Genomic DNA, 72089 nt, shown 5'->3' with positions numbered 1-72089 from the left:
TCCCACAAAAGCATGCTTTACGGCAGGCCGGGCCCGGGCGGGTCGTGCATGCTGAGCCGTCTCGATGAGATCGGCGCAGAGATCCGGCTCAGGGCCCGGCTCACCAATCTTGCCAATGAAAACATGAATTCCGCCGAAGGGGACCCGGTACCCGTACTCAATTGAGCCGGCGTCAGGGCCCCAGTTTGCATCGTCGATGTAGAGCTTGCCGCGACGACTCTTGGTCATCCGGCCCACAGCGTATCCCTTGAGCCCTTCGAAGCTGCCCTTCAAGAACTCAAATCCACCGTGCGCTGGCCCCACGGTGGGCGCCAACTGTCGTGGAATTGTCACGGCAGATGTCCTCGAGCTAGGACTTAGTCGTGGAGCCATCACAACTAGGAATCTTGAAGGGGTTAAGTGGGACAAGGGACACGAGGGTTTATACTGGTTCGGCCCCTTACGGTGAAGGTAAAAGCCTACGTCCAGTTTGAGGTGGTATTGATTAGGGTTTCGATGACCAGGGAGCTAAACTGCTATGCCTGGCTCTCGATGAGATCTTTCTTGTCCCTAAACCGCTGCCGGGTCGTCCCTTTATATAGAGAGGTTGACGCCCAGCGGCTCTCAGAGTCCCGGCCGGCTCATAAGAGTGTCCGGCTCGGACTCTCAATTATTCTTGCCTTACACTACAAGTTCTACCATAATAATGATTGTAACTACGGGCCTTAAGCCATATCCGGGTCTTAAGCCCAGCTTTGGCCCACCGTCTTCAAGATTGGCGCCGGGCTTCTGGCAATGACCATTATGAGTAACCCGGCCCCTCCTGGCGGGTGACTCTAAGGTCTATATCCTCAACACTATGATTCCCCCACAAGTCGGGATGAGACTCCGGACGAAAAAAAGGCCAAAAAAAGAGAAGGCCCAAAAAAAGAACAAAAAAGAAAAAAAGAGAAAAAGAGAGAAGGGGCAATGTTACTATCCTTTTACCACACTTGTGCTTCAGAGTAGCACCATGTTCTTCATATAGAGAGTCTCTTGAGTTATCACTTTCATATACTAGTGGGAATTTTCATTATAGAACTTGGCTTGTATATTCCGATGATGGGCTTCCTCAAATGCCCGAGGTCTTCATGAGCAAGGAAGTTGGATGCACACCCACTTAGTTTCAGTTTGAGCTTTCATACACTTATAGCTCTAGTGCATCCATTGCATGGCAATCCCTACTCCTCACATAGACATCAATTGATGGGCATCTCCATAGCCCGTTGATTAGCCGCGTCGATGTGAGACTTTCTCCTTTTTGTCTTCTCCACATAATCCCCATCATATTCTATTCCACCTATAGTGCTATGTCCATGGCTCACGCTCATGTATTGCGTGAAAGTTGAAAAGGTTTGAGAACATCAGAAGTATGAAACAATTGCTTGGCTTGTCATCGGGGTTGTGCATGATGTGAATATTTTGTGTGGTGAAGATGGAGCATAGCCAGACTATATGGTTTTGTAGGGATAACTTTCTTTGGCCTTGTTATTTTGAAAAGACATGATTGCTTTATTAGTAGGCTTGAAGTATTATTGTTTTTATGTCAAATGATAGACTATTGCTTTGAATCACTCATGTCTTAATATTCATGCCATGATTAGACATAAGATCAAGATTATGCTAGGTAGCATTCCACATCAAAAATTATCTTTTTTTATCATTTACCTACTCGAGGACGAGCAGGAATTAAGCTTGGGGATGCAGATACGTCTCCGTCGTATCTATAATTTTTGATTGTTCCATGCCAATATTCTACAACTTTCATATACTTTTGGCAACTTTTTATATTATTATTGGGACTAACAAATTGATCCAGTGCCCAGTGCCAGTTCCTGTCTGTTGCATGTTTTATGCTTCGCAGAAACCCCATATCAAACGGAATCCAAATGGGATAAAAACGGACGGAGAATATTTTTGGAATATTTGGAAAATTCCGAAAGAAGAATCAACGCGAGACGGTGCCCGAGGTGGCCACGAGGCAGGGGGCGCGCCTGCCCCCCTCGTGGGCCACCCGTAAGGCGGTTGATGCCCTTCTTCGGCCGCAAGAAAGCTAATTTTTAGGAAAAAATCACGGCAAAGATTTCAATCCAATCGGAGTTACGGATCTCCATATATATACGAAACGGTGAAAGGGCAGCAGACCAGAACACAGAAACAGAGAGAGACAGAGAGACAGATCCAATCTCGGAGGGGCTCTCGCCCCTCCCACGCCAGAGGGGAAACCCTTCTCCCATCTAGGGAGAAGGTCAAGGAAGAAGAAGAAGGAGGGGGTCTCTCTCCCCCTCACTTCTGGTGGCGCCGGAACGCTGTCGTGGCCACCATCATCATCACCGCGATCTTCACCAACACCTCCGCCATCGTCACCAACATCTCGATCACCTTCCCCCATCTATCTACAGCGGTCCACTCTCCTGCAACCCGCTGTACCCTCTACTTGAACATGGTGCTTTATGATTCATATTATTATCCAATGATGTGTTGCCATCCTATGATGTCTGAGTAGATTTTCGTTGTCCTATCGGTGGTTGATGAATTGCTTGTGGTTATGTTGCTGTCCTTTGGTGCCCATCATATGAGCTCGCGCGTGGATCACACCATAGGGTTAGTTGTATGTTGATAGGACTATGTATTGGAGGGCAAGAGTGACAGAAGCTTCAACCTAGCATAGAAATTGATGTATACGGGATTGAAGGGGGACCAATATATCTTAACGCTATGGTTGGGTTTTACCTTAATGAACGTTAGTAGTTGCGGACACTTGCTAATAGTTCCAATCATAATTGCATAGAATTCCAAGTAAGGGATGACATGCTAGCAATGGCCTCTCCCACATAAAACTTGCTATCGGTCTAGTAAAATAGTCGATTGCTTAGGGACGATTTCGCAACTCCTACCACCACTTTTCCACACTCGCTATATTTACTTTAGTTGTGTCTTTACTTTAACAGCCCCTAGCTTTTTATTTACGCGCTCTTTATATTCTTGCAAACCTATCCAAAAACACCTACAAAGTACTTCTAGTTTCATACTTGTTCTAGGTAAAGCGAACGCCAAGCGTGCGTAGAGTTGTATCGGTGGTCGATAGAACTTGAGGGAATATTTGTTCTACCTTTAGCTCCTCGTTGGGTTCGACACTCTTACTTATCGAAAGAGGCTACAATTGATCCCCTATACTTGTGGGTTATCACAGTGCCACAAATAAGTTGCACTATCATTATCAACTCTGCATCTTTTGGCTTCAATATTATGAATATGTGTATCACTACTATCGGGATTTAATATAAATAGACCACTCTTCAAGGGTGCATGACCATAAAAGATATTACTCATATAAATAGAACAACCATTATTCTCTGATTTAAATGAAGAACCGTCTCGCATCAAACAAGATCCAGATATAATGTTCATGCTCAACGCTGGCACCAAATAACAATTATTTAGGTCTAAAACTAATCCCGAAGGTAGATGTAGAGGTAGCATGCCGACCGCCATCACATCGACTTTGGAACCATTTCCCACGCGCATCGTCACCTCATCCTTAGCCGATCTTCGCTTAATCCTGATACGTCTCCAACGTATCTATAATTTTTGATTGTTCCATGCTATATTATATTCTGTTTTGGACATTATTGGGCTTTATTATACACTTTTATATTATTTTTGGGACTAACCTATTAACCGGAGGCCCAGCCCAGAATTGATATTTTTTGCCTATTTCAGAGTTTCGCAGAAAAAGAATATCAAACGGAGTCCAAACGGAATGAAACCTTTGGGAACGTGATTTTCAGAACGAACGTGATCCACAGGACTTGGACCCTACGTCAAGACATCAACCAGGAGGGCACGAGGTAGGGGGCGTGCCTACCCCCCAGGTGCGCCCTCCAGCCTTGTGGGCCCCACGTTGCTCCACCGACGTACTCCTTCCTCCTATATATACCTACGTACCCCCAAACTACCAGAGATGGAGCCAAAAACCTAATTCCACCGCCGCAACCTTCTGTACCCGTGAGATACCATCTTGGGGGCTTTTCCGGAGCTCCGCCGGAGGGGCATCGATCACGGAGGGCTTCTACATCAACTCCATAGCCTCTCCGATGATGTGTGAGTAGTTTACCTCAGACCTTCGGGTCCTGTCGTGGAATAGTCACGGCAGATGTCCTCGTGCAAGGACTTAGTCGTGGAGCCATCGCAACTAGGAAGCTTAAATGGGTTAAACGGGACAAAGGACACGAGGATTATACTGGTTCGGCCCCTTACGGTGAAGGTAAAAGCCTACTCCAGTTGAGGTGGAATTACTTAGGGTTTCGATGACCAGGGAGCTAAACCGCTATGCCTGGCTATCGATCTGATCTTACTTGTCCTGAACCGCCGCTGGGTCGTCCCTTTATATAGAGAGGTTAACGCCCAGCGGCTCTCAGAGTCCCGGCCGGCTTATAAGCAGTGTCCGACTCGGACTCTTAACTATTCTTGCCTTACACTACAAGTCATGCCTTAACGGCGGTTTATCACTACGGGCCTTAAGCTGCCTCTAGGCCTTAGGCCCATTACTGAACCGCCATCCTCAAGCTTGATATTGGGCTTCATGGGATGATCGTCATGACATAACCCGGCCCCTCCTGGGCGGGTGACTCCAGTAGTTATATCCCCAACATTAGGCCCCAGATTGATTTGAACCAGTTCATGTCAATCTTCAATACCTTAATAAAAAATCTTCTGGCTTCTGTCTACGCAAAGGCTATAACCCGCCATGACGTCATCTTCTGGATTCTTTGTAACCCGCCATGACGTCATCCGCCATTAATGCATGTTCTGCCTAACGTATCTCAACGGATCCTTATCTTAATAACTATCCCGAAAATCGAGGCGTCTCCGCAGCCGGATAACCATGTCTTCAGCTTCCTCGTTTCTCGCGCCCATTCATCAGCCGTCCCTTATAAGTAGGCCCGGCCCTCAGGTCTTCGTCATTCTTCCCTTTCCATCGTCTTCCTCCTCTCGACACCTCAGAGCCCGAGCTCCGCCGCCGCCGCCGCCCTTCCCGTCTGCACCAACCAAGGCCCCTGCATCGACCTATCTTGACCAGAGAACCGCGGCGCACCTCCGCTGCTCATCAGCACCAGTAAGTCCTCGCCGTCCCGTATACTAGATCCGCAATAGGGTTCGCGAGTTCTTCTGTGTTCTTCGTGGTTCCTCGCGATTCCTTCGCAGTTCTTCCACAACGGCCTCCTTTGATCCAAGAATAGTGCATAACTTCGGCGGTAGTCGTTTCACGCCCATTTTCAATACTAGCAGATCCCTTTTGCTTGCAAAAAGACCTCATTTAGAGCTTATGAACTTCTCTGTATCCGTTTTTAGGTCTAGAAATTTTTCTTTTCTGGACGATCGTTTGATCCAAAATAATCCCTACAATCTATGAAACTTGTTTGTGCAACACTTAGGCAAAAACTGCATCTGTTAGCCATGGCGGCTCATATCGCCGGTTTAAAAGAGGCCATGCTTTGTGAAATTTCCGGATCATTCATAATAGAGTTAAATAACTTAATTGCTCATGATATCCACAACGGCTTAAATAACCTGACACAATTAGCCATATATCATTAGGCCCTTTCATAAGCCGCCATCTTGAATACTGAACTAAAACTTTCCTCCGGCTTAAATTTGAACCGGAAATTTTATTTGGTCATAGGCTTCCATCTTTCACAATGCCGCCTAAGGCTCCCAAAGCACCCGTCACATGCAACTGGGTTAGATCCAACGTCACTGACAGCATCTTAGCTGATTTCATGAAAACGGGTTACCTGCCAAAGAAAGAGGTCATGTCCTATCGTGCTCCTGACCCGTCAGAAGAGAGGCCTCAACCCAAGGATGGGGAAGTTGTCATATTTACTGATCACATTAACCGGGGCTTTGCTCCTCCCGGCTCAAAATTCTTCAGAGATGTCCTGCACTTTTTTGATCTGCGACCTCAAGACATCGGACCCAATTCCGTGTCAAACATCTGCAACTTCCAAGTGTTCTGTGAGGTGTACCTCGGAGAAGAACCCAGCTTGCTACTCTTTAGGGAGTTATTTTATTTGAACCGCCAGAATGAATGTGCCAACGGGCCCAGCTTGGAGCTCGGTGGAATCTCAATCCGACGACGGAGAGATTGTCTCTTCCCTTATGCTGAGCCGCCAAGCCACCCAAAAGATTGGAACCAGACATGGTTTTACTGCCAAGACACTTCTCCGGCTGACGAGAACCCTCTGACTGGCTTTCGCGCCCTGTGTCTGGAGTCAAATCACCCCTTGCCAGACAAATTATCCCAAGTTGAACGTCAACCACTTACTCCCACCATCAACAAAATCAAAGCTCTTCTGGGGAACGGCCTAAATGGCATTGATCTGGTCTGGGTCTGGATTGCCTGGCGGGTGATTCCTTTAAGCCGCCGCCCCAGCTTGATGTGCGATTACACGGGCCAGAAGGACGATCCTCTTCGGCATAGTCCAGACGACTTATCTAAGGACGTCATTGATGATACAACTAAGTCTCTTCTGAACGAGAGCCTGGCAGATTGCGGGAGAGTGGGCTTAAGCCCTTTCTGCAAGGCTAACCCGGCTCCAGCGGTAAACCATTGACCTGAATACTTCACCTTCCATTTTAACGATTTTGTCTTAACTTACTAACCTTTGTTGTATTTTACAGGCTAATGATAAATTCTGGAAGGTCAAGTATGACCACGAAGCTGCCAAGAAAGCCCGAAAAATTAAGAAAGCCGTCAGGAAAACCGCTCCCCGTAAGAAGGGGAATAAACCTAGCGCCTCGGACCTGCTTCGTCTGGAAGACACCTCCGAGTCAGAGGTAGCTCTTGACTCTTTAGGCTCCTTTTTTAACCATCTTATTGACACGGATTATCAGCAGGAGGACACCGAAACGAGTCATGAAGTGAGTGAAGAGGTAACTATAATTTCCTCTGACTCCGAGCCTTTGCCGAGACAGAAAGTCCGAAGAGTAACCCGGAAAGTAAGATTTTCACATCCTTTAGCTTATCAGGATCCTCAATTTCTTTGGAAGCAACAGATTTAGGAGAGTCGGAGGCAGCCCCGGACCAGCAAAGATGCAGACCTCTCCTCCGGCTTACCCGAAGCATCAAGGAAGCGCCGGACTGAGGTTATCTCCGACTTATATTCTTTATATCCTTTGGCGGGCGTCCCTTGTCAACCACTCAATTCTTCTGACTCAAACTACCAGGGAACTTCGCCTTCCTCCGGCGACTCAATGCAGTCCAGCTTGCCGGCTTTCAAAACCGCTCCCGGGTAATGATGATCAGTTGATTTTGTACTTATCTTACTCACGTTTTTGCACTAACCCTTTGACTTGAAGTGTACAAGTGAATCCCAGCAAGAGGGCGAAGAAAAATAAGCCGGCCGAAGAGCCGGTCCTGGCTGAGCCGGAACTCAGAACGGCTGCTCCTAATGCCTGTGCTGATGAGTCGCCGGTTGTACCATCTCCTGATGCCACCGCTGCTCCAACTGTTGAACAAGCTATGGAAGGTTCTGAGAACCCGGAGATCCCCAGCCCGGCTCATCCAGATGATCCGGACGTTGAGATCACCCGGATTGAGTTTGTCGAACCAGGACAACCTACCGTGCTGGCCAAGTGCTCTGCCAAGGAAGAACTTCTGGAGCGCCGCCGGGCCAAGTTGAACATCACTGATTATGCTCATCTAAGCATTGAAGATATTGTCTCTGGCTATGTAAATCAACTGCACAACAACCGGGATCTGGAGATTGACATGGTGAAACAAATACAGCAAAAATCTGAGGTATAACTCTCTTTCTTACTCCATAGTTATACTTACCATGCCAGCCCCCAAGTCTATTACTTCTGATAAAATATGTTGTAGACTTAATACCGGCTTAGTAATCACTGCAAGAAAACTGGCTTACCTGGTAGCACTCAAGGTCCGGTTTAATCAGCATATCTGAATCGGTCCTTACCTTGTTTTAATCAAGTAGTTGAACAGCAATATGCATTAGCCCCCAAGTGCCAAGTACCTTTGCTTGCAAAGTGCTTGGGACTTATTTGCATGAACCGCCACTGTAAATAAAGCTCTTCAGCATACATTAGCCCCCAAGTGCCAAGTGTCTTTGCTTGCAAAGTGCTTGGGACTTAATGTTGCATTATAATCACCCTAATTGTGACCCGGAATTTATACAGGCCGCCGTCAAGCAATTTGAATCAAAGATCTCTGATTTAAAGAACCGCCTGAAGACTCAAGAAAATGAAACCCAAAAGGCCAACTCCAAGTTTGAATTCAGTTTATCTGCTCAAGAGAAACTGAAGAAGAAATTTGAAGCAGAGAGAAAAGCCTGGGCGGATGAAAAGACGGCTTTGCTCAGCCGGGCCGAACAAGCGAAGGCCACTCTTGCCGAAACAGCCGCCAAGCTATCCAGCTTAAAACACCATGTTTCTCATATGGTCTCCGCAATCTTTGGTAAGCTACTCTATAAGTGTTTAGCTAGTTTACATCTTTTCCAAAGAACATCTCAATTGTCATCAGCTTACCTGTCTTTGCAATGCAGGCCCCAGGAGCTCCAATCTTAATCAAAATGTGCTGACAAAATTGAAGGCGGTTTATACCTTGGTAGAGCAACTTTACACCGGGTCACAACGTGCCTTAGCCGTTGTGGCTCTGTCAAATGAAGTTCCCACTCACCTGGCGGATGTACTCAGGCGGCTTGTTGTACTTCCTCAACGCTTCCAAGAGTTGAGACGGGCTTCTGCAAGAGCCGGAGCTATAGCCGCTCTGAGCCGGGCCAAGGCGTTTCTACTGGAGCTAGACCCGGCCGACATCGCCCTTGGGTATCCCAGCTTGAAGGAAGACGGCACCCCCTTTGACCAGAAGGACTTCGCCGCTTGTGTGAAGAGCGTACGCCCTGTGGCCACTTTGATTGGCAATGACACAGATCTTACCAAATATCAACCGGGCTATGACGCGGAGAATCAGAGAATCCGAACACCACGCTATGAAGCAGTCAGCCTGATTCCTCCAACTCGTAAGCATACCTTCGCCCCTGAAGTTGACCCGGCCGGCTTAATTGATGATGAGGCTCAATTTGAAGCCTTGAGTGGCATTGACTGGAAATCATCAACCTTCCAGGTCATGGAAACAACCGGAGGAGCGGAGAGGGATGACCCGGAAACCGCAGGCCAACAACGCCTTTGATCTCGCAGGCGGCTCATGTTATGTCTTAAAAGACGATGCCTCCCCTTTTGGACTCGGGGAGTCATGTAATAGAGTAGGACAAACACTTAATTTTGTCGTGCCATCGCGCACGTGTGTAGCGCTCAACATTGTTTAAGCCGCCCTTTTATATTCTTCCGGGTTATGCTTGATCCTCTGTTTTCCTTATGTTTAAAGAGCTGTCTTTAATTGTCCTGCATAGAAAAACAAATCACAAGTCCCTTGGCGGCTTACCGCATGGAGAGTCATACACTTTACATATAACCCGGAATCATAACAAACCGGTTCTCCGTTATATCCTTGAGACAACCATAACAGCATACCTGTGATCCTTCAAGTACACCTCCGGTTTATGTGATCCGAATAATGAGTAAAAACCCCACTATGTAACATGATGCTTATCATGTGTGATCAACTTTATTGACCAAAGTTAAGCCGGTGGAGTAGAAACCACCCTTGAACACTTTAGATATAATCAAAAGAACTTGTTTACAACAAAGAGACTTCAAAAATTTGGAGGCTTCTGATTCGAATACGACCAGAGAACCGTCCCAAAGGGGTTAAGCTAAGATTTGAATACGATCATATAGCCCCCAGTGGCTTTGGCGTTGCCGATCAAGAGGGTACCGACAGCTATGTTCTCTTTGGTTTGAATACGACCTATTTGAACAGGAAGCCCCCAAACGACCTTGAAAGTTGTTTAACGACACTGATTCGAATACGATCCACGTCGGTTCCCAAAGGGGGTTGAGCTATGATTCAAATATGATCAAGAAACTCCCCAGTGAGCTCGGCAATATGCCAATCAAGTGGGTATCGACAGCTATGTTCTCTTTGGTTCGAATACGACCTATGTTTGAACAGGAAGCCCCCAAGTGATCATATATTTAACGGCTAGATTCGAATACGATCATAAGCCGGATCAGCCTCCAAGTGATCATGTGATATCATAATGAAAATAACAATGACACATTTACCTTTGGAGGGGAAAAAAGGACAGAGGTCCTGCTTTATTATTCATCATAATATATACATGGCTATAGAAATATGTACATTACGAGAGCCGGTGGCTTAGGTGTAATAAGGCCGGAGCTGAGCTATATTCCACGGCCGGCGGGTCTCCTCCTCCGACTTACGTGAATCTTTGTGCTCTCGAATATCGATGAGGTAGTATGACCCGTTGTGCAAGTTCTTGCTGACCACAAAGGGCCCTTCCCAAGGTGGGGATAACTTGTGCGCATCTGTTTGATCCTGGATGAGCCGGAGCACCAAATCACCTTCCTGAAAGGTCCTGGACTTAACCCGGCGGCTGTGATAGCGGCGCAGGTCTTGTTGGTAAATCGCTGAGCGAGCTGCTGCTACGTCACGTTGTTCGTCCAACAAGTCAAGAGCATCTTGATGCGCTTGCTCATTGTCCGCCTCGACATAAGCCGCCACTCGAGGCGAGTCATGGTGGATGTCGCTAGGGAGAACCGCCTCAGCTCCGTAGACCATGAAGAAAGGCGTGTAACCCGTAGATCTGTTAGGAGTAGTATTGATGCTCCATAACACTGAGGGTAACTCCTCCACCCAACAACCCGGCGTCCGTTGTAAAGGGACCAAAAGCCGGGGCTTGATGCCTTTCACGATTTCCTGATTGGCTCTCTCAGCTTGACCATTGGATTGGGGGTGAGCTACTGATGAAACATCAAGCCGAATATGCTCTCGTTGGCAAAATTCTTCCATGGCGCCTTTAGACAAATTGGTACCATTGTCAGTTATAATGCTGTGTGGAAAACCAAAGCGAAATATCACCTTTTTCATGAACTGAACCGCCGTGGCTACGTCACACTTACTAACTGGCTCTGCCTCAACCCACTTTGTGAACTTGTCCACCGCCACCAAGAGGTGGGTCTTCTTATCCTTGGACCTTTTGAAAGGCCCAACCATATCAAGCCCCCAGACTGCAAACGGTCAAGTGATTGGAATCATCCTCAACTCTTGAGCCGGCATGTGAGCACGTCTTGAGAACTTCTGACAACTGTCACATTTACTGACTATGTCCTCTGCGTCTGCATGAGCCGTCAGCCAATAAAAACCATGACGAAAAGCCTTCGCCACAAGGGATTTCGAGCCGGCATGATGGCCACAATCCCCCTCGTGAACCTCTCGTAAAATTTCTTGACCCTCCTCAGGGGAAATACAACGCTGAAAAGCCCCAGTAACACTGCGATGATGCAGCTCGCCATTGATAATTATCATTGACTTAGACTGCCGGGTTATCTGTCTGGCCAAAGTTTCATCCTTAGGCAAGTCTCCCCGGGTCATGTAAGCCAAGTACGGCACTGTCCAATCTGGGATAACGTGAAGAGCTGCCACCAACTGTGCTTCTGGGTTAGGAACAGCCAAGTCTTCCTCTGTAGGCAACTTGACAGAAGGTTTATGCAGAATATCCAAGAAAGTATTAGGCGGCACCGGCTTACGCTGAGAGCCCAGCCGGCTAAAGGCATCAGCTGCTTCGTTCTTTCTGCGGTCAATGTGCTCCACTTGATAACCCTAAAAATGCCCGGCGATGGCATCAACTTCACGGTGATAAGCCGCCATGAGGGGGTCCTTGGAATCCCACATGCCTGATACCTGTTGAGCCACCAAATCTGAGTCGCCAAAGCATCTCACCCGGCTTAAGCTCATCTCCTTAGCCATCCGAAGACCATGGAGCAAGGCCTCATACTCAGCTGCATTGTTAGTACAGGGAAACATCAACCGTAGCACATAACGAAATTTGTCACCTTGAGGGGAACCTAAAACGACTCCAGCCCCCGAGCCCTCCAACTACCTGGACCCGTCGAAGTGAATAGTCCAGTATGTGTTATCTGGCCTCTCCTCGGGCATCTGCAGTTCTGTCCAGTCGTTGATGAAGTCTACCAATGCTTGAGATTTGATAGCAGTGCGTGGCACATACTTTAAATCATGAGGCCCAAGTTCAATGGCCCACTTAGCAACTCTTCCGGTGCTTCTCTGTTTTGGATGATATCTCCTAAAGGAGCAGAACTAACCACAATGATGGGGTGGCCCTGGAAATAATGCTTAAGCTTCCGGCTTGCGATGAACACCCCATAAACAAGCTTCTGCCAATGTGGATACCGTTGCTTGGACTCAATGAGTACTTCGCTGACATAGTAAACCGGCCGCTGAACCGGATGTTCCTTACCCGCCTCCTTGCGCTCCACCACGACGGCCACACTGACGGCTCGTGTGTTAGCGGCTACATACAACAATAAGGGCTCCTTATCGACAGGAGCAGCAAGGACTGGCGGCTCAGCTAACTGTCTTTTCAAATCCTCAAAAGCAGCATTAGCAGCATCACTCCAGACAAAGTCATCTGTTTTCTTCATCATCTGATACAGTGGTACGGCCTTTTCGCCCAACCGGCTTATAAATCGACTCAAAGCAGCGATGCGACCCGCCAGACGCTGGACGTCATTTATGCACGCCGGTTTAGCCAGAGAGGTGATTGCCTTGATCTTCTCCGGGTTAGCTTCAATGCCTATGTGAGAAACCAGAAAACCCAAGAGCTTGCCTGCAGGAACACCAAAAACACACTTGGCCGGGTTAAGCATCATCTTGTAGACCCGGAGATTATCAAAGGTCTCTCTCAGATCATCTATCAAGGTCTCCTTCTCTCTAGATTTGACCACAATATCATCCACATAGGCATGAACGTTGCGCCCAATCTGATTATGAAGACAATTCTGCACGCAACGCTGGTAAGTCGCCTGTGCACTCTTGAGCCCAAAAGGCATAGACACATAACAGAAAGCTCCAAAGGGAGTAATGAACGCCGTCTTCTCCTGGTCCTTAACAGCCATTTTGATCTGATGGTAACCAGAGTACGCATCCAAAAAACTCAAACGCTCACAACCCGCCGTAGCATCAATAATTTGATCAATAGAGGGAGAGAAAAAGGATCAGCCGGACAAGCCTTGTTTAAATCCGTATAATCCACACACGTACGCCAGGTGCCGTTCTTTTTGAGTACGAGCACCGGGTTAGCTAACCATTCTGGATGAAAGACTTCCACAATGAACCCAGCCGCCAAGAGCCGAGCTACTTCCTCACCAATGGCCTTCCGCCTCTCCTCATTAAACCGACGGAGAAATTGCCTGGCTGGCTTAAATTTTGGATCAATATTAAGAGTGTGCTCAGCGAGCTCTCTCGACACACCCGGCATGCCAGAAGGTTTCCATGCAAAGATGTCCCGGTTCTCACGGATGAACTCGATGAGCGCGCCTTCCTATTTAGGATCCAGATTGGCGCTGATGCCGAACTGCTTAGATGAGTCACCTGGAACAAAGTCAACAAGCTTAGTCTCATCGGCCGACTTAAAATTCATTACCGGCTCATACTCCGTGGTTGGCTTTTTTAGAGACGTCATATCTGCCGGGTCAACATTATCCTTATAAAACTTCAACTCCTCTGTCGCACAAACAGATTCAGCGTAAGCAGCGTCACCTTCCTCGCACTCCAAAGCTACTTTTCGGCTGCCATGAACCGTAATGGTCCCGTTGTGACCCGGCATCTTGAGCTGCAAATATACATAACACAGTCGTGCCATGAACTTGGCGTAAGCCGGCCGCCCAAATAGAGCATGGTACGGGCTTCTGATCTTGACCACCTCAAAAGTCAGTTTTTCCGCCCTGGAGTTGTACTCATCTCCAAAGGCTACTTCCAGCTCGATCTTACCAACTGGATACGCCGACTTACCAGGCACCACGCCGTGGAAAACAGTATTGGACTGGCTGAGGTTTTTATCGGTTAATCCCATACGACGGAAGGTCTCATAATAGAGGATGTTGATGCTGCTGCCCCCGTCCATGAGCACCTTACTGAATTTATACCCACCAACCTGAGGAGCCACCACCAAAGCCAGGTGACCCGGATTATCAACCCAGGGAGGGTGATCCTCCCTACTCCATACAATAGGTTGCTCAGACCATCGCAAGTAACGTGGAACCGCCGGCTCAACAGCGTTCACAGCCCTTTTATGAAGCTTCTGGTCTCGCTTGCACAAACTGGTAGTAAACACATGATACTGTCCACTGTTGAGCTGCTTTGGATTGGTCTAATATCCCCCCTGCTGCTGCTGCTGATTACCCTGGCCAGATTGCTGGTTGAACCCCCCTTGATTACCTTGAAAATTCTAAAAATTGGAATTTGAACCGCCGCCCGGGCCATGAAAGCCGCCGCCGCCTGAGCCGCCGCCCTGCCCATTGTTTCCATTGAAAGTGTTGGAATTTTTGAAAGCTTTCATGATTGCACAGTATTTCCATAGATGAGTGGCTGGCTTCTCCCTAGAACCGTGCCTTGGACAGGGCTCATTCAACAATTGCTCAAGCGTCGGGCCTGATCCGGCGGATCGGGGAGGTGGTCTCCCCTTACGTCGGTGGTTGTTACCTTGCGCATTGGTGTTGGCCACAAATTCCATACTACCATCAGCCTTACGTTTATTACTTCCCTGGTTCGTCGGGTTATGCTGAGGGCCCTTCTGATACCAACGGGTTAGAATAATCGGTGGTGTTGGCACATATGGAGGCGGTGCAGTATTCACACGAGGAGGCCCCATCACTGGTGGCTGAACCAGCGTTCCCACCCCGGGTGCCGCGATCTGATTCATCTCTGGCGGGTTGCTAGGCCCTGCACTGGGTGTGTTGAAGAGGTTGCAAGGATCATAAACCGGAGGGAGCCGAGATTGAGCCTTCTGATACCTCCTTCTCATGACCTCATTGGATGCGTTCTGATCCATCGTGAGCCGGAAAGACTGCGCCTGAATAAACTGAGCCTGGGCGTCCAGAGCCGCCCACTCTGCAGCCATCCTAACTCCTTCCGCTGTCAGGTCTTCCTTGGCCTGCGCTATGTCCAATTGTAGTTGTGCCACTTCTGCATCATGTTGAGCTTGATCCGCTGGGACGACTGTGGCAGTTAACAGGGCCGTCATCTTATCTGTGAGATCCAATAGCACCTGAGCTGGCGAGTGCACAGGGCCTCCTGCCCCAGCGACGGGGTTTTGAATAGGTTGTGTGCCGGCCATGAAGATTCCAACCCGGCTTGGCGGCTCAAAGGGGTCCGGAATACTGTCGCCATCGGAACAACCCCTGAGCCTGCCATCTTGAAGTTGATATAACGAGTTGGTCTCATCTGTGGACGACTCGCCGTCAGAGCGGGCGGCCGTCTCATCGCCAGATCTAGATCCTTCAGAGAGTCCTCCATGGACGCATCCCACGAAAGCATGCTTCAAGGCAGGCAGAGTCCGGGCGGGTCTCGCACGCTGAGCCGTCTCGACGAGGTCGGTGCAGAGGTCCGGCTCAGGGCCCGGCTCGCCAATCTTGCCAATGAAAATGTGGATTCCGCCGAAGGGGACCCGGTACCCGTACTCGATTGAGCCGGCGTCGGGGCCCCAGCCTGAGTCGTCGATGTGGAGCTTGCCGCGACGACTCTTGGTCATCCGGCCCACGGCGTATCCCTTGAGCCCTTCGAAGCTGCCCTTCAAGAACTCAAATCCATCGTGCGCTGGCCCCATGGTGGGCGCCAACTGTCGTGGAATAGTCACGGCAGATGTCCTCGTGCAAGGACTTAATCGTGGAGCCATCGCAACTAGGAAGCTTAAAGGGGTTAAACGGGACAAAGGACACGAGGATTATACTGGTTCGGCCCCTTACGGTGAAGGTAAAAGCCTACTCCAGTTGAGGTGGAATTACTTAGGGTTTCGATGACCAGGGAGCTAAACCGCTATGCCTGGCTATCGATCTGATCTTACTTGTCCTGAACCGCCGCTGGGTCGTCCCTTTATATAGAGAGGTTAACGCCCAGCGGCTCTCAGAGTCCCGGCCGACTTATAAACAGCATCCGGCTCGGACTCTTAACTATTCTTGCCTTACACTACAAGTCATGCCTTAACGGCGGTTTATCACTACGGGCCTTAAGCTGCCTCTAGGCCTTAGGCCCATTACTGAACCGCCATCCTCAAGCTTGATATTGGGCTTCATGTGATGATCGTCATGACATAACCCAGCCCCTCCTGGGCAGGTGACTCCAGTAGTTATATCCCCAACAGGTCCATAGTTATTAGCTAGATGGCTTCTTCTCTCTTTTTGGATCTCCATACAATGTTCTCCCCCTCTCTCGTGGAGATCTATTCGATGTAACCTTCTTTTGCGGTGTGTTTGTTGAGACCGATGAATTGTGGGTTTATGATCAAGTTTATCTATGACCAATATTTGAATCTTCTCTGAATTCTTTTATGTATGATTGGTTATCTTTGCAAGTCTCTTTGAATTATCAGTTTGGTTTGGCCTACTAGATTGATCTTTCTTGCAATGGGAGAAGTGCTTAGCTTTGGGTTCAATCTTGCGGTGTCCTTTCCTAGTGACAGTAGGGGCAGCAAGGCACATATTGTATTGTTGCCATCGAGGATAACAAGATGGGGTTTATATCATATTGCATGAGTTTATCCCTCTACATCATGTCATCTTGCTTAAAGCGTTACTCTGTTCTTATGAACTTAATACTCTAGATGCATGCTGGATAGCGGTCGATGTGTGGAGTAATAGTAGTAGATGCAGGCAGGAGTCGGTCTACTTGTCTCGGACGTGATGCCTATATACATGATCATACCTAGATATTCTCATAACTATGCTCAATTCTATCAATTGCTCAACAGTAATTTGTTCAGGCACCGTAATACTTATGCTCTTGAGAGAAGCCACTAGTGAAACCTATGGCCCCCGGGTCTATTTTCCATCATATTAATCTTCCAACACTTAGTTATTTTTGTTGCTTTCTATTTTACTTTGCATCTTTGTCATAAAAATACCAAAAATATTATCTTATCATATCTATCAGATCTCACTCTCGTAAGTGACCGTGTAGGGATTGACAACCCCTTATCGCGTTGGTTGCGAGGATTTATTTGTTTGTGTAGGTGCGAGGGACTCGTGCGTGGCCTCCTACTAGATTGATACCTTGGTTCTCAAAAACTGAGGGAAATACTTACGCTGCTTTACTGCATCACCCTTTCGTCTTCAAGGGAAAACCAACGCAGTGCTCAAGAGGTAGCAAATCCGTAGCCCCTGTTTCGAGTTGCAAATATTAGCAACAGAACCAGTATCAAATACCTAGGTGCTACTGCGAGTATTAGTAAGGTACACATAAATAACATGTATATCACATATACCTTTGTTCACCTTGCCATCCTTCTTATCCGCCAAATACTTGGGGCAGTTCCGCTTCCAGTGACCAGTTTGCTTGCAGTAGAAGCACTCAGTCTCAGGCTTAGGTCCAGACTTGGGTTTCTTCTCCTGAACAGCAACTTGTTTGCCGTTCTTCTTGAAGTTCCCCTTCTTCTTCTTCCCTTTGTCCTTTTTCTTGAAACTGGTGGTCTTGTTGACCATCAACACTTGATGCTCCTTCTTGATTTCTACCTCCGCAGCCTTTAGCATTGCGAAGAGCTCGGGAATTGTCTTATCCATCCCTTGCATATTATAGTTCATCACAAAGCTCTTGTAGCTTGGTGGCAGTGATTGAAGAATTCTGTCAATAACACTATCATCCGGAAGATTAACTCCCAGTTGAATCAAGTGATTATTATACCCAGACATTCTGAGTATATGTTCACTGACAGAACTATTCTCCTCCATCTTGCAGTTGTAGAACTTATTGGAGACTTCATATCTCTCAATCCGGCCATTTGCTTGAAATATTAACTTCAACTCCTGGAACATCTCATATGCTCCATGACGTTCAAAACGTCGTTGAAGTCCCGGTTCTAAGCCGCAAAGCATGGCACACTGAACTATCGAGTAGTCATCAGCTTTGCTCTGCCAGACGTTCATAACATCTGGTGTTGCTCCTGCAGCAGGTTTGGCACCTAGCGGTGCTTCCAGGACGTAATTCTTCTGTGCAGCAATGAGGATAATCCTGAAGTTACGGACCCAGTCTGTGTAATTGCTACCATCATCTTTCAACTTTGCTTTCTCAAGGAACGCATTAAAATTCAACGGAACAACAGCACGGGCCATCTATCTACAACAACATAGACATGCAAAATACTATCAGGTACTAAGTTCATGATAAATTAAAGTTCAGTTAATCAAATTATTAAAGAACTCCCACTTAGATAGACATCCCTCTAATCATCTAAGTGATCACGTGATCCATATCAACTAAACCATGTCCGATCATCACGTGAGATAGAGTAGTTTTCAATGGTGAACATCACTATGTTGATCATATCTTCTATATGATTCACGCTCGACCTTTCGGTCTTAGTGTTCCGAGGCCATATCTGCATATGCTAGGCTCGTCAAGTTTAACCTGAGTATTCCACGTGTGCAAAACTGTGTTGCACCCGTTGTATTTGAACGTAGAGCTTATCACACCCGATCATCACGTGGTGTCTCACCACGAAGAACTTTCGCAACGGTGCATACTCAGGGAGAACACTTATATCTTGAAATTTAGTGAGAGATCATCTTATAATGCTACCGTCGATCTAAGCAAAATAAGATGCATAAAAGATAAACATCACATGCAATCAATATAAGTGATATGATATGGCCATTATCATCTTGTGCTTGTGATCTCCATCTCCGAAGCACCGTCATGATCACCATCGTCACTGGCGGGACACCTTGATCTCCATCGTAGCATCGTTGTCGTCTCGCCAACTATTGCTTCTATGACTATCACTACCGCTTAGTGATAAAGTAAAGCAATTACAGGGCGATTGCATTGCATACAATAAAGCGACAACCATATGGCTCCTGCCAGTTGCCGATAACTCGGTTACAAAACATGATCATCTCATACAATAAAATATAGCATCATGTCTTGACCATATCACATCACAACATGCCCTGCAAAAACAAGTTAGACGTCCTCTACTTTGTTGTTGCAAGTTTTACGTGGCTGCTACAGGCTGAGCAAGAACCGTTCTTACCTACACATCAAAACCACAACGATAGTTCGTCAAGTTAGTGTTGTTTTAACCTTCTCAAGGACCGGGCGTAGCCACACTCGGTTCAACTAAAGTTGGAGAAACTGACATCCGCCAGCCACCTGTGTGCAAAGCACGTCGGTAGAACCAATCTCGCGTAAGCGTACGCGTAATATCGGTCCGGGCCGCTTCATCCAACAATACCGCCGAACCAAAGTATGACATGCTGGTAAGCAGTATGACTTGTATCGCCCACAACTCACTTGTGTTCTACTCATGAATATAACATCTACGGATACACCTGGCTCGGATGCCACTGTTGGGGAACGTAGTAATTTCAAAAAAATTCCTACGCACACGCAAGATCATGGTGATGCATAGCAACGAGAGGGGAGAGTGTAATCTACGTACCCTCGTAGACTGTAAGCGGAAGCGTTTATCAATGCGGTTGATGTAGTCGTACACCTTCACGATCCGTCCCGATCAAGTACCGAACGTACGGCACCTCCGCGTTCAGCACACGTTCAGCTCGATGACGTCCTCGCCTTCTTGATCCAGCAAGAGGGGCGAAGTAGTAGATGAGTTCCGGCAGCACGACGGCGTGGTGACGGTGTTGGTGAAGAACAATCTCCGCAGGGCTTCGCCTAAGCACTACAAAAACTATGACGAAGGATAAACTAGAGGGGACGGGGTTGCCGGCACACGGCTTGGTGTTTCTTGATGTGTCTTTGGTGCTAGCCCTGCCCCTCTATTTATATTTGAGCCCTGGGGTCGAAACTTGGAGCAAAAGCCTCCTCAAAGTCGGTTTTGCCCGAAAGGCAAGAGTCCCACTCGGACTCCAGGACCAAACGCCACAATCCTTGGCGTCTGGCCCAGACGCCATGGGCCTCGGTGTCTGGCCCAGGGCCAGACGCCAGGGTCTTCGGCGTTTGGCCCCCTGGCCTCCGCAAAACTCCTTTTGCACCAACTTATAGCCCCGTGGGCCTGACCCCTTGGCCTAACCATATCATCCAATATATGAATCTTTACCTCCGGACCATTCCGGAGCTCCTCGTCATGTCCGTGATCTCATCCGGGACTCCAAACAACATTCGGTCACCAACATACATAACTCATATAATACTATATCATCAACGAACGTTTAAGCGTGCGGACCCTACGGGTTCGAGAACTATGTAGACATGACCGAGACACCTCTCTGGTCAATAACCAATAGCGGAACCTGGATGCCCATATTGGCTCCTACATATTCTACGAAGATCTTTATCGGTCGAACCGCATAATAACATACGTTGTTCCCTTTGTCATCGGTATGTTACTTGCCCGAGGTTCGATCATCGGTATCTCAATACCTAGTTCAATCTCGTTACCGGCAAGTCTCTTTACTCGTTCCGTAATACATCATCCTGCAACTAACTCATTAGTTACAGTGCTTGCAAGGCTTATAGTGATGTGTATTACCGAGTGGGCCCAGAGATACCTCTCCGACAATCAGAGTGACAAATCCTAATCTCGAAATACGCCAACTCAACAAGTACCTTCGGAGACACCTGTAGAGCACTTTTATAATCACCTAGTTACGTTGTGACGTTTGGTAGCACACAAAGTGTTCCTCCTGTAAACGGGAGTTGCACGGTGATCCCGTTAATCAAATCACAACTCATGTCTATGTCTAGGAAACATAACCATCTTTGATCAACGAGCTAGTCAAGTAGAGGCATACTAATGACACTATATTTGTCTATGTATTCACACATGTATCATGTTCCCGGTTAATACAATTCTAGCATGAATAGTAAACATTTATCATGATATAAGGAAATAAATAATAACTTTATTATTGCCTCTAGGGCATATTTCCTTCAGTCAGGGCAACCAGGGTGGTTATAATCATCAGGGGAGTCAGCAGCAGCAGTCAGGTTACCAGAGCAACTCGAAGCAGTTGTATAGTGGGCAGTATCATGTCTTCACCACTAGCCTGTGCAAGCGCGATCAGAAGCTTCATAAAAGGGCAGTGAACTCCGTTGAACCGGCAGTGCCCCATTACTTGCGCTGATCTGAACAGCCCATTGTGTGGAGTCGAGAGGATCATCCGCCCCGGGTTGATAATCCGGGTCATCTGGCATTAGTGGTGGCGCCTCAGGTTGGAGGGTATAAGTTCACCAAGGTGCTCATGGATGAAGGGAGCAGTATCAATATCCTTTATTATGAAACCTTCCGTCGCATGGGGTTGACAGATAAAAATCTTAAACCATCGAACACTGTTTTCCATGGTGTAGTGCCTGGTAAATCGGCGTATCCAGTTGGCAAGATAGCTCTAGAAGTTGCTTTTGGAGATGATCATGATTCACGATCAGAGACATTGACTTTTGAAGTGGTGAAAATCAAGAGCCCTTATCATGCCCTGTTTGGACGGCTCGCTTATGCTAAGTTCATGGCAAGGCCCTGTTATGTTTATCTGCAGCTTAAAATGCCGGGTCATAAGGGGACCATCACGGTGCATGGGAGCCGTAAGATAGCTTTGGAATTTGAAGAAGGTGATGCCGCCTATGCTGAGTCAGTTTGTGCAACAGAAGAGTTGAAGTTTTACAAGGACAATGTTGATCCGGCGGATATGACTTATTTGAAAAAGCCAACTACGGAGCATGATCCGGCCTCGAAGTTTAAATCGGCTGATGAGACTATACTGGTTGATTTTGTTCCTGGTGATTCATCCAAGCAGTTTAGCATCAGCGCTAACCTGGATCCAAAATAGGAAAGCGCGCTCATCGAGTTCATCCGTGAGAACCGGGACATCTTTGCATGGAAACCTTCTGACATGCCAGGTGTACCGAGGGAACTCGCTGAGCACACTCTTAATATCAATCCCAAGTTTAAACCGGTCAAGCAGTTTCTCCGCCGCTTCAACGAAGAAAGGTGTAAGGCCATTGGTGAGGAGGTAGCCCGGCTCTTGGCAGCAGGGTTTATTGTGGAAGTTTTTCACCCTGAGTGGTTAGCTAACCCAGTGCTAGTACTTAAGAAGAACGGCACTTGGCGTATGTGTGTGGACTACACAGATTTGAACAAGGCTTGTCCAGCTGATCCCTTTGCTCTCCCTCGTATTGATCAAATCATTGACGCAACGACGGGTTGTGAGCGTTTGAGCTTTCTGGATGCTTATTTTGGTTATCATCAGATCAAAATGGCAGTTAAGGACCAGGAGAAGACATCTTCTATAACTCCCTTTGGAGCCTTCAGCTATGTATCTATGCCTTTTGGGCTCAAGAGTGCCCAGGCAACTTATCAGCGCTGTGTGCAGAATTGTCTTCATAATCAGATTGGGCGCAATGTTCATGCTTATGTGGATGATATTGTGGTGAAGTCCAGAAAAAAGGAGACGTTAATAGATGATCTGAAGGAAACTTTTGATAATCTCCGGGTTTATAAGATGATGCTTAATCTGGCCAAGTGTGTTTTTGGTGTACCGGCACGCAAGCTCTTGGGTTTTCTGGTGTCTAACAGGGGCATTGAAGCTAATCCGGAAAAGATCAAAGCTATTATGTCTCTGGCTAAACCGGTGTGTATTAACGATGTTCAGCGTCTAGCGGGTCGTATTGCAGCATTGAGCCGGTTTATCAGTCGGTTGGGGAGAAGGCTATCCCTCTATATCAGATGATGAAAAAGATAGATAATTTTGTTTGGAGTGATGCTGCTAATGCGGCGTTTGAAGACTTGAAGAAGAGTTAGTTGAGCAACCTGTCCTTGCTGCTCCGGTCGATAAAGAGCCGCTGTTGTTATATGTGGCTGCCAATGCCCGGGCTGTCAGTGTGGCCATTGTGGTGGAACGTAAGGAGGCTGGCAAGGAATATCCGGTTCAATGGCCGGTTTATTATATCAGTGAGGTGCTTATCGAGTCCAAGCAGAGGTACCCACATTGGCAGAAGCTGGTGTTTGGAGTTTTCATGGCAAGCCGGAAGCTTAAGCAGTATTTTCAGGGTCATCCCATCACTGTGGTCAGTTCTGCCCCTTTGGGAGATATAATTCAAAACAGGGAAGCAACTGGTCGGGTTGCCAAGTGGGCCATTGAGCTTGGACCTCATGGGTTAAAATATATGCCTCGAACGGCAATCAGGTCCCAAGCGCTTGTGGATTTCATCAATGACTGGACATAGTTGCACGCGCCGGAAGAAAAGACGGATCACACTTATTGGACTATTCATTTTGATGGGTCCAGGCAATTGGAGGGCTCGGGGGCTGGAGTCGTGTTAACTTCCCCACGAGGTGATAAGTTTTGTTGCGTTCTCCGTTTAATGTTCCCTTGTACTAACAATGCAGCAGAATATGAGGCCTTGCTCCATGGTCTTTGAATGGCTAAGGAGATGAATTTAAGACGAGTTAAGTGCTTTGGTGACTCGGTCCTGGTAGCTCAACAAGTGTCTGGTACTTGGGATTCCAAGGATCCGCTCATGGCGGCGTATCGACGAGAGGTGGATATTGTGGCTGGTCACTTCAAGGGTTATCAGGTTGACCATGTGGACCGGCGAAAGAATGAAGCGACGGACGCTTTGAGCCGTTTGGGTTCCCAACGTAAACCGGTACCACCCAATATTTTTCTGGATGGTTTGCATAACCCGTCGGTCAAGCTACCTACAGAGGAGGATTTGGCTGTTCCTGACCCGGAGGCTCAGTTGGTGGCGGCTCTTCACGTTATCCTGGACTGGACGGTCCCATTTTTGGCGTATATGAACTGGGGCGAGTTACCGGAGGATGAAACTTTGGCCAGGCAGATAATCCGGCGATCCAAGTCAATGACCATTGTCAACGGAGAATTGCATCATTGCAGTGTAACAGGGGCGTTTCAGCGTTGTGTATATCCTGAAGAAGGCTGTGAGATTTTGCGTGAGATCCACGAAGGAGATTGTGATCACCATGTCGGTTCAAAGTCCCTGGTAGCTAAAGCTTTCCGTCACGGCTTCTATTGGCTGACGGCTCATGCTGATGTTGAGGACTTGGTGAAAAAGTGTGATGGTTGTCAGAAGTTTCCACGTCGAGCTCATGTTCCGGCTCAGGAATTGAGGATGATTCCAATCACTTGGCCGCTTGCAACTTGGGGGCTGGATATGGTTGGGCCTTTTAAGAGGTCCAAGGATAAGAAGACCCACCTTCTGGTGGCGGTTGATAAGTTCACTAAGTGGGTGGAGGCAGAGCCAGTCAGTAAGTGTGATGCAGCCACGGCGGTTCAATTCATCAAGAAGGTGATTTTCCGGTTTGGTTTTCCACACAGCATCATAACTGATAATGGCACTAATTTGTCTAAAGGTGTTATGAAAGAATTTTGTCAACGCGAGCACATCCGGCTTGACGTGTCATCAGTGGCTCACCCCCAATCTAATGGTCAAGCGGAGAGAGCCAATCAAGAGATCCTGAGAGGCATCAAGCCCCGGCTTATGGTTCCTTTACAACGAACGCCAGGTTGTTGGGTGGAGGAGTTACCTTCTGTGTTATGGAGCATCAATACCACGCCCAACAGATCTACAGGTTACACACCTTTTTTTCATGGTTTACGGAGCAGAGGCGGTTCTCCCTAGTGACATCCGTCATGACTCACCCCGTGTGGCGGCTTATGTGGAAGCTGACAATGAGAAAGCATGTCAGGAAGCACTTGACCTGTTAGATGAGGAGCATGATATTGCAGCGGCTCGTTCGGTGATTTACCAGCAAGATTTGCATCGTTATCACAGCCGTCGGGTTAAAACCAGAACTTTCAAGAAGGCGATCTGGTGCTCCGGCTCATCCAGGATCAGACTGATATGCACAAGTTATCCCCGCCTTGGGAAGGACCCTTTGTGGTCAGCAAGAATCTGCATAACGGGTCATACTACCTTATCGATGTTCGAGAGCACAAAGACTCACGTAAATCGGAGAAGGAGACCCACCAGCCGTGGAATATTGCTCATCTTCGGCCCTACTACACCTGAGCCATAGGCTCCTCTTATGTACATATTCTTGACAATGTATATATTATGATCAATATAATAAACCGGCATCCCTACTAAAGCAGGGCCTCTGCCGTTCTTCTTTAAAAGCTTTTAATTACTTGGGGGCTTCTGTTTATAAAACGGAGTTCTGATTGTCCATTGATCCGGTTCAAAGGTTGTATATAAAAAAACTTGGGGGCTTGTTACCCAAAGTCAAAAAGGGCCAAAGAGAGTGTTGCAAAAGTGCAACTCAAACATAGGCACCCATTGAGCACAGCTCAAAATATTGCTCGGGGGCTCTTTGCTTCTACAAGAACAAAGAGTCTATAACCTTGTAATAGGCTATAAAAGCCAGGCTTGGAAGCCAGGTGTATTCACCTAAAACCCCGGGTTATCCTGCCTTTTTAAGTAAGCCACTCTGCCCAGGTAATCCTGGTAAGACCCGTCGAACATTTGACAAGTCAATCTTATAAAGACCCTGAACTTGTCATAGTTAAAATGACGATTGGTTAATGTGAGGTCCATCTTATAAGGCTTTGCAAAATGGTTTAACTTAGTGGCCTGGCAGCCCATGAAAAGCCTCGCCTTTTTGCATGTTTTTCTCCTGAAATCTTTCTTTTGGCGGTTTATTTTGACGCGGTTTATATTAATCCGGTGTTTAATGACCCGGTATGGCTTTTGAGTTGCCAAAGTACAAAATTACAAGATGACCGGTGTTAATTGACCCGGCTTGGCTTTCAACTACAAGTTGTCAGTACATGATCAGTTATAATCCGGTGTTTATTGACCCGGTCTAGTTTCGACTACAAGTCGCCAGTATGATATACGGATAATGCGGTGTTTATTACAACCCGGTACGGCTTTACTATAAACCGACAAAACATGGAAGGAGTTATCAGTACTCAAGATTTGGGTTATCACCCTTACTACAAAAAGTTGGTGAACCAACGATGTGATTCAATGTCACAAGTATGATATATTTCATATTTAATTATTCTTAAATGCAGCCTTGGTTATAAACCCGGTGTAACGCCCACGATGCGGCTATATCTCCCACGTGTCGAGGCACGACTTAGAGGCATAACCGCATAGTGGTTTTGTCGCAAGAAGGGTCATCTTCACACAATCCCATGTAATGAACAAGAATTGGATAAAGAGTTGGCTTACAATCGCCACTTCACACAATACATAAATATAATTCATACATCATTCAAAATACAAACATATAGACCGACTACGGTCAAATCCAGATGAAAATAAGACAATCCCAAATGCTAGATCCCCGATCGTCCTAACTGGGCTCCACTACTGATCATCAGGAAAAGACACATAGTAACGACCACGTTCCTCATCGAACTCCCACTTGAGATCGACCCCGTCATCTGCACTGGCATCGTCGGCACCTGCAACTGTTTTGGTAGAATCTGTGAGTCACGGGGTCTCAGCAATCTCACACCCGCGAGATCAAGACTATTTAAGCTTATAAGAAAGGATGGTGTAATGAGGTGGAGCTGCAGCGGAAATAAGCATATATGGTGGCTGACATACGCAAGAGAGAGCGAGAAGAGAAGCAACGGAGCGGCCGTCATCTAACAATGACCAAGAAGTGATCCTGAACTCCTACTTACGTCATACATAACTCAGACCGTGTTCACTTCCCGGACTCCGCCGAGAAGAGACCATCACGGCTACACACACAGTTGATGTATTTTAACTGGGTCAAGTGACACGTTCTCTACAACCGGACATTAACAAATTCCCATCTGCCTCATAACCATGGGCATGGCTTTCGAAAGATAATACCCTGCAGGGGTGTCCCAACTTAGCCTATCATAAGCTCTCACGGTCAACGAAGGATAAACTTTCTCCCGGAAAGACCCGATCAGTCTCGGAATCCCGGTTTACAAGACATTTCGACAATGATAAAACAAGACCAGCAAAGCCGCCCGATGTGCCGACAAATCTCGATAGGAGCTGCACATATCTCGTTCTCAGGGCAACACCGGATGAGACGTCCTATGAGTAAAACCAGACCTCGAGTTTCCAGGAGGGGGCCCCGCAGTCTACTCAGTTCGGACCAACACTCGAAGGAGCACTGGCCCGGGGGGGTTAAAATAAGATGACCCTCGGGCTCGCGAAAACCCGGGGAAAAGGCTTAGGTAGCAAATGGTAAAACCAAGGTTGGGCCTTGCTGGAGGAGTTTTATTCAAGGCGAACTGTCAAGGGGGTCCCATAAATCACCCAACCGCGTAAGGAACGCAAACTCAAGGAACATAATACCGGTATGACAGAAACTAGGGCGGCAAGAGTGGAACAAAACACCAGGCATAAGGCCGAGCCTTACACCCTTTACCAAATATATAGATGCATTAATTAAATAAGAGATATTGTGATATCCCAACATATCCATGTTCCAACATGGAACAAACTTCAACTTCACCTGCAACTAGCAACGCTATAAGAAGGGCTGAGCAAAAGCGGTAACTTAGCCAAACAACGGTTTGCTAGGAAAGGATGGTTAGAGGCTGACATGGCAAAATGGGAGACATGATATAGCAAGTGATAGGTAGCGCAGCATGGCAATAGAGCGAACAACTAGCAAAGCAAAGATAGAAGTGATTTCGAGGGGTGGTCATCTTGCCTGCAAGGTTCTCGGAGTTGTCGAAAGCTTGATCCTCGTAAGCGTAGTCAACAGGTTCCTCGTTCACGAACTCGTCTCCCGGCTCTACCCAAGACAAGAACACAAGCAACGGAACCACAATCAATCACGAGAAATGCACAAGCAACATGATGCAAAACATGTATGATATGCGAGATATGATATGCGATGCATATGCGTGCTCCGGAAGGAAAATGATGAACAAGGCAGTAACTTGGCAAACCAAGCATGCCACTGGAAAGATGAGATGATTTCGGTCGAAATCGATATAAAGATCACCGGAAACGGATGCACGGTTTGCAAATGGCAAGCAAAACAATGACACGAATCTGCGATTAACAGCATGATAGCACTTAAAATGCAACAAGCAACAATGCTACAGCACTCCAACATAGCAACAAATCATATGGCAGTAATCTATAGGAGATGCTTGACAAAAGATGAACACTGAGCTACAGCTAGTTCACAACATAACAAGCTCAAACAAGCATGGCAAAAGTGCAAAAGATAACAGGTTCACAGACAGTGAAATTACTGGACATGTCTGAAACAGCATCAGGTAGCAATGTTCAGAGCACGAAATCAACATGCTACAGGAACTTAACATAGCAAAACAAGGCATGGCAGTATTATACTAATTGCATAGAACAAAAGTCCCTTAATGACCATAATCCAAAAAGGACCAGAAGATATGATGGCAACCTTGTAAACATAGCAAGTTTCGTTATCAGGTTTCAGACTTAGCAGAAAACAGAGCATGGCAGAAACAATAATATGAAGGCATGTTTGTGAGCTTGATGCACTCACCACAAAGCAATACATGACAACACTAGACTACCTACAGCAAGATGGCATGTTTATGAAGCTACCCATGGCAAGAACATAAGCATAGCTTGTATGGATCAACTACAATAAGCTTGGCAAAAATGAATATCGTGTTAAGAATCTGCCAGAAATATTTTATATCAAAAGTAGAGCAAGATTGAGTCATGCTATGGCACTCCATAATTGCAAACAAGTCCAGTAATGGATCAATTATAACTATATCTACAAAACATCCTTACTGAACATCTCCAAAATATGCATGGATCTCTCTGTAGCATCCAGTTTACATGGCAACAAAATAACAGCAGACAAGGACTTAGAAATTACTAAGTCTCTGAAATCAGAAACATTACGGGGCCTAGTTTGCATGCTTGTGCTAGTCACCACAGAGATCAAAAAAATACAAGGCATACACCACTGGAAATAGGGCATGGCATACAATAAAACACATGTAGAGCTCATGCCCATAAGATGCACAGATTAAATGATACAAAAATGTCAAATCTCCAAGTTCTGTTAAGAACCAGAAGATAACAGCAACTAGCCCTCTTGCAACAGAGATTTGGGCATCAAGATGACCTCTAATGAACATGGTGCAATTGAACAAAATGTAGAGCATCACGAGGCGAACAATTTGACATATTACACGCATGAAACGGAGCTACGTGCAAGGAGTTATACAATGATGAACATGGGCACATGCTGTAAAAATCATCAGGACTTAGAAATATTTCGGGCACGAGAAAGTCAACGGCAGAGCTCACCAGATCGGATCGAGCTCGGGGCTCCGGTGGCGCTCGCCGGCGACGGGAGAACGAGGGGGGCGGCGAGGAGGCAGGAGAGGAGGCGAGGCGGCGCCGGCGCCGGCGGCTGGCGCGCTCGGCCGCGGGGTGGCGCACGGCGGCGGAGTACGGCGGCGAGGTCGCCGGCCGGCGAGGCGGCGGGGACCGCCGGCGGCGCGGGGCGGCGGGGCACCCGGGCCCGGGAGGGCCTCCCATGGGCTTCGACGGGCCGCGGGCGCGCGGGCGTACGGGCGGCGGCGCGCGGTGACGTGGCAGCGCGTGGTTGGACGAGGGCGGCGGCGCGGGCTTCGTCCGGCGGCGGCTGGACGCGTCCGGCCGCGGAGAGGAGATTTTTAGGGTTTCGTCGGCGGATGTTTTCGGGGGGACTCACATATAAATAGGTAGAGGGAGCTAGGAGGCTCCAAATGAGGTGCGGTTTTCGCCCACACGATCATGATCGAACGACCTACAGCATGGAAGCGAGTTTGGGGGGTTTTGGGATGGTTTTTGAGGGGGTTTTGCTGCAACACCCAAATGGACATTGCGGATGCCCGGTTAACCGTTGGAGTACCAAACGACCTTCAAATGGAATGAAACTTGACCGGTGGTCTACTGGTGGTATACCAAGGCCACTTGACAAGCCTCGGTCCATTCCGAGAACGCTAGACACCCGCTCACGAAAAAAAATAAGAGGGGTGCGCCGGAGGAGATGGGAGCGCCGGATTGCAAAACGGACAACGGGGAAAATGCTCGGATGCATGAGACGAACACGTATGCAAATGCAATGCACATGATGACATGATATGAAATGCATGACATGAACAAAATGCAAAACGAAAGACAAAACCAGACCACGGAGGGAATATCATAACACATAGCCGAAAATGGCAAGGGTCGGAGTTACAAAAATGGAAAGTTACATGCGGGGTGTTACACCCGGGTTATATGTTGGGCATTATGACCCGTCCGGCCGTAAACCGCCGGGACACTTTAAACTTGTTGTATGCAGAAACAGGTTGAATAAAGCTGCTAAGAATTATAAGCAGACATAGTATAATGATGGCGGATTAACAGTGTCGTGCAAAATGAATATGCACGATGGCATAGCAGACCAAGTGTTTAAGCTAGCCTATTACAAGGCGCTTTGATGCCCAAAAGGATAATTGTTTTCAGCAAGTGTTGCAGTATGCAGAAGGCTAAACCGGCCTCCGGATCATGACTCTTCGCCGGGCTGACTTGACGGTTGTGGATCATCCTGCGCCGGTTCATCCTCCTCCTCTCCAGCCAGTGGCTGGAAGTCAATGGTTGCCCAATCGATCCCAGTTAGGGCTTGGAATACAGCTTCATCGCTTATAAGTGTGGAGGGTTCAACATCAGGGGCATAGGTATGCTTACGGATTGGCGGGATAAGATTTTGCACATCATAAGTCGGCGCGTTAACCCGCTTGTTGTCGGCGTCGTAAATCGACTGATAATGAGAAAGATCGGTTTCTTCAGCCAATTTGCTAGCCAAGGGGCGCATTTCCTTCATCAGAGCTCGGAGATCATCATTATTAAAATCTGATCCGTCCTCCCTTAAGCTTGGATAGCAATTACCCACGTCCGCTGGATCAAGATCAGGTACCCATGCTTTAGCCCGGGTTAGCGCGGTCAGAGCACCTGCCCTTGCAGCTGATCTTTTTAACTCTTCAAACCAGGCAGGCAGCATCGACAACCTTTCTAAGGTTTCCTTGATTAAAGTTGAGGGCAGCTTGTTATGAGAGGCAGTGCATATGATCCGTTGCGCGCCGGTATATAATTGCTCTATAAGAGTATAGGCAGCCTTCAATTTCTTCTACATATCAGAGCCCAGATGGGTAATGCGAGTTCCTGCATCATTACGAACATCGATAAACCGGCAGCTTATGGGATAATACATATTAAAAGCTTATAATGAGGATATTTACCAAACACAGCAGTGGTCATGGCATTTATCTGCCGCTTCAAACCAGTCAGTTCTTCTACCACCAGATTAAGGGTTGCTTCTGCATCCTCAGCCCTCTTTTGCAATGTGGATTTCTCTATGTCCCAGTCTGCCCGCTCCTTCTTGAAACTCTCCTTCAGCTTCTCCATGGCTGCTAAGGCACTGGTCAGCTCCTCTTTGGCTTTGGACGTTTCTGCTTGTTGGGACTTGATGTTTTCTTGAAGATCAGCGGTTTGGGATTCCTTTTTGCTCAGCTCAGCCTATAAGATACATACATATCATGAGTTGGCAGCACATATTTGAAGTACCAAGCACATAACAAGTTATACACTTGGCACTTGGGGGCTAATGCCTATTTGCTGGTCATCAAAATTTTTTACAAGTCCCAAGCTCAATACAAGTATTATTCCTGGCACTTGGGGGCTAATGTATATTTGCTCAAAGTTAACCTTATGGGTATTCTTCCATTAGTCAGCTTAGTGGATGATTGGTGTACAACGATATTCAACAAGAAATTTGGCAGGATAAAAGTCCCGGTTCATCTTGAAAAGATAAACCAGCCCTTGGGGGCTACGCAAGCAAAGTTGAGGTATTACAAAGTCCCGGTTTACATTGATATCGTAAACCGGCCCTTGGGGGCTACTGGAGTTGATATTAGAAATTGGACACAAGAGAGAAACAGTTATGCAGAGTTAAACAGCATTTACCTCATATCTCTCTTTCATCAGGTTCACTAAACCGGCTTTATAGTCGCGGCTTGTGTACAGACGGTTCAAAAAGCCAGAATGAATGTCTTGGGCGTTGAGGTGGGCATAGCTTGATAAATCTGTATTCCACTTGCCTTTGTCCATAGCAGAAAATTCTTCCTTGGCACTATGCTTTGATAAAGCGACAGGATTGCCAGGGGTGGTGTGGCCGAAGCCAGTAATCATAATATCATCCGCCTTGTCATCAGCAGCCTTGACTGGACTTGACGGTTTATCAGCAGCTCGGACCGGGCTTGTCGGCTTATCAGCATGGCCCGTTGGATCAACATCCACTTGTTCAACAAAAAAAGTCATGATCTTGTGGTGGCGGATCATCAAGCATGGCGTCGGCATTTGCTTCTTCCGGTTCTGGAGTTTTCTCCGATTTAGTGACCACATTGTCATCAGCCGGTTTATTTAATTTGGCCTTTTTGCTGGGTCTAGGCTTGGCACTGAGAAGAACAAATATAAAGGTCAATACATCAGGCAAACATAAGCTGTTAAAGGTAAATTTAAAGCATAACTCACCCAGGAACCGTCTTGAGGGTTGGAAGTTGTGTTTCTGTTGATTCGCCAGAAGAGGAATGGGAAGTTCCCTGATAATTTGAATCAGATGGAGTAAGAGGTTGCCGAAAATAACCCGCCTTAGGATAATGTGGGTCAGGATTATAATAGACCTCTGGGCGACGTTTACGAACTGGCGTATTTGGTAAACCGGAAGAAGTTACCACATGGCCGCTATGCCGAGTTGTGCGGCGAGCTTCGTGTTGCTGTTTCTTCAAAAAAAAGTTTGGATCCATGTGAGCTAGAGGGTGAGAAAATCTTACTTTCCGGTTTGCTTGACGGGTTTTCGGAGTTGGCAGAGGTTCTGAGCCGGAGGAAAATTACCTCTACATCACCAGCTTGGCTAGCCTCTGCGTCCTCCTGATGATAATCATTATCAATAAGATGTATGAAGAGTGAACCAAGTGAATCAAGTTCTACCTCTGACTCGTGATTTTCATCGTCATCATCAACTTGTAAATCGGTGGAGTCGGCGGTTTTCTTTTTGGCAGGCTTCTTGGTGACCTTAGTCTTGACACGAGGGGTTTTCGCCGGTTTATCCTGCGGCTTCTTCCAGAACGGATCGTCACCCTGTCAAGGATATTCAAAAGTTATAAGGGAAGATTAAGGGTCGGATTAAAATAAGAGTTACGCAATTCTAACAGCTGGCGGTTTATTGGAAACGCAGAAGGGACTAAGCCCTGTTTTGCTGCAGATAGCCACCGGTTCATCCAGTATCTTTTTAACAGCTTCTGTAATTTCAGCCTCAGTTAGCTGAATGTCGATATGCCGTTGAGCATCTTTTAAGTCCCCTGTATATTCGCACATTAAACCGGGGCGATGGCTTAAAGGCAGAATGCTCCAGGATATCTAGCAGCGAACAAAGTCAATGCATGTTAAACCGTTCGCAACAAAGGCTCTGAGCTTTGAAAGTTGTGGTGCGTAGTTGGCCCGTTCCTTTGCAGTCAGCCTTTGAGGGAATGGATGGGTATTGGTAAGCCGGTGAGCACGATAACCCGATAGAGGATTCTCTTCAGCGGGAGACGTATCTCGGCAATAGAACCAAGTCTGGTTCCAATCTTTTGGGTGAGTATGATGTTTGGCGTGAGTGAAACTGACATCTTTCCTTTTCTGAATTGAAACCCCGCCAAGTTCAGTATTGGGCCCATCTGTAAATTCAGTACGGCGGTTCAAATAGAAGAAGTCTCTAAACAGTTCAACAGTGGGTTCTTCCTGCAGATAAGCCTCGCAGAACACTTGAAAATTACAAATATTGGACACAGAGTTGGGTCCAATATCTTGAGGGTGGAGTTGGAAGCTAGCAAGTACATTGCGGAAATTTTTTGATCCGGGAGGACTGAACCCTCGACCCAGGTGATCAACGAATACAATCACTTCTCCATCCTTGGGTTCAGGAGGATTTTCTGGACCGGGGGCCCTCCAATGTATGACGTCCTTTTTTGCTAAGGCGCCGGTTGCAACGCACCAATTCAGTTTTTCTTCAGTAACTCGGGAAGGAACCCAGTTGCAGGCATAAAAAGACTTAGCCATTTATCCACAACCTGAGGGAAGGTTTGAGCCGGTTTAAGGTTTATGAATGACAAGGCATAAACCGTCAAAAGCGAAAAAGCAGGTGTTGAAATGCATATAAGTGTTAAACCGGAGGTTGGTGTCATCATAGTTATCAAGACGAGAAATTGGTGGTTTAAGAGGGGACTAATGGTACCTGGCGGATTATCATTCTATAAAATTAAACCGCCTATGCTAGTATGGAAAGTGCAGATCTGAAGCGATGGAAAACAGGTTTCACAAATTGATATGATAATTTCAGATCTGCAGCGTGTCAGCAAATCAAAATATATTCAGACCTAAAATATAGGTGCTTAAGAAGTTCATCAGATCCAGATGAGATTTTTCTATGCAAAGAGGATGCACTAATGATGAAAAAGGGAACTATAACTACGACTGCACAGGAAAATATCAGATTTGAACTCGCCATTTACGCTACGGAGAAGAACAGGGAAGAACAGCACTGAGCTTCGATGAACTCGCAGAAACCCTAATGACAGATCTATGGGAAGAGCAAAGAAAGACTCACTAGGGCTGTTGAACGCGGAGGTGTGCAGACGAGAATCTGGTCGAACCAGGTTGATGCAGCGGCCGTTGTTGGGGCAGAGGCGAAGGTCGACGGCGGCGGCAGAGCTCGAGTGCTAGGTCGATGCAAGGAAGGGGACGATGTGAAGAGACGCGGAGGGTAAAATGAAAGGGACCCTCGGCCCTATTTATAAGGCGAATGGGTAAGCGACAGGCGCGAGAATCGAGGAGCCCAAAAAATGGATATTTGACAGAGCTGTCGCCTCAATTTTCGGAGGCTCGTTAATAAAGGTGAGGTATATACGGTTTTTAATAAACAGGTGATGTCATGGTGGTTTATTATAATCTTGGAAGATGACGTCATGGCGGATTAGAAGGTTTACGTGAAGGTGCTGAAGGAGGAATTTTCCTAAGTATTGAAGATTGACATGAATAGGTTCAAATCAATCTGGGGCCTAATGTTGGGGATATAATTACTGAATATAAACCGCCCAGGAGGGGCCGGGTTATACCCATAATGAGTTAATCATATTGAAGCCCATGAAGATAAGGAATATGGCGCTTTACGGAGGAGATCTAACATGAAGGCTCAGGGCCCAAAGGCGGATTAGGGCCTGTAGATGTAAACCGCCTTATGGTGTATGACTTGTGTTGTAAGACAGGAAAGGGTAGAAACCGAGCCGGACACGTTTATGAGCCGGCCGGGATTCTGTGAACCGCCGGGCGTCAACCTGTGTATATAAAGGGACGACCCGGCGATGGTTTAGGGACGAAAAATAACAGATCGAGAGCCAGGAAAAGCGTATTCGCTCCCTGGTCATCGAAACCCTAGCAATTCCACCTCAACTGGATTAGGCTTTTACCTTCACCGCAAAGGGCCGAACCAGTATAAACTCCTTGCGTCCTTTGTCCCGCTTTAACCCCTTTAAGCTAACTACGTTGCGATGGCTCCACGACTAAGTCCTCACACTAGGACATCTGCCGTGACAAAACCACGACAAATAGGGAAGAAAAGCAGAGGGAACGACCTCGCTCAAGTTAGCCCACTTCAGAATCAAACTCTAGAGAATTGATATGACGCTACAACCCACGAAGAGATGCAAAAACAGCGAGAGTCATTATGGGACAATCCCTCTTGGCCAGATGGTTTGTTGTCCACACACGATCTATGAGGACTAGCTAAAGAAAAAGTTTACGTCTCAACGGCGCCCAGGTTTTCCATATGTCGCACCGAAGTGGGCATTATAAACTGGCTTTGTTGAAAAAAATCCTTTCGCATCCCATGCCCAGGTCCACTCATCATCAAGAACCGGGACTATTGGAGAAGAATCGGGAGTGAATTCCCATAAGGAAAAGACCTGATGAAAAGTGCAAATGTTAATCTGCCCCCTATTGTCTTTTATCCATGCTCCATTTATAGTTGGCATCAGCGACTGGCTCTGTTGACCAGATGAGCAACATCAAAAACCTCAGGTGCAAGTTCCTCCACCGAAGCACCTTGAATCCATACGATGCAATCTCAGCAAGAGCTCTATTTGGTCAAAAACCTCGGTGGAGGAACTTGCACCCAAACGTGCCACCAAAGATGTCCAACAAATACCTTGCAGTGGAGATATTGTTTTGATTTGGCTTGAGGAAGAGTATGAATATCTTCATAATGGAAAAAAAGAGTATGAATAGCAGCATAGATGATATTTAGACCTAATTATAATATTTGCAGTGTAATTTTTGACAGATTTTGAATTGTGGCACCCCAATGATAAGATTGGGTCCGCCACTGCGACAGCCCTTTTGTAGGTTGGGATGATCCGGCTAGGTATGTGCGTTTGAACCAACACGTACATACAAACCCCCGGCCGGGCCCGCCCACCAGCCGCATGCAGGTTCATGATCTGCCGATTGAATCGGCACGTTTCGATGCCCACTGCTCTTCATCTCGCCGTTATACGTACGGATACGGCGTTCTTCTAAAAGAGAGTCGTCGGATTGGAGTGGCGGCAATGATCGGTCACGAGCCCGTCCGCCAAGAGCGGCGTGACACAAGGTCGTGCACACCTTCCGACGGAATCATGGTGATCCGCTGGTGCTCACCACGTACCGTACGTAGTACGTGACGCCAAAGTCACCTCCCGGGTGGTGATGTGCTGGTGCTCACCCCGCAAAAAAAAAAAGTCACCTCCCGGGTGGTGATGGTGCCGGGCCCTACGTAGCTGCTTGGAACAGGAACACCGTCTGCGTGGTTGTTGCGTGGGCACTGCATGAAGGCGTACTATGTACAGTCGAGATATTTTGAGCTAGGACTAGGAGGAAAAGCAAAAGCAGAGGACAGGCGTACCCGCACGCCCATGCCCATACCCAGATTTGCCAGCCAAAAGACCCAGCTAGTAGCTAGGGGTCAATTCATCGAGGCACATGCATGGACCACCCCGGCCCGGCCGGCGGCCAAATTCACTGTTTTGACCATTTTCCTTAACTTAAGCACGATTTGACCCTATGTGCGAAAAAGAAAAAAATTCGGATTTGACCCTTTTTCTACCGTCATTGTCTTTGGCGGTAGGGTAGCACACCCTACCATCAAGGCCTTTGGCGATAGGACTTACTTACGGTAGGGTGTGTTACCCTACCGCCATAGACGATGGCGGTATGAAAAGGGTCAGATCCGAAAAACTTTTGCATATAGGGTCAGATCGTGCTAAACTAAGAAAAAAGGGTCAAAACAGTGAATTTGGCCCCGGCCGGCCCCTGCAACTAGCAATCTACTAGCATGCATGACCGCCGGCCTCATATGCATCAATGACGTGTGGTATCCGTAGGGTATATTCGGTTCCCGTCCGCTCTTATAGTGAGAGTTATTTAACCAAAACCACCACAATTGAGATTGGAGTAACAAATTGATGTCAGATTCAAGTCAGGGCACAAAAAACCATCAATTTCGTGCCTAACCTATAGCGGAGAGCATTGATTGTACTCTCTCCAGTCATTTTTACTCCGCATATAAGATTTGTCTGAAGTCAAACTTAAGAAAGTTAGACCGACCTAATAGAAAAAAAGTATCTCGTAATACGAAACCAATATCATCAGATGTCTCATGAATTCAGTTTTCATATTGTATAATTTTGGTATTGTAGATGTTGATATTTTTTCATATGAATATAATCAAACTTTATGAAGTTTGACTTCAGACAAATCATATATGCGCAGTAAAAAGGATCGGATAGAGTATGATAAGCCCACGAAAACAACAAAACTGACAAGTGGGCCCTACCTGTCAGGCTGATGTGGCGAAGACCAAAAAATTTGACCAACTGATGAGGGCCCCATCTGTCAATGACCAGAAGGTCTTCCTTCTTACTCGCTCTTTTTATGTGGCATTCTATCGAAAACAACGAGTCATCATGGGACAAGCCCCGCTTGGCCAGACGCCCGTTGTCCACACACGAGCTCTGACGACCATCTAAACAAAAGGTTTTCATTTCAACGGCGCCCAGGGTTTCCGTATGGTGCAAGCCGTGCTGCATTGATCGTCGCACCGAAGTTGGCATTATGAATTGACTTTGTCGAAAAAGTTCCTTTCGGGTTTCCATGCCCAGGTCCAGTCATCATCAACACCGGGGCACTGTTGGAGAGCCAGAAATGAATTCCTATAAGGACAAGACCTGATGGAAAGTGTGAATGTTAATCTGCCTTAAACCTCGGGTGCAAGTTCCTGTAAAAGATGGTCTTGAGGTATCACGTACGCAACGTCGTGCACGCGGGCCTTGCCGCTGAACGGAATCCCCGTGATCTGCTGGTGCTCACCGCAGTAGTAGGCACGTACAGCACGTGATACCAAAGCCACCACCTGGGTGCCGGCCCCTGCCTGGAACACCATGCGTCTGCGTGCTGCACTGCATGAACACGTAAGAGTACGTGCAGTAGAGATATTTTGAGCTAGGACTAGGAGGAAAAGCGAAGCGGAGGACAGGAGTACGTGCACGCCCATACCCATTCGCAGATTTGCCAGCCAAATGACCCACCCGGAGGTCCGGTAGGTACCGGTAGTATGGTGCCAAGCAGAGGCCTCGGGTGGCCTCGGCCGGGGCACATGCATGGACCACTCCACTCCGGCCGGCCCCTGCAACTGCAACTAGCAGGCATGACCGCCGGCTAGGCCTGTATATGGGCATCAACGACGTGTCCTAGCTGGTATCCCTTGGTATATTCCCTTCCCGTCCCGTGCTCGTTTTTTCGTTTCTTTCTTGGCAAAGTTTATCTACAGGAGCACGTATCTTTCTGGCAAAAAAAGAGTACTCTACAATCCAACGTAGCAGTCCTCTTGGAGTCTACCCGCCCGGCCGGCGACGAGTCTACCAACCAACCAACCAATGCTCCGCTCTCCCTCTCTCATTCGGTGCGGATCCGATCAATAATCTACAAAGTGACGTGTTGAGTCGCCTACCCGTCGGGACATATCCTCCTATCACGAATGGTGGACACGGCCAGACATACCAATCCACATGCCGCGTGACTCTGTGATTACGGTCGTCCATCAGCCACTAGCATAACCTAGTCTAGCTACATACTCCCAACTCGCTCCCAAGTCTGTTATGAGCTGTACACTAGCGTATCTTGATCGAAACCAGTCTGTTAATGGAGCCAAATGCTGGGCAAGCTAGCACGTGATGTTGCCAATTTGCCATGTTGGGTGGCGGGCCCTATTATTATTATTATTATTATAGAGGGGAGAGAAGGAGAAGCAGGGAGCTATGCAGCAGGCGGGCGGAAGCTGGATGGGTTGTCTCCTTGCTCTGTCCTGCAGATTCCCCCCTCCCCCTCGCCCTCGTCGTCAACCCATAGCAGTAGCACGCAAAATATCTTGGCGCTTGGCAGCCACCGCGGACAGAGTTGTGCAATCAAAATAGATTTAAAAGCACCAGGAATCCTAAAACTTGCTCTCAATGTGATACTTTAGTCCTACAACTTGAAATTTGAACCTACCCAGTCCCTCAACTTGCATAAGATGTGCAAATTTGGTCCTGACGAATCAGAGAGCGCCATGTGAACGTGTGGGTGCATACCCGGTCAGCGCGTGCTCTTTTACAAAGAGGCCCCTGGCTTTGCTGTGAATCAACCCGCACAGATGAGCACTTCTCTGAATTAACCCACGAAGACACCAACTTACACAACCAAACCATCAACTCAAACGAAAAAACCAAAACGCAAGCACACGTCCGTCCGGCCTAAACGCAACCATGCACGCGTGCCACAGATATAGGTAACCAGCTAGCTAAAGCCCACTCGATGGCAATCCAGTCGATCTATGCCTCGCTCCATCACACCTCGCAACATACTGCATACTACTATAATAGATTTATTCTTCCTTGGCAAATCCAATAACACCCGAATATTTGTTTTTTGACCATGGCAAATCGAACGTTTCCGATGGTAATTTTAGTGGCGCGCGGATGACAAGTTTAATTGGCAAGCATAGCAAATTCATGCTCAGTGTATGTTTTGCTAGGAAATTACCGTGTGTGTCAACTAAACATGTCATCCTCGCGTCACTAAAATTATCATAAAAAATGTTTGATTTGCCATGGTCAAATCCCAAACGTTTGGAATTTATCATTTCCGTAAAAGATGACTCAAAAGGAAAAGAAAAACGCAGATTGATTGGACCATTATCGTAAAAGAAAGACAAATGATTGGGCCAGGCGCAACATAGCTTCTTGTCTTTCGTGTTGGCTCGTACATATATAGACATGGATACTCAATACGAAGGCTGATATTAGCTTCAACCCTAACGATAATATAGTACTACGAAATTAGATGCTTTATAAAAGATCGGTTACCGAATTACATCCCATTCGTTGTTTAGGTGCGAGGATTAGCTTATTGTCGATTCTGTTGGCGTGACACCATGGAGCGCAATCTGTTGTTTTTTTGTCTGCTTGTCATGATCGAGATCGATGTAGAGCTCCTTTTGTATCACCCGTCTGCTAAGCTAATCGTGCAACTGATTGACCCGGCTGGCTGGTAAAATTCGTTACGACCTGCAGGCAGATTGTCCCTTCTCTCTTTTGGGCTAGATTTGCACAGTTAATTAATCAGCGACAAGATGATGGCTGCTGCTGCTACAACTTGAGCAATCATGCAATGGCCGGTGGAGCAGATTAAGGTATAGTAGTAGAAAACTCTGATTGATTGCCTGCCTCATCATGCATGTCTGTACATGGACATGTGTAGATTCATAGTATAACAATGGCAGGATATTCCGACCGTTAGGTCGATCGCCGTGGCCAGATGATTGATGAATGATTGCCCCCCTAGCTACTTTTGTCCATCTCATCACCCATTTTGCTGAATTTGGTTACTACTAGTATCTAAAAAAAAATGCCAGGCAGGCTGTGTTTTAGCAAAAACGTTTCGGAACTACTCTGCGGCCGATACTCTCTGCACGAATTACGGATGGCACTTGATCCGGCGGATGTGAGTCACTTGCTTCTACTCATGCATGGCTAGATGCGTAGCAATCCCCCAACAATCGTGCAGACAATGGCCGCGCTCAAAACGTTTTCTGCATAGTCCGCCGCTGTATCTTTTGTCTTTTTTTTTAGAGAAAGGAAGAGCTGTATCTTTTGTCTTGGGTTCATCCATGCATGCATGTTTGATGGGCCAGAAAAGTCTTTGGGTTCCTCCCCTTTCCGCTGGCGCTGTTGCCATTCCGCTTCGTCTTCGGTGGTCTTAGGATCATGGGGCACGGCGGATCCCGGTCGTTGTTGGCGGAAGGGCTTTGTTTTTAGATCTTTATTTGAGTTTTGGTAGGGTTTGTGTCCTACTTAAGAAGGCGAGACGACGGCAACGACTCCCTGAAGATGGAATAAGTTTCTCCCCGTTTAGGCCCCGTTCCGGTGGTGCTTCTAGCATTGTCGGCAGGCGTATGGAGGCATGTTTTTGGTGGATCTACTCGGATCTGGTCATTGTTCGTCTACGTACATGTGTATTCATATTGGATTCTTCCGATCTGCGCTACTCTTCAATGGCGGCGGTTGTTGTTCTGATGCGCTGGTCCTACGGAGCCTTAGTACGAGGAGTTCCCGACCGTCTACTACCATAAATTTTGCCCGCCTCCAGCGAGGGAGGGGCGATGACGGCGGCGCGCCTTCGGCTCGCTTTAGTGATTGTAGTCATCGCTGGGCGGTCTATGGATCTGCATGCAAATTTTATTATTATTCCCAATGTTTGTTGTACCATGATTGAAAATGAATATTTGTCAAAAAAATGATTGAAAATGAATTGTCGAAAGTTTTCTCGCAAAAAAAATATATTGGATGGACCGGGTTTCACTGTGCACGTGTCTTTCATCATGGCCACTAGAGAGCGTTCCACTTCACATGGTTGATTGCATATAAGTATTGGATGGTGTGAAGTGCTAGTAATACTCGATGATTACGGCTGTCTAGCTTTGGCTGGATCGTGGGGTGTGGCGTGAGATAGTTCGGTGATCGGTGGATAAGAAGCAACCGGCCGACCGGCGGCGATTGCAAAAGGCCAAAGCGGTAGCAGTTGGTGCCGGGGCGACGGCCACGCCAGAAAGCGTCACCTTTTTTCGCCGCGCGCGAGAGCCGCCACTTTTGGATCGGAGTCGGGTAGACATGCGCCAGTTGCCGATGATCTCATCACGGGCGGCGACGGCCACGCCAGAAAGGGAAGGCGGCATCGATCCTCCTTTTTCTCCGTGCGTGCGACCTTCGGCGAAGGCGCCGCGCGACTTTTCGATCGGTGGCGTGCCAGTTGACGAGTGGGCGCCGAAACGCATGATGCCAAGCCTGTGACGGTGCATGCCATGCGAGTGCTCTAGTTTGTTCCGTCCATATACTACTCCCTATTTTATCCATTTATTATTACGGTGCATATATGAAGCGCCCAGTGTGTGCCATGCATGTAGTATGTACTGTACTCCTTTTGTAAATTAATATAAGAACGTTTAGATCACAATTAGTTTATGGAGGGAGTACTAGAATCGACGCAGCAAGGAGGACCTAACTAAGGAGGAAGGTTCGTATAGGCGTGCGTCCAATTTGCTTCTTTCTTGTGAGCTTTCGGCCGGTTTCAGGCTTTAGAGTGAGCTTTTGTTTTCAGAAAAAGGAAAAAGGATGAAGGAAACGACGACGCAGGTCTAAATTCAAATCAATCGACTAGGCAAATCCCGTTCCATCTATCTATGTCAGTACCAGCCAAGACTGGACTGAAGCATGCAGTTCCTTCATTTCTGTGACAACCGAGGAGGAAGACGCCTGTGTGGTGATGCAGTCCAGCTGCAGCGTGAACTGCTCCCTGGCTGTCCAGAGACGAGCTAGAGAAGCGACGTATAAAAAAAGTCAGGGTACCAGTAACGACGGCACGGGCTTTATTGCTTGCTTCAACCACCAACAATGCCACGAGACAGTGCTTCAGGACGGTGCAGGTACAGACAGTCGAGGACAAGGCACTGGTACAGAATCTATCTCTGTTGTACTATATGATGTGAGGAAAAAGCCCGGAGCTAACGGCGAGGGCTCACGCGAAGGAGACCTTGATGCCCAGCAGGGCCATGAGCTGCGCCACGAACTCGGGGTGCGCCGGCCATGCCGCGCCCGTCACCAGGTTGCCGTCCGTGAAGCACCGGTGGATCGGGTCCGGCTCCAGCCACGTCCCCCCGCCCAGCACCACGTTCAGCTTCACCGCCGGGTACGCCGTGCACTTCCGACCCTGCATATCATCATCGTGCACAAAGGCAGCAAGGGTTAAATCAGTTTAGTCGATGAGCAACAGAGCACCCACAGTTCCTCCTGGAACAACATTTTACATACGCCGATGATATATATCAGGTGTTGCGACAGACAAACAGTTTGCTTTTGTTTTCTTCAGAGCAGAACAGGCTATAACCATGAAGGGCACAACTGATGCAGAGCAGGAGCAGCTAGTTAATGGATTAGGAGTACCTGAAGAACCCCAGCAGCAGCCAGGATCTGCTGCCCGTGGCAGATCGACGCGACCGGCTTCCCTTTATCCATGAACCCCTTGGCCAGGCTGAGCACCTTCTCGTTCAGCGCAAGGTACTCAGGGGCACGCCCACCAGGAATCACAAGCGCGTCGTAGCTTGAAGCGTCCACGCCGTCAAACGACGCGTTCAGAGCGAAATCGTGACCAGGCTTCTCGCTGTAAGTCTGGTCCCCTTCAAAGTCATGGATGGCAGTTGGGCACTTGTCACCGGGGCCCTTGTCAGGGCAGACCGCATCGACATGGCAGCCAAGGGCTTGCAGGGCCTGGAACGGGACCATCACCTCGTAATCCTCCATGTAGTCCTGTTTAAAATGTCATTAAAATGACACAGGCTCAGCACAGTGGCTATGATTTATCAAGAAAATGAGAAACAATTTTTACAAGGAGGAACATGAACTGAATTGACCAGGGCAGAAATTTCTCAAAGCATTACCCCGCAAAGGAACAGAATTCTTTTGTCTGCGCCTGCGACGGAGCCTCCAAGTGCTTTCACAAACAGGCTGATGAATTCAGGGTGACCGTCGTAAGCCGCTGCTGTCACCAGATTACCATCGACGACGCATTTCTTCATAGTATCAGCTTCTACCCACTTGGCCCCAGCAGCAACCAAAACTGGCCTAACAGCAGGATACGCGGTGCATGTACGGTCCCTGACTACTCCTGCTGCTGCCAGAATCAACTGTCCATGGCAAACTGATGCGATGGGCTTCTTAGCGTCAGAGAACTTCCTAACTAAGGCAAGCACTTTTTCATCCATCGCAAGGTACTCTGGTGCACGGCCTCCAGGAATCACCAATCCATCATACCCAGCAGCGTCAATCTCATCGAATGAAGCATTAAGTGCAAAGTTATGACCTTTCGACTCTGCATATGTCTGCATCATATATACAGAAGATAAAATTAGTGCAGGCTTTCAGGGCAGTACTATGTCAGAAAGATTTGAGGTACCATCACACTCATAAAAAGAACCACCAACATGGCTGGTTTCTTAAAACTGAGCATTTCACACAGATTAAATATTCCTTGCCAATTCAAGAGTATGTTAGCAGAACTGCAAGAAAAATTTATTTGACAACACAGGGACCCCTATGACCAAGTATTTACAGAGGAGCAATACCTTTTGGCGAAAATAGGGCTAATAGCACAACAATGTGGGAAAAGAAGAACAGAAACAGATAAACAGTTACAAATATTCAACCGCTGGCATTGTTCAAGATGTACTGATGAGTAGAAAGTACTACAATTCAGTTGTGACCACGGTAGGTGAAGTGCAAAATCATCTGTGTATTTCTTTACGTATCCTTTTATGTCAGACATGTACACACTAACACTGATTCAGTGCATATTTAAGACTCAAGTATATATAAGAGAAGTGGAACTGTAGGAAGAAATATGTTAATCCCTCCGCCCCGAATTACTTAACACAGAAATGGATGTATCTAGACGTATTTTTAGTTGAGATCAAGTATTTAGACAGGAGCAATGCCGTCTAGAGAAATTAGGGTAAAGTTATGAGCTTTTGAGTCAGCATTTGTCTGCGCGGCGTATCCACAAGACAAAATTAGTGTAGGTCTTTTAGAGCAGAATTATATCAGAAACAGTTAGCATACCATCACACTGATAAAAAGAACCGCCAGCATGGTTGGTTTTTACAACTGAGCATTTGAGACAAATTAAAGGTTCCGTGTATATGCAATACAGAGACCCCTAAGATCAAGTATTTACACAGGACCAACACTGAGAAAATAGACACAACAATGTGGAAAATGGAAAAATCAGATAAGGAGTATACAAAGATAAACCAAGCTATATATTTTTTAGATTGTTCAAGATGTATTAGTGAGTAAAATATACTGCATTTAAATTGCGAGCACAGAGGTGGAATGTGAAACCATATGTGTAGTTCATTAGATAAATCCCTCCTTTCATATCAAGCATGTACAGACCAATATTTAAAATTTGCCTAAACAGAAAAGATCCAATGACCAACTTTAGTTTTAAGCATTAATCTAGGTACATGCATAATTAGAAAATCCAAGCAGAATTTCGAGTAAAAGAAAATTATGACAGCCTCAACAAGTACTGAACGAAAAGAAGATCTGACAACTACTCCCTCCGTCCCATAATATAACAGCGTTCTTGACACTAGTGTAGTGTAAACAACGCTCTTATATTATGGGACGGAGGGAGTATTTGATAGACTATTTACTTGAACACTAACCAATCATGCTCGCATATTCAAAAATGCACAAACTACCAACTGCGAACAGCTGCTGTCACTCATCTAGTCCATAATATTAAGGTGTCATTGTTGGTTCAGTATACCTACATCATACATATGCCCTCATTTCAGTACATCTACAACACAACTGCATGTAAGTGCCATTACCCTACGCCCTCAATGTTGCATTGTACTGTACTGTATGACCTGTACGATTTTGTTTCAGACATATCGACTTAATTATGAGACCGAGACCCTAAAACCCTGAACAAATTTGTACAGCCATCCAATTACATAGCATTAAATGCAGAGGGGATGCTCAAGTTTGTACAACCATCCAGTAAATGTGAACATGGCATCTGGATAAGCTGGGAATGTTGTGTAGAGTAATGAATTATGCAGTGTTACATCATTTTCTCTGTTCAAACGATGCTGGCCTCTTACAGACAGTTACCACAGGGGTTTCCTTCTTACAGAACACAGGCTGACTTGGAGAATTTCTTCTTAGAGATTAGTCGTCAGCTCGTGTGCACTTCACAAAAGGAATTCGTGTTGCATAAGAATGCATCTCTCAAACTAACTGGCCGTGCTAAATATGTCCTGCTCTTCTCACTACCACAACCCGGCCAAACCCTATCCACTTGAACATACAGTACCAACTACACAGAAACAGCAGACGGGGGAAACTGATCCAAGGACGCACCTGGTGGCCGATGGGCTTGTGGACGGCGGTGGGGCAGGCGTCGCCGGCCTTCTTGCCGGGGCAGACGGCGTCGACGGTCACGCCGTACGCCTGCAGCGACTGGAACGGGACCATGGCCTGATCCGTCCATGGACCCAGGAAAGAAACCGACCGGAATCAGTTGGCAGCAATCGAAGTGGAAGGGGAATCAATTGATTGTAGCACAGGGGAGGGGGGCGATGTGGATGAGGAGGAGGATAAGATGGAGACCTCGTAGTCCTCCATGTAGTCCCCGCAGAGCAGGAGCACCCTCTTGGCGGCCATGGCGGCTGTCCTCGCCTCCCAAAGGTGCACACACGCGAGACGCTCCGGATTTCGCCGAGCTCCCTGCAAGTGCAACCAAGCCTGGACTGGACTGGACTCTGGAAGCCTCTCCTCGGGACGGGACGGAGCGAGCGGCCGGCGCTATATGCCACGAGAGAGTCATCCAGAAGAGCCTCCGTTCCATCATAAAAATTGTTTTTTTTTTCTTTTTTATGCATTTTCCTTTTTTAGAGAAAATGCATTAGTATTCCTCTCTCTGGAACTACAAAGTGTATATTTTGATCCAACGTCTGCATATTTTCACTATCCAGAAACTATCTCATGTTACCACCATTTGACATTCGAACAGATGTACTCCCTCCGTCCCAAAAATCTTGTCTTAGATTTGTCTAAATACGGATGTATTAAGTCACGTTTTAGCATTAGGTACATCCGTATCTAGATCAATTTAAGACAAGAATTTTGAAACGGAGGGAGTATCTAACACTGTCTAAGACAACTAATTCGGGACAGAGGTAGTATAATATACTGCTACATGCTTAACGTGCGAGCACATGATCAGCAAGATCTGCCAGGGCAGCAGCATGTGAGCTCCTCAGATTGGCCTAATACACTAACAATCTCGTGGCTAGCGAGGTCGGATTATAGCAAATTATTTGTGTACTGTCATGCCTTCCAAGTTGCTGGTTTGCCCATGGCCAGTGCAAAAATAGCCAAAACTCATGATTCCATCACCTACATTATACTCAAGTTGTGTCCCGATTGGATCATTTGGCATCGCACAAGATCAGGAATCATACTCAGTTGACTGCTAACTGCAGACAGATAGTCATGGATGGAAAAACTAGTACTACAACCAACAGCACCACTGATCCCCACCCAGATCCAGATCCAGTTATAAGCTCAAAGAATGGAGAGCAGGTACTTATTCAGATAGATGTGCTCATCACAGAAACATGATCAGCGGGTAATCCCACACTGTCACAAATCAACTGATGAAACAAAATGATTTCACAATCAAATATATCCACACACTGCATCCAGGCAAAGAATGAAAGCTTTTTCTTCTGTGTAGAAAAGGAAAGATGCCCTCCAAGTTGGAGGGGGGTGTTATATTATCCATCTCAGGCACAAAAATATCAATGGGGTATCATCATGTTAGTAATGAAACTAATACAATACAGAGTTCCAGGGATACGCTCAACAAAGTGCAGCAGCTGTTTTTACACGTAAAGATTACTTTCTCGTTTATCCAATCATCATCATCTACCTCGCTCAATGCCTGACCTATACTTATATAATATCAGTTATCGCTCATAAGCCCCGGGAAAGACCAGGCCTTTTTGGCGCTATCAACTTGAAGCAGGAACATGGAGCGCCACAAGAATTCATCCAAGAGGATCAATCACTAGAGGGGAAATCAAGCGTTTCGGCCCGGCCCGAAGAAGCGCCAAGAAAAGCACAGCCAGAGCTCAAGAGAAGACGACCCCGACTTTACGGGCAAAATCATCGTCGTCCTCAAACTCTTCCTCGTCGTCTTGATATGCATTCTCGTCTTCGGATTTGTACTCGTAGCCTTCAGTCGCCTCATACTCTGACTCCCCCTGCCTCTGGTCATAGTTATCAGCCTCTCCATTTTCCACTTCAATTATATCTTCAGCCTCAGCTTTGTCACCGTGTGACGAAGATGCAGGGACCTGGCCTTCCTCTTTATATTCTTCATCACCTGATCTGCTCTTGTATTCTTCAGAACTGATAGTGTTGTCGTAGCCCTCCTTCTCAGCTTCAACCAGAGATTCAGCCTGCCTGTGTGAGACCGCAGCAGATTTATCTTCTTTCACATTGTGGGCAGATGACCCATTGCCATTGCCGCTTGCAGCCTGTCGTTTCCTCTGTAAGATGACACTGAGAGGCGTTGGGCCTTCAAAATCAAGAGATGCTTCAGATTGAACACTTCCATTCGCCTTCCTAGACTCTGGACCAAAGTCTTTCCGGCTGGCGAAGTTGAGTGAATCTGTTACATTCCGTCTCGAATGCTTGCCATCAGCGATCCTGGCACTTGAAGCACGCTCGCTTGATCTCTGCCGGATCCTCTCTTGATGATGCCCTGCCTCCCGATGCCTGCCACCCTGGATATCCATAGGCATAACTGGAGACAGCCTGTCCCGGAGTTGACTTCTATCTCGCTCTCTCTCGGAGCGAGCATCTACTCTATCAGGTGATCTTCCAGGAAGCTTTATTCTGCCTTGCAGACGGGAGCTTAGAGTGCTCCCTCGAGGGCCCTGATGGCGATCTCTGTGTGTACGGTGACCATCATATGCCCTTTCCCTGTAGCGGTCATCCCTCCGACGCGACTCTCCACTGCGTTCCGGGCTGATGCCTGGAGACCCATTTATTTTTCTCCTGCGGAGCCGGTGACGTAAATCTGATCCATCTATCTCAACAGGGCCAGTCTCTCTCTGCCGAGACCTCCTTTCTGAATAGGAAGGTCTGTCCAAGTTCCTCTCAGAAGATGTTCTACGACGTTTCCTGTCATAGCCATCATACATTTGTCCGATCGGTCCTTGCTCACCCATTCCATTGAATAGCTCTCTTTCATGATGAGGCTGGATTTCAAAATCAGCAGGAGCATATTCATAATCTTCTACTGGATAAATATCCCTTCCAAAATCATCAGGGTCATGCATATAAGCACCAGCATCTGCATCGTTTGCCACAAGAACATCAAAACCAGGCGAAGACTCCCCCAATAAGTCATCAGCATCTCTACTGTCCTCGGGCATGTCATCCTGAGGAGGTGTTTGGTAAGGTTGATTCCAATCTTGCATAGGATCAGTTTCCACAGGAAGATTGTTCTGATAGCACTCAGGATGATCCTCGCCTGAAGAGGTTCCGACACTTTTATTTGCTGCTGGCATGCTGTTTTGTACCCTCCCTGACTTCGGCAAAGATTTCACTGCACTGGAAGCTAGGTCAGCTGGTATAGCAGCTGCAGCTGTCCTGGCAAAATTCGCTGCAGCCCTATTAACTGATTTGGACCTGTCGTCACTTATTGGGCCACCTTGCTGAATTAGATGATTTGTCTGAGCAAACTCCTTGACACCCAAAAATTCATTCTTTTGGGTCTGAGGCTGCTCAGAAGGAAAGGAAGAAACCTTCGCCACCTGTTCTGGTGGATTATTGCCAGCGGGCTGCGGTCCATGGGAAAAAGGGCATTTATCACCTTTGATGCAGTTCCCTTTCTGAAAGTAATAACACGGGACCATCTGCTTGCCCGAGTTATAAGCAGCATAGTGTGAAGACACTGCAGGTATTCCAGGAGTTGTAGCACCAAACATACCATCGATTGGCTGGTCAAAAGTAGAGAAAACAGAATTAGACTTCAGGTAACAATTTCAACTGATAAAATGTCAAAACGAATTAAGACCATGACTAGGATCACTACAGGGATTTCTATAATCATGCCTTGTTAGTTACTGTGAACAGAATAAACATGATAATTATTGATGCCAGTTGCTCGCAGATATTACGAGAGGTCTTATGGTGAATAAGGAGGGAAAGTAAAGGAAAATGAGAATTACCGGATGGCGAAATGAACATTTTGGATTCAAGCAATTGCCATTTAACCAGTAGTAACAGTCTCTAGGGTTCATCCGGGCACCCTCACTGTGACGGAAATCACATTGGTTCCCCTGAAAGAAAGAATAAAGCAAGGTCAGCGAAAAAGATTCTCACTGGTAACTAATAACCAAACTTCTGGCGGTAAGAAATCATGGTCTGTAATGCATACTGTAGCATGATCTGAATAATGTTCTACAAAGAGATGGACTTAACAATATATAAACTATACAAACTGAAGCACAGAAATTTAACAGGTAAAATCTAATAGCAAAGTAGGAATCAGACACAAATTTTGAAACAAGGTCAATCTTAAGCGCCCCAAGGATAATTAACTGGTGAGAACATAAGCCCATTACAGCATTTACACCACATAGGGTATTCCAAAGTAAAGATAGAGAAGACCTATGTGGACATAATACATTAGGATCCTACGCATATACAAGCACTAAATGAAGCAAAAAAGAAGAAGGCATAACATAAGAAGTGTTACTTTCTGGAGTAAGACACTAGTTAATTAGGCATGCCCGAATTGCAGGATGTTTCAAAGGTACAAGACTAAAGGCAGGTACCAATATGATATTCAAAAAGAGACTAGCCACGTCTAAATACATCGAGCAAGTATTCACCCTTTACATACAAAAATAAAGTTTATCAGAACTATTGTTGTTGTAATCTGGACATCTGTTATTGGATAACATATTCTTTTCAAAAGAGATGTTGAGATCCTCAGGAGCAAACGAAATTTTCAGACAGGGGAAGCATAACCCTGTGGGCAATAACAAATTCCTATCGAGAAATCCTCCCCATGAACCAGGTAAAATCAACATCTTGGGCAAACAGACGTCGTGATTCATGTTGCCACCTTGTCCCCACGGCTAAAAGGTGTATAATCAAAGGCAATAGTCAATTCGTTGGGGGCGCATTCAACCTAATGATACCTCAAATGGGTTGTCTTGACCTTCAATTAGGATTAGGATTAGGTATAGGTATAAGCCTACCGTCCTAATTCCCGTCGAGCAACAGGAACACAACCTGACCAAGCCCTAGCATCGGAAACCAAGAAAGATGGCAATTCACGCCCTACACATCGGCAAAGAACATCGTGGATACCAGGGCGATCTTGGGTCACGAAATCTTTCTCTCCGGTGCTTTGCCCAGATGGGATGCCCTACCCGCGACGCGATTCCCGGACGAAATTACGAGCTCCAATCGCGTGAATCAAGACCGCCGCGCCGCACGAAGCGGGCTAGCTTGGAAGGAAGGGAAGGGAAGGGGAGGGAGGAACGGGGGAGCAATCGGCGGGCGGCACATACCTTCTTGCAGGTGAGGGGCGAGGCGAGGAAGTAGACGCAGTCGGTGTTGCGCCGGAGCGCCTCCTCCTCGGGCGTGAGCGGCTTGGCCTCCGCCGCGGCGGCGCCGTCGGCCTCCATGGCCCCCGTCGCGGGCGAGCCTCCCCCTCCTCCTCCTCCTCCGGCGGCGGGAGGACGCCGATCGCGGCCCGGGGGGCGGCGGGGGAGGCTGGGGTCGGGCGGGGCGGACGGCGGCGGCGGCGGCGGCGCGATGATTGGATGGGATCTACGGCCGCGCAGGTTAGGGTTGGATGGGGAGGGGGAGGGGGCGATGCGCGGGCGGGCGGCCTTGGCTGGCTGCGCGTCGCGTGTGGACTGCGTTGGGTCGGAGGCGGACTGCGGGTACAAACTCGAAACAAATATAAATGGAGGGGGGTAGGGGACGGACACCGTCCTAGCCTTTTCTTTCTTTCCTCTTCTCTTCTCTTCTCTCCAATTTTGCGTTGCGTTTCTTTCCTTTCTCTCTAATTTTGTGATGATTCTTATATACCATCTAATATAAATTTAGACAAGGTTAACAATGTTTGACTTGAAAATAGAGAGACGTGACGGTGAAACGGGTTACGGTTTTTACTGCCCGCCGATGCGTGATGGTTACGTAGGTGTTGGTCCCACCAAATCAATGAACCAGATATCTACATCTACATAGGTGTTAATAACGAAATTAGAACTAAAACACAACACTTATTTTGGATTGAGCGATTAGTATTTTGCAGCTTGATTCTCAATTTATATTGTAGTTTAAACAAATACGGCTTCTCCTGAAATTTTAGCGGGCGGAGTGTGCAAGGATGCGGGACGATAGATAGTTATTGGATTTTCTCGTGATGTGGGTAAAGGCGGATGAGAAGGTAACTTCTCCAATATCGCGGCATTGAGTGTACAGTATCTTCGTCTTTACGGGCGGACAGGTGGGAGTGTACATTTTTTTCACCTTTGCAGGCAGTTAGGTGGGAGTGTACATTTTGAATGTACATCATCTTCACCTCTCCATTCAGATAGGTAGGTGGGAGTGTACATTTCTAAACCAACATACATATACTCCATTCCTTGGAAATGGGGTGCAAAGTATATCTACTCCCTCCAGCCTCCCTCGAGTATGTTAAACTTGGATGTTTCTAATTGTAGTGTCACGTAACAGTTACATTGGTAGTAGTTTTGACTACCCGTCGAAGCATAGTTACATTGGCTTTGGTTTCGACCGACCAACAAACCCCGATATCTACACATTTGCAGCTTTGAGTCTCAATCCGAATTGAAGTGTTTTCTCTCTCTATTTTTCCAGTCCCTATTTGTGGCTTGCAAAACTTTATATGCAGTGCATTTTTAGTGAGTGGGGTGTATTGGATGCAGGTCAGTAGATAGGTTAGGTTAGGTTTTCGGTCTATTTGTGTGCAGGTGTTCTTCATCTACTGTCTCATGTTAAGCAGCATGTCTATTGCGATAACCATGTTCATGCCTTTCCATCGATACAACATCTTTTTCTCCTACATTGATGATGGGCTATTTAGACTAGTGTCTCACGATTCTAGGTGTCCATTCTTAGAGCAAGTATAATAAGGTGATGTAAGCAGGCTGTAAGGATTTAAATACTATATCTTTGCTGACTTGGAAGAGAGAGAAGAGGAGAGAGATGAGAAGCGGGTTGTAGACTCACAGCCGGCTGTAGCACGTGCGCCAAGAAACTATGTATAGCTATTTGGTTTCTCCGGAATTTTAGTGAGCGGAGTATCTGAGGATGCGGGTCGATGGATAGCTATTTTTCTCGTGATGTGGGTAACGGCGGACAAGAAGGTAACTTCTCTAATATCGCGACATTGAGTGTATACTATCTCCGTCTTTACAGGCGGGTAGGTGGAAGTACTCTTTTTTCACCTTTGCATGCAGTTAGGTGGGAGTGTACATTTTGAATGTACATCATCTTCACCTCTCCATTCAGGTAGGTAGGTGGGAGTGTACATTTTTAAACCAACATAATATAACTCCACTCCCTGGAAATGGGGTGCAAAGTATCTGCTCCCTCTAGCCTCCCTCGAGTATGTTGAGGGCTCTTTTGATTCAAAGGAATTTTATAGGATTTCTGGAGGATTGAAATCCTTAGGAATTTTTTCTATGTTGGCCCTTTGATTCATAGGATTGGATCCCATAGGAATTTTTCCTATGGAAACTTTTATACTACATTTCGGGCTCCATTGGTTCAAAGGAATTGCATAGGATTTTTGAAGGATTTGAAACCTTAGGATTTTTTCCTGTGATGCTCGTTTGATTCGTAGGATTGGCATTCTTAGGAATTTTTTCATAGGATCCATTTGTACTACATTTTGGAGGAAAATTTCCATCCACTCAAACCTCTTTGTACAATTCCTTTGTTTTTCCTGCGCTATCAAACATTCTTTCAAATCCTGTAGGATACTATGGGACATGCCATCCCATTCCTGCATTTTTCCTATTCCTTCATTTTGACAATCCTGCGAATCAAAGAGGCCCTTCATGGGAAATCTAACATCCACTCCAACCTCTTTTTATAATTCCTTTGTTTTCCATGTGGCATCAAACACTCCTTGCTCATTCTATATGACTCAATTTGGCATGCCACCCCAATCCTATACTTTTCCTATTCCTACATTTTCAAAATTCTACGAATCAAAGAGGCCGTGAACTTGGATGTTTCTTACCATAGTGCCACGTAACAGTTACATTAGTACTAGTTTTGAATACCCGTCGATGCATGGTTACATTGGTTTTGGTTTCGACCGACCAACGAACCCCGGTATCTACACATTTGCAGCTTTGAGTCTCAGTCTGAATTGAAGTATTTTCTCTCTCTAATTTTCAGTCCCTAACTGTGGCTCGAAAAACTTTATATTTACTGTAATTTTAGTAAGTGGAGTGTATTGGATGCAGGTTGGTAGATATGTTAGGTTAGGTTTGCGGTCGATTTTTGTGGGTGTTCTTCATCTATTATCTCATGTTAAGCACCCATGTCTATTGCGATAACTATGTTCATGCCTTTCCATCGACACAAATCTTTTTCTCCTACATCGATAACGGGCTATTTAGACTAGTGTCTCACAATTCTAGGTGTCCATTCTCACAAGACGACATGCTCTTGGGGCTTTCTTCTTTGTCCTTTTTTCATCTGAATTCTTGTTCTTGGTCGGTTGGACTAGGGGACCACTTTTTTTGATCCATATGACATATCGGACTTGAAGGATTGCTTTTGTAGGAGTCTTTTTTGGAGTGATCCATCCACTCTAGTCTTGTTTTAAGGTCGGTTTGGTCATACTCTTCTTCTGAAGAGACAAGCTTATGCTCTCCATGCAAACAAATAGGACTGCACTAGGGCGCGACAACAACTCGGCTTGATCCAATGGACGTGTCCCATGCCATCATTCTTCATGGAATTTAGATAATAATCTACCAACTTAAATTTAGAAAGCTCTATCAGCTTACCTTTATAGGGAAACCTCATTAGATATCAATCTTTCCCTGGCTTTTGGCTCTCCACTACCAGTTTCAACTGAACATTTTACTGAAAGCATCCAAGAATTGAGTATCATTTATATTCCTAGATTTTTTTTCTAACCATAGACATAAAATTGATATGTCCAATAGCAAACATATCTTTTGAATTCTGAACTAGAACCACCCCAAGTCCTTCAGCAGCATAACCAACATATTTTGGGACATGTTTCATTTGTTTCAACCAACTACAATCATCAGTAATATGAGACTCTTCTTCACAAATAGCACAGTGCCCCAAAGTGCGCTCGCCAATGAAATGTCTTGTATCTTTGCATTTACCACAAGCATGTCTATTATATGCACCACCTTTGTTACTCTCCAACACAACTCCCTGAACATTGCCTCCTCTACCAAAGTCTTTCCCACTGTTAGAGTTCTTCCTAGGGTTCCTGAGCTCTTCAGAGAATTACCAGCGGAACCCCAGTAAAGATACCCCCCCATTGGAACTCTATCCTTTTTTGCCCACACCCATGGAAGAAGCCTAAGCTTGAACTCCATGCGAAGTAAAACTAGAACCAGCTAAAATCAACTGATTATTTGGGGAAATTGGGAGAGAAACACACCTAACCACTATTGTTGTTGCAAGATATCAATAGCCACAATTAGAGGCCCATGAGCTTGACCACCTTTCATGTGAGGCCCGTTGATACGTCTCCAACGTATTTATATTTTTTAGGGTTTTTATCATTTATGCCACTAGTTGTGTCTCACTACTCAGTTTTGCCATTCAAAATTACAACTGCTCAAAAATGCCATCATTCTGTGAGATGCCTGCTCAAAAATGCCAGTAGATATCTAAAAAATGTCATTGTTCCATTAGATATTTGCTCAAAATGCCATTAGACATTGTTATCGTCAGATCAAACTCGTTGACCATGTTATATGACAAAAATTTCCCTATACCCACTAGCAGTTCTCTCTATCTCACAATGATAAGTGTGGACCCCACTTGTCAGGAGTAAGCAAGCGAATAATTTTAGAGGAAAATAAAAACGTTGTTGGGATCAAGTGGGACCCACACTTTATTGTAGTTAGATAGAGGGAGAGCTGACATGTTGGTATATATGTATTTTTGTCATCATAACATGGAAAACAAGATTTGAGATGACATTAATGGTATCAAGTGGCATTTTTTAGCATGCGCCTAACGAAGCAATGGCATTTTTGAGCAGTTGAAATTCTTAGTGGCAAAACTGAGTAGTGAGATGTAACCGGTGGCATAAATGATAAAAACCTAATTTTTTATTGTTAAATGCTATTATATTATCCCTTTGTATGTTTATATGTTCTTATATTTTTTTCTAGACTAACCTATTAATTTAGTGCCCAGTGCCAGTTCTTGTTTTTTTTGCATGTTTTTGGTTTCATAGAAAAACCATACCTACGAAAGTCCAAACGCGATGAAACCTTTGACTACTTTTTCTGGACAATAAGAGACCGTAGAAACTTCGGAGGGAGGCAAGAAGACCCATAGGGGACCGACAAGCCAGTGGGGCGTGCCCTGGGGGGTAGGTGCGCCAGGATGGCTCTTGGGCCCCGTGGTGCTCCATTTGCCGTAATTTTTTGCCTATAAATTCCCACATATTCTGAAACCCTTGAAGCGAGACCCGAAACAATTTTATTGCTGCCGCAAGTTTCTGTTCCACCACGATCCCATTTGGAGCCTTTTCCGGTACTCTGCCGGAGGGGGAAACCATTGGGGAGGCTATCTTCATCAACCTTGCTGCCTCCATGATGATGTGTGAGTAGTTCCTTCAGGAGCTACGAGTCCATAGCAATAGTTAGATGGCTCTCTCTCTCTCTCTCTCTCTCTCTCTCTCTCTTCAATACAATTATCTTCTCTAAGATCAATCTGATGTAATCTTTTGCTATGTGTTTGTTGGGATCCGGTGAATTGTGGGTTTATAATCAGATTATTCATTGAATTTATATGAGTTTCTGGAGCCTTTTTGCTGCATAATTTTATAGCTTTGTAGTTCTCTCCGATCTATCTATCTACTTTGGCCAAGTTTGATTGATTTAACTTCAGTGGGAGAGGTGCTTCGTAGTAGGTTCAATCTTACGGTGATCCTAGTGACAGAAAGGATAGGGGCATGCATTTTAATTGTTGCTACTAAGGACAAAACGACGGGGTTTGGTCATATTGATTGATCTTATCATGTCTACATTATGTCATCTTGCTTAGTGTGTTACTCTGTTTGTATGAACTTAATACTTTGAGATGCATGCTGGATAGCGATCTTGGGATGGAATAATAGTAGTAGATGCAGTTGGATTAACAGTCTACTTGTCACAGACGTAATGTCAATGTATTGATTATGCCATGAATGATCAAACTTATAACTATGCACAATTCTATCAATTGACCAACAGTAATTTGTTTACCCATAGCTACCTTGCTTTCGAGAGAGATGCCACTATGAACCTATGGCCCCCGGGTCCATTGCCCATTTATTTACAAGCTCTTACAATTGCTACCTATTTGCTATCATTATCATTATTTTCTTTAAACCTTGGGTTGACAAGAACAAGGGGAGTGATGACCCCTAAGAAATTTTTGTGTGTGTGCAGGTGCTGCTAAAGTTGTTCGTGTGTTGCCTCCTACTAGTTCGATAAACCTTGGTTATTAAAAGAGGAAAAATACTATCTGCTACTATACCGCTTCATCCTTCCTCTTCGGAGAAATCCAACAACTCCATCGCGAGTAGCAGAAGAATTTTTGGTGCCGTTGTCGGGGAGATATCACCTTACAAAGTAGGTGGCTTCGCACAAACACTTTTTTTGTTTTTTGTTTTCTTTCCTGTTGCCTTTTTATTTACCTTCTCCTTCCTCTTGCAATTTTTTTCTAAAAATACCAAAAAAATCTTGGATTGTTATCTCTGCTTGTGTATCCACTATGTCTACTCCTGAAAATACCAAGCTTTGTGATTTCTCATGTACTAATAACAGTGATTTCATTAGTACTCCTATTGCTCCTCCTGCAAGTAGCGCGGAGTCTTATGATATAAAAGCTGCTTTACTAAATCTTGTCATGAAAGAAAACCGTTTTCTGGAAATTATAATGAAGATGTTGCTTCCCATCTTAATACCTTTGTTGAGTTATGTGATATGCAAAAAAATTAAAGATGTGGATAATGATATTTTTAAATTGAAACTTTTCCCTTTTACTTTAAGGGATAGAGCTAAAGTATGGCTAGCTTATTTGTCGAAAAATAGTATTGATTCCTAGTCTAAATGCAAAAATGCTTTTATTGGCAAGTATTTTGCTCCCGTAATTCTTTTTTGAGAAACCAAATCATGAATTTCAAGCAACTTGACCAATAGCATGTTGCACAAGCATGGGAGAGTGAAAATTATGCTTAAAAATTGTCCTACACATGGATTGAGCCTTTGGATGATAGTGCGGAAATTTTTATGCTAGAATAAACTTTGTTTCAAGAAACCTTCTAGACTCAGCTGCAGGTGGAACGTTCATGGGGATAACACTTGGAGGAGCCACAAAGCTTCTTGATAATATAACGGCAAACTATTTACAATGGCATGTCGAGCGCTTCTACCGGTAGGAATGTAAACTCTGTTGAGGAGATGTCATTTGTGTGTGATAAGGTTGATGTTATCATGTCTATGCTTGCTACTAAGAGTGCTTCTATTGATCCAAAATTCCAAATGATGTTCCACTATCTAATTTGATTGAATAAAATAATGGTGCTACTGATGTGAATTTTATTTCAATGGGAAATTTCAATAATAATGCTTATAGAGGGAATTTCAGTAATAATCCTAGGCCGTATCCTAGTAATTCCTTTAACAATTATTGTAATTCCTATGGTAACTCACATCGGGCACCCCGAGCCCGCCTCAAACGCCCGAGCGGACGGCCCGGTCACTAACCAGTCACGAAATTTCGACCCAGACGGGCGCCTCAAATGGGCCTCAAACGCCCGGGCTGATCGACACCCCTCATATCCTACCCAAATATGGGGCGGATATGGGGGCGCTCAGGCACGTCCGCCGACCCCGCTGTAGGTCGTAGTGGCCCCACCTACAGCGATAGAAGCTCCTACCTATCTCATTGGTGCACCCTAATTTTAGTCCCACATTGATGACCCACAAGTATAGGAGATCAATTGTATCTCTTTTCGATAAGTAAGAGTGTCGAACCCAACGAGGAGCAGAAGGAAATGACAAGTGGTTTTCAGCAAGGTAATGTCTGCAAGTGCTGAAATTGTGAGTAACAGAATAGTTTGATAGAAAGATATTTTTGTAACGAGCAAGTAATGATAGTAATAACAAAAGTGCAGCAAGGTAGCCCAATCATTTTGAGGCAAAGGACAGGCCAGAACGGTCTCTTATAGTGAGCGAAGCGTTCTTGAGGGTACACGGGAATTTCATCTAGTCACTTTCATCATGTTGGTTCGATTTGTGTTCGCTACTTTGATAATTTGATATGTGGGTGGATCGGTGCTTAGGTGCTCTTCTTACTTGAACAAACCTCCTACTTATGATTAACCCTCCCGCAAGCATCCGCAACTACGGGAAAAGTATTAAGAATAAATTCTAACCATAGCATTAAACTTTTGGATCCAATCAGTCCCTTACGGAATAGCGCATAAACTAGGGTTTTAGCTTCTGTCACTCTCGCAACCCATCATCTAATTACTACTCCACAATGCATTCCCTTAGGCCCAAATATGGTGAAGTGTCATGTAGTCGACGTTCACATGACACAACTAAGGGAATCACAACATACATACTATCAAAATATCGAACACATATCAAGTTCACATGATTACTTGCAACATGATTTCTCCCGTGACCTCAAGAACAAAAGTAACTACTCACAAATGATAATCATGCTCAAGATCAGAGGGGTATTAAATAGCATATTGGATCTGAACATATAATCTTCCACCAAATAAACCATATAGTAATCAACTACAAGATGTAATCAACACTACTAGTCACCCACAAGCACCAATCTATAGTTCCGGTAACAAGATTGAACACAAGAGATGAATTAGGGTTTGAGATGAGATGGTGCTGTTGATGAAGATAACCCTCCCCAAGATGGGAGAGTTGTTGGTGATGATGATGACGATGATTCCCCCCCCCCCAGAGGGAAGTTCCCCCGGCGGAATCGCTCCACCGGAGGGCAAAAGTGCTCCTGCCGAAGTTCCGCCTCAAGACGGCGGCGTTCCGTCCCAAAAGTCCTCTCCTTATTTTTCCTAGGTCAAAATGACTTATATACCAGAAGATGGGCACCGGAGGTGGGCCTGGGTGAGCACAACCCACCAGGGCGCGCCCATGTGGGTTGTGCCCACCTGGTGGGCCCCCTCTAGAACTTATTTGCTCCAATATTCTTCAAATATTCCATAAAAATTCTCCGTGAAGTTTCAGCTTGTTTGGAGTTGTGAAGAATAGGTAGCCTGGCGTAGCTTTTTCAGGTCCAGATTCCAGCTGCCGGAATTCTCCATCTTTGTGTGTACCTTGCAAATTATGAGAGAAAAGGCGTTATAATTACTCCAAAAAGCATTATTATACATAAAAACATCATAAATAACAGTAAGAAAACATGATGCAAAATGGACGTATCAACTCCCCCAAGCTTAGACCTCGCTTGTCCTCAAGCGAAAACCGAAATCAAAAAATATGTCCACATGCTTAGAGAGAGAGATGTCGATAAAAACAAAATACAGACATGGAAGCATCATGTAGATTATTATAAAAACAACAAATTTAAACATAAGACTTTTATCATAGAGCTTTTATTATAGACTTCCCATGAATAAGTGACAATTCATCACACAATTGAATTATAAAGCATAAATTCTATTAGAAACCAACAAACTATGTTCTCAGTCAACTTTGCAACTACAATTCGTCATCTTTTTAGGAAGGGTCACGTATCGGAGCCTTTAGGCAAGTCCACATACTCAAGCATCATATAGTCTTCTACGATTGCTAACACTCACCTCATACACATGAGCAAAACATTCAACCGGGCACATAGAAAGATAGGGGCTTATAGTTTCGCCTCCCAACGTATTCACCTCAAGGGTGATGTCAACAATAATAACTTATGCCACCCATATTCAACTGGACATATGTGCCTAGATCTTTCCTCACCACATGATGCTTGCTGAAGGAGAAAAATAAAAAGGAATAGAGAGAAAAACTTTGACTCTTGCATAAAAGTAAAAGATAGGCCCTTCGCAGAGGGAAGCAGAGGCTGCCATGCGCTTATTTGTTTGTATGCTCAACCTCTTAGTGCAAAAGAACGTCATGTTGCATTGCCCCTTGTGATAGCGACCTTTATTATGCAGTCTGCGATTTTATTCTTCACCATCACAAGTTCGTGCAATGCTCAATTTTCTCTTACACTAAATGTTCTCACACTTTTAGAAGCAATTTCTCCATTTGGTATCCTATTTTTCTTCTCTTGGTATTTCTTTGTCAATTGGTATCGGTTCTTGAAAGTCTTGAGCATGCATATTAACTTCATGTAGTATCTTTGGCATTCTTTCTTTCTTTGACCCAATGTATAGGGGAAACTCCACCAAGTCTCAAGTTGGATGAGATGTGCATGAAATTCATTTTCATATCTATATGCACATATTTATGTGGAGTTTGTCCTATGTATTGGTGGTTCTCTAACTCTTTGGTCCCAATGAGTTTGGGTACCATTTTGTTTGTGTTGTTGTTCTAGGAACAATTGGAGATGCATTGGATGCTCGGCTCATTCAAAAGGAAGGTGGTGTCACCATGTGCTTATTGGAGTCAAGCTAGGACGCTCAATGAACTACTATCGTCTACATTCAATTGGTATCTACTACATCCTCCCAATGCTATCTCGGTAACAAGTATCTACTCATGCATACATTTCTTACATACAACCTTGTGTAGGTTCCATCATGGCATGAATTTCTTGATTAGTTCTTGTGATACTTGTTTCCCTTCCCAAAGCATCTCAACAATGATCTCTTTTTTGATAGTTGTGATGTCTTTGCTGTTCGTTTGGTTGAAGCTCATTTATATACTGTAAGATAATATTAAGCCATGCGCTATCTGCTTTTCAAGCAAAGATCTTATAAGTATATTGTATGACTTCCGTTTGGGTTTCCTATTCTTTCCCTGAGTAACCATTTCTTGTGTGCATCCTTCTTTGTGGATTGATATCATCATGATTTTCATCTACCTAGAATCTTATACACTTGAGAGAAATTACATCTTTAGTGGATATCCTTATTCTTTCACGTCCACCTTTCTTTCCTTTGTATTTCCTAGGTGGCTCTGTGAAAGGATTTGTCTTGAGTGCGGATCTTATATGTTTGCTCTTGTTGCACTCTTTTGTGGTGAAGATTATTTTTCTCTTTCTTGTTATGATGAGGCTTTTGCCAATTTAATTGGTATCCCTCCTCTTAAGAGAGCTTCCTTTTATATCTTCACCCTGGGTTGTCACAAGCATAGGTTCTTTATTTTCTTATTAGTGAGCTTGTGAACCCGTTTGCTAGTTGTGTGTGGGAATGACATGCCTTGCGCAGTGTATCTCATTCATTCAAGACTATATTGATGCTTAATGCTCATCCGTACATTAGTCTTCTAAAGTGCATTGCCTTGACTCACACACATCGGTTTTGGTTGAGCCTATTCTTAAGTTGCCTCTTTTATATGTTGCTCAACCATGTGTTTGTTGCAAGTGCTAGGCTTAGTTTCCTATATGCTCACTTGCACTTGTTGTAAGTTTCTATTGATTTTGGGGGAGCTATGATCCTATTTTGTGCACTTTGTATCCAAATACAAAAATTCTTATTTTGTGCACAAATCATGGGGAGCTTCTCTAGTTTCTTTAGAACACTCTGAAAGGATCGATATAGTTGACTAGAGGGGGGGGGGGGTGAATAGGCAACTAACAATTTTTTAGCTTTTCTTTACCAATTTAAACTTTGCATCAAAGTAGGTTGTCTAGATATGCAACTAGGTGAGCAACCTATATGATGCAACAACAATAAGCACACATGCAAGCAAGAGATAAAGCACAAATAAGCTTGCACAAGTAAAGGCACGAGATAACCAAGAGTGGAGCCGGTGAAGACGAGGACGTGTTACCGAAGTTCCTTCCCTTTGAGAGGAAGTACGTCTCCGTTGGAGCGGTGTGGAGGCACAATGCTCCCCAAGAAGCCACTAAGGCCACCGTATTCTCCTCACGCCCTCACACAATGCGAGATGCCGTGATTCCACTATTGGTTCCCTTGGAGGCGGCGACCGAACCTTTACAAACAAGGTTGGGGCAATCTCCACAACTTAATTGGAGGCTCCCAACGATACCACGAAGCTTCACCACAATGGACTATGGCTTCGCGGTGACCTCAACCGTCTAGGGTGCTCAAACACCCAAGAGTAACAAGACCCACAAGGGATTAGTGGGGGGATTCAAATTTCTCTTGGTGGAAGTGTAGATCGGGGCCTCCTCAACCAATCCCTAGAGAATCAACAAGTTTGATTGGCTAGGGAAGGAGATCGGGTGAAAATGGAGCGTGGAGCAACAATGGAGCTTGGAGGTGGAAGAGGTAGTCAACTAGAGGAGGAAGACACCCCTTATATAGTGGAAGAACAAATCCAACCGTTATCCACCAACTCAGCCTGCGCAGCGCGGTACTACCGCACCTGAGGCGCGGTACTACCATAGGGGCACGTGGTACTACCGCCCACGCAGTAGAGACCAGAACAGCCAAAAATGCACTAAAGCAGAGGGCGGTAGTACTGCTGGCGCGGTACTACCGCTCCCCCGTGCGGTACTACCGCAAGGCAGGGGCTGTCCAGGGATGGGAAGGCACGGATATACAAATTACATCCGTGGTTACTTCCGCAGAGTTGGAGTCGATGCAAAAACCCGACGCGGTAGTACCGTAAGCTAGCGGCGGTACTACCGCGCGAGGCGCGGATGTAAAAAAATACATCCGCCCCTTACTACCACGTACTTGCGAAACTAAGTCAGAGACCACGGTACTACCGCTTACTAGAAGCGGTACTACCGTGGGTCCTTGCGGTACTACCGCACCAGCGGGCGGTACTACCGTAAGGTCCTGCGGTGCTACGGCTCTAAGGAGCAGTACTACCGCACGCCCTAGTTCGACAAGCAAGAGCAATATTTGCATAGACAAGGAAAACATAGGATGCTCCAAAGGCTAGAGGAAAGGAGGTGCAAAGGAAGATGTGTACGTGATGAATCCACCCAACCTTTCCAACGCGGACCCCCTCTTAATAGTACGGCTTCCCTACGACTCAATACCACCGAAAAGAAACGAAGAGAAACGCCGTCTTCTATAGCCTTCGAGGGGAACCAAATCATCTTGTGCCTAGTCAATATATCTGAAATATTCGATGCACATGATTAGTCCGCAAAAGCATTGTCATCAATCACCAAAACCAACTAAGGGATAAAAATGCCCTTACAATCTCCCCCTTTTTGGTGGATTGATGACAACACGGGATTTGCACGAGGGTATAACGCAAAGAGCAAGGGCAAACCCCAAGTCTCTAAAATATAGACGGGCCCCCCAGATGTGTGCTATCTCGATGAGTGCTTTGGACTGCACGGCACACATACTAGGGTCAACACTCCCCCTATATTTTATAGACATGGCTAATCTTGCAATAAGGCTAAAGCTAAGCAAGATAGATAGGAGCATAGTGTAATAAGCATAATATAGATAAGCTCACTACGGTACGATAGAGTGCATATGTCTTACACCATATGATCGAAGGTCTCACGAGCACAAACCAAAGCAAACCAAAGCAAACGAAATAAACGAAGTTCAACTGACCCAAACACGACACAACTCGCAAATCCTACACTCTCTCCCCCTTTGGCATCGAGACGCCAAAAAGGCAGAGAGGACACCTACAGCAATAGTGGTGGCTCAAGCGGAGTAGTCACTTGCACGCTCCCCGTCAGACTCTGCAGCTGGGACGGACTCCTCCTCAGACTCGGTCCACCGATAACCCTGCTTGTGCATCCATTCTGCCTCTGGGGTGATGTTCACCTCTGACCCGCTAGAAATGTTCTCGCCAAAGGTCCTGAAAATCCGCTTGTCGCGGCGGCGAGTCTCCTTGGAAGCCACATGGGTCTGGTACTGCCCCTTTGCCTGCATACAGAACAACATCTTCATCTTGTTCTTCAGTCGCTTAGCCCAAGAAGGCTCAGAGGTGGGAGGGATGTAACCCTCAGAGCTGTCCTCGTCTGCTGCCTCCTCCTCATCCTCATCTGCATCCACGTCCATGGCAGCCGCAGTATCAGCACGAGAGGTAGTGTTGGCCCACTGAGGCTTGATACGGAGGTTGATGGGCTCATGCCGGATCCAACCAGGGGCCTCAAACTCATCCTTAGGGTAGACCCGCTCCCAAGTAGCCGAGATCAACTGAAACAAATAAGGTCCATAGATGGGGACCTTGCGGTTGTAGACCGCAAACCGAAGCTCATGCCACATGATATGTGAGACATCAAGTGGTAATGTCTGAGAGTTGCGAGCATCTTCACACAGGAGCGTCATATCCACCAGATAGGCATGCACCTTGTCCTTGTCCCCAATGCGTGGGAAGAGAGTGTTGCGGAAGATCTGGTGCATGATGTCAAGAAAGGAGTTGAGTACCCAAGATGACTTCCATTGGAGAGCCTCTTCTCCACATAGTAGGGCATAAGCTTGTTCTTGTTGGCAGACTCGGGATTGGCATGAGGGCGAACACCTTGGGGTGTGGCGAGCCCCTCATCCGGAACCCCAAGCAAAGTCATGAATTCCTTCCAAGTGGCAGTCAGCTGCCGACCATTGGTCATCCAAGTCATGGTCCTTTCCTCATTGGGATGAAAATGCACTGAGGCAAAGAACTGAGCAAGGATCTCAGGATCATAGTCTTTGTGGAATGAGATGATATGCTCAATGCCAAATTGCTCCACTAGGTCTAAAGCCTCACCAAAGTATTCCCGGTGCGCCTCTTTTCGCATGTGATGCATGTTGATCCACTTCACCTCCACATAGGTGTTTTGCTTGGCCTTGATGACATCCAGATAAATGAGATTCTGCTGCTTGGTCCAGAATAGCTCATTCCCTCGAAAGTTGGCACGAGGGTTTCCATATGGATTGATCTTCCTCCGAGAGATGAACTCAGCAAGCGATATCTCATCCATACCCATGGCGGGTTCCTTCTCGTTGGTGGCGGTGGTCTTGGTTCTGCGTTGGGGGGCATTGGAGCCCTCTGCTGCCTCTGTGTTGCGCATACGCTTGGATCCCGTGTCACGGCTTGGATTGGAGCGGCGAGCCGGAGCACCTGAGCCACCACCTAAAACACACACCACAAAACAAACACGCACGAAACACGAGAAGGATCAATGCAAAGACCACGGCAAGGCAGGTGAAACAAGTAGACATGGCACGTGAGAAGTCCCACAAGAGGGATTTGAGACAACGGTAGTATCGTGTGTTGCGCCACGTGCGGTAGTACAGCTCTAACGAGCGGTAGTACCGTAGATACGGTAGTACCGCACCAGCAGGGCGGTAGTACCGGACGTGCGGTAGTACCGCGCCTAAAGAGCGGTAGTACCGCACGGTGCAGATATAAAACAGCCATGGGGATCTGAGCACAACCGTGTCAACACGCGGTACTACGGTCGATCAAATCCATCACGGGACAACTATAGCAAGTACCATCACAACACAAAACTACTCTCCTACATCCTACTCTTGCATAGATTTGGCCTAAAATCTCAAGAACAACTTGCATCTCCCCAAAACCTAAAAACAACAAGACGAACAAGAAAAAGGGAGGGATTGAGGAGAAACCTTGTTCCATGGCAAGAGGGAGTAGTGGGGAACGATCCCACCGGTCGGAATCCGAGGAGAGCGGCCGGAGACGGAGATCCGGCGAGGACCTCCGACGCCGTTCTTGAGCGGGAGAGAGAGAGACGGAGTGGGGAGAGAGACGAATGGGTATGGGGGAGTTAGAACTCCCCCTACCCATGTTTAACCCCCACGCGCCCTCGACCGCACGGTAGTACCGCATATCATCGCGGTACTACCGCCCCGGGCGGAAGTACCGCACCGTGACTTTAGTACCGCTCCCCTAGGTGGCAGTAGAAAATTACTGCCGCGCTGGGTGCGAAAGTACCGTGTGCTCCTTACGCGGTAGTACCGCACGTCATTGCGGTAGTACCGCCTGGGTGGAAGTACCGCACCGAGGCCGTAGTACCGCTCTCCCAGGCGGCAGTAAAAAATTACTGCCGCGCTGGGTGCGGAAGTACCGCGCCCCCCCTTGCGGTAGTACCGTGGCAGGCCGCAGTAGTACCGTAAGCTCAAGAAAAGACAGTTTCAACCAAAAGAGAGAACACCGAAGCACGGAACCTTCAAGCGAGAGACCACACCAAAGAGCTAACACACTGGACACCATAATCTCAAGCTCGGCACGAAGGAAGAGAGGCAAGAGACAACACAGACCAAAAATGAGACACAGACTCTCCAAGGAGAGGGCGGTGGCCGGAGCCACCTATGTTTGAGTCAATTGGTATGGCACCGTGAAGAATCATCCTTGGGCCCATGACCGAAACTCGTCTTTGAAGCACAAGTACCATCAAAAATGGCTAATGTGAAAGAGTTGATCACTTTATGCATAATGGGGGGGGGGGAGGGAGAGTTCATTGAGAGAACAACACTCCCCCTATGTCCATGCCTACACCTAGATTAGACAACAAGTTGAGTGTGGTGGGGTGTGCACGGGTTCAAGCAACATTGCTCGAATCAATGATATTTAGCTCATGCCTTAACTCGCGAAATCTTGCTTCATCCAAAGGCTTCGTGAAAATATCTACAAGGTTATCATGGGTGTTGACGTAGTTGAGCTTGATCTCCCCTCGCCTAATGTGATCTCGGATGAAGTGATACCGAATCTCAATATGCTTCGTCTTGAAGTGTCGCATGGGGTTGAGAGAAATCTTGATGGCACTTTCATTATCACACCAAAGAGGCACGTTGTCACAAATGACACCGTAATCCTTTAAAGTTTGCCTCATCCATAAGAGTTGTGCACAACAACTGCCGGCCGCCACATACTCCGCTTCGGTGGACGAGAGAGACACACAACTTTGCTTTTTAGAAGACCAACTTACCAAAGATCAACCAAGGAATTGGCACCCTCCGGAAGTGGACTTCCTATCCACTTTGTCTCCCGCCCAATCGGAGTCCGAATACCCTACAAGCTTGAAGTTTGCTCCTCTTGGGTACCATAAGCCAAAGTTTGGGGTATGAGCCAAATATCGAAGATTCGCTTGACCGCCACAAAGTGGCTTTCCTTAGGTGCGGCTTGAAACCGTGCACAAATTCCCACACTCAACATGATATCCGGTCTAGATGCACAAAGGTAAAGCAAGGAACCAATCATGGAGCGATATACCTTTTGATCCACCGCTTTACCATTGGGATCGATGTCAAGTTGGCACTTGGTGGGCATTGGAGTGGACGCTGACTTGACATCACTTAGCTTGAATCTCTTGAGCATGTCTTGAGTGTATTTGGCTTGGTTGATGAAGGTTCCTTCTCTTCTTTGCTTTACTTCGAAACCGAGAAAGAACTTCAACTCTCCCATGGAAGACATCTTGAACTTTGAGGTCATGAGCGCGGCAAATTCCTCATTGAAAGCTTTGTTAGGGGAACCAAAGATAATGTCATCAACATATAGTTGGCACACAAACAACTCCCCTTTGACCTTCTTAGTAAAAAGAGTGGGGTTGATTAGCCCAACTTCAAACCCACGATCTTGTAACAACTCGGTAAGGTGGTCATACCACGCATGTGGGGCTTGTTTAAGGCCATAGAGTGCCTTATCGAGTTGATACACATGATCGGGAAAGTAGGGATCCTCGAACCCGGGGGGTTGCTTGACATAAACCAACTCATTAATAGGACCATTAAGAAAAGCACTCTTCACATCCATTTGTTGCAACTTAAAGTTGTGATGAGAAGCATAAGCAATCAACAAACGAATAGATTCAAGGCGAGCAACGGGAGTAAAGGTTTCACCGTAGTCGATACCCTCGACTTGGGAGTAGCCTTGTGCCACCAATCGTGCCTTGTTGCGAATGATGGTCCCATGAGCATCTTGCGTGTTCTTGAAAATCCACTTGGTTCCAATGACATTGTGGTTCCCCGTTGGCCTCGGCACTAATCTCCACACCTTGCTGTACTCGAAGTTGTTGAGTTCTTCATGCATGGCATTAAGCCAATCCGAATCTTCGAGTGCTTCATATACCTTTTGGGGTTCAACACAAGAGACAAACGCGTGATGTTCACAATAGTTTGCCAATTGTCTACGAGTGCTTACCCCCTTTTGAATGCTTCCAAGCACATTCTTCATGAGATGACCCTTGGTGGAGAGCTTGGATGCCCTTGGCGGCACGACGCTCCAATTCCTCTTCGGTGGTGAGTTGAGGAGCGATCACTTGATCATCTTGAGCGCCGTCTTGAGCTTGTTCTTGATCTTGAACTTGCTCGGAGGAGAGAACTTGACCTTGGGCATCACTTGGTGTGTCACCACCGTCTTGAGCATGATCTTGCCCTTGGTCTTGTTCATGAGGTTGAGGGCCTTCACTTTGTTCTTCAGAAGCGTGTGGGCCTTGGGTTGGTGATGGCTCCACTTGAGTGGAGCATTGTCCTTCTCCTTCGGCCACAAGGGGTTCCTCAATGGGTAGGATAAAACCAACACGCATTCTTCTTATGGCTTGAGGAGGAATTTCATCACCTACATCAGAAGTGCCACTTTGCTCCACTTGGGAGCCGTTATTCTCATCAAACTCCACGTTACACGTCTCCTCAATAAGTCCCGTGGATTTATTGAGGACACGGTAAGCATGAGAGTTTGTAGCATAACCAACAAATATGCCCTCATAAGCTCTAGCTTCAAATTTAGACAACCGAACACCTTTCTTGAGAATGAAACACTTACACCCGAACACCCGAAAGTACTTGAGGTTGGGCTTGTTACCGGTGAGTATCTCATATGGAGTCTTGTTCAAGCCCTTGCGGAGGTAGAGCCGATTGGATGCATGACACGCGGTGTTGATGGCTTCGGCTCAAAAGTTGTATGGAGACTTGAACTCCGCCATCATGGTCCTTGCCGCATCCATCAACGTCCGGTTCTTCCTCTCCGCAACACCGTTTTGTTGAGGGGTGTAAGGTGCGGAATATTGATGCTTGATCCCCTCATCACTAAGAAACTCATTCAAGGTGTAGTTCTTGAACTCGGTGCCTTTGTCACTTATTATTGTCAAGATCTTTGCATTGTGTTGACGTTGGGCTTCATTTGCAAAGTCAATGACGGTTTGTTGGGTCTCGCTCTTCCTCTTGAAGAAATACACCCAAGTGTATCTTGAATAGTCATTCACAATCACCAAGCAATACTTCCTACCCCCAAGACTATCAAAGGATGGAGGCCCAAAGAGATCCAAGTGAAGGAGCTCCAAAGGCCTCTTCGAGTAAATGATAGTCGTGGGAGCGTGATCCTTCCCATGTAGCTTTCCTTCGATACAAGCACTGCAAGCACGATCTTTAGCAAAACTAACATTCGTTAGTCCACGGCATGGTCCCCCTTGAGAAGACTTTGCAAACATCTCATATTGACATGGGCAAAACGGCGATGCCAAAGCCATCCCACGTCAACTTTAGCCATTAGGCATGTCGCGGTCTTAGTGGGTCGCTCCGAAAAGTTAATCACATAGAGACCGTTCTCGACATGCCCAACAAAGGCTACTTTAAGAGTCTTGCTCCATAAGAGGGCCATGGTATCAATATCAAAGAAAGTGGCAAAGCCCATGATTGCAAGTTGACGAGCGGAAAGTAAATTGTATGCAAGGGACTCAACAAGCATGACCTTCTCGATCGTGAGATCATGAGAAATGACAACTTTGTCGAGTCCCAATACCTTAGAAGACGAGGCATCACCCCACTTGACATTGGTGGGCATAGATGGAATCTTGTGCACGTCCACCACCAAGTCCTTGCTTCCGGTCATATGATTTGTAGCTCCACTATCGAGCAACCATGATCCCCCACCAGAAGCAAACACCTACAAGAGATCAATGCTTGGTTTTAGGTACCCATTTTGTAATGGGTCCTTTGATGTTAGTAACAAGGATCTTAGGAACCCAAATAGACCATTCAATATACTCATGAGGAGAACCAACAAATTTGGCATAAACATGCCCATCACTAGCACGGCATAACACATAAGAAGGATTAAAGTCGCCGGCTTTGTTGGAAGGGGTGGCATTGCCCTTCTTGACAGCGCCACCCTTCGCATTGTTCTTATTCTCCTTGGAAGCACCCTCTCCCTCCTTCACAAAAGTTTGTTTGAGAGGAGGAGGTCGTTTGGTCTTGTCATTCTTCTTCTTGTTCTTGGGCTTGGGTGCGAACCCAATCCCCTCCTTGGCCACAACTTCCTTTTGATTGCTCAAAAGGTCATTGAGGTTCTTCTCACCTTGTATGCATGACACAAGGCCTTTCTCAAGTTGCTCCTTCAACT

General features: G+C 46.4%; 2 protein-coding genes across 2 annotated transcripts; both read right to left on the bottom strand.

Moving 5' to 3' along the window:
• Positions 1 to 43149: 43149 nt before the first annotated feature.
• LOC109776890 (protein DJ-1 homolog D) lies at positions 43150 to 47246 on the bottom strand. The gene is made up of 5 exons (XM_020335553.3): positions 46981 to 47246; positions 46732 to 46848; positions 44241 to 44681; positions 43747 to 44109; positions 43150 to 43513 (listed from the first exon to the last, which is right to left on the bottom strand). The coding sequence occupies exons 1-5, from the start codon at positions 47032 to 47034 to the stop codon at positions 43322 to 43324; spliced, it is 1167 nt and encodes a 388-aa protein (XP_020191142.1). The 5' UTR covers positions 47035 to 47246; the 3' UTR covers positions 43150 to 43321.
• Positions 47247 to 48173: 927 nt separating this feature from the next.
• On the bottom strand, positions 48174 to 52371 carry LOC109776891 (zinc finger CCCH domain-containing protein 32). Its single transcript, XM_020335554.4, has 3 exons — positions 51969 to 52371; positions 50616 to 50726; positions 48174 to 50384 (listed from the first exon to the last, which is right to left on the bottom strand). Exons 1-3 carry the CDS (start codon positions 52083 to 52085, stop codon positions 48507 to 48509), a joined length of 2106 nt encoding a protein of 701 aa, XP_020191143.1. The 5' UTR covers positions 52086 to 52371; the 3' UTR covers positions 48174 to 48506.
• Between the last annotated feature and the right edge of the window lie 19718 nt (positions 52372 to 72089).

The sequence above is a fragment of the Aegilops tauschii genome, chromosome 2 (assembly GCF_002575655.3).
Source record: "Aegilops tauschii subsp. strangulata cultivar AL8/78 chromosome 2, Aet v6.0, whole genome shotgun sequence".
NCBI classification, from domain to species: domain Eukaryota; kingdom Viridiplantae; phylum Streptophyta; class Magnoliopsida; order Poales; family Poaceae; genus Aegilops; species Aegilops tauschii.
This window is presented reverse-complemented; position numbering and strand designations above follow the sequence as displayed.

Bases quoted from the DNA above. Each gene is read 5' to 3' on its own strand.
- LOC109776891 (XM_020335554.4), bottom strand. From the start codon at position 52,085: ATGGAGGCCGACGGCGCCGCCGCGGCGGAGGCCAAGCCGCTCACGCCC. The intron at 50,727-51,968 runs GTATGTGCCGCC...TCTTTCTTTCAG, and splicing joins CGCCCCTCACCTGCAAGAAG to GGGAACCAATGTGATTTCCG. The intron at 50,385-50,615 runs GTAATTCTCATT...ACTTTTGACCAG, and splicing joins AATGTTCATTTCGCCATCCG to CCAATCGATGGTATGTTTGG.
- LOC109776890 (XM_020335553.3), bottom strand. From the start codon at position 47,034: ATGGCCGCCAAGAGGGTGCTCCTGCTCTGCGGGGACTACATGGAGGAC. The intron at 46,849-46,980 runs GTCTCCATCTTA...TGGACGGATCAG, and splicing joins ACTACATGGAGGACTACGAG to GCCATGGTCCCGTTCCAGTC. The intron at 44,682-46,731 runs GTGCGTCCTTGG...TATATGATGCAG, and splicing joins ACAAGCCCATCGGCCACCAG to ACATATGCAGAGTCGAAAGG.